Source organism: Callorhinus ursinus, unplaced genomic scaffold (genome assembly GCF_003265705.2).
Source record: "Callorhinus ursinus isolate GAN/ISIS: 27379988/994484 unplaced genomic scaffold, GSC_fseal_2.0 scaffold1, whole genome shotgun sequence".
NCBI lineage: Eukaryota > Metazoa > Chordata > Mammalia > Carnivora > Otariidae > Callorhinus > Callorhinus ursinus.
The window spans coordinates 6,879,571-6,951,659 of NW_027397063.1; the positions used below are offsets into that span (position 1 = coordinate 6,879,571).

A 72,089-nucleotide genomic window follows, 5' to 3' on the forward strand; every position below is an offset into this window, starting at 1 on the left:
TGTTTAGAAGTCCCACTTCTATCTTGCCCTATTCAGAAGAGGTCACTGATGTGGCTGAGGGGTTGGGAGAGGCTAGCAGCATGACAACCAGGGCTCAGAGCTCATTAAAGGGCCATGGATTCTACTACTTAACATACTCCATTAGGAAGCCCGCCCATGAGCCACTTGGAATGCTTCCCTTAAAGACCCACCAATTGACTCATGCCCACCCCAATGCTCCACTTGCCTCATCAACCCATAGTGCCTGGCGCCCTGCACATACCTCCATGGACAATGAATGGGAGCCTTTGCAGAAGTCTTGCAAGAACATGCAGAAAGCTGGCCCAACTCTAGGATTGGAAGAAGGCACACAAATAGGATGAAAGTGAAGGGATGGAAATAGATATTCCATGCCAATGGAAACCAAGAGAGCAGATGTGGCCGTACTTATAGCAGACAAAATAGACTTTAAAAAAAGAATTATAACAAGAGACAAAGAAGGTCATTATATAATAGGGGGAACAAATCATCAAGAGAATATAACTATTATAAACATATATGCATCCAGCTTTGGAGCACCTGAATATATAAAGCATATATTAACAGATCCAAAGGGAGAAATAGCCAGCAATACAAAAACAGTACAAGACTTCAATGTCCCGCTTAAGACAATGGATAGATCATTCAGATGGAAAATCAATAAGGAAACAATGGAATGGAATTACACTTTAGACCAAATGGACCTTCCAGACATAAATAGAATACTCCATCCAACAGCAGCAGCATACACACCCTTCTAAAGTGCACATGGAACGTTCTCCAGGATAGATCACATGGCAAGTCACAAACAAGTCTTAACAAATTTAGGAAGGTTGAAATCACATCAAATATCTTTTCTGGCCACAGTGGTATAAAACTAGAAATCAATTAACAGGAGAAAACTGGAAAATTCATAAATACATCAAATTAAAAAAACATACTCTTAAACAACCAATGGATCAAAGAAGAATCAAAAGGGAAATAGAAAAAAAGAATCTTAGAACATGATAATGGAGGCACAACATATCAAAACTTATGGGATGCAGCAAAAATAGTTCTAAGAGGAAAGTTTATTTTTTTTTAATTTTTTTTATTTTTTATTTATTTTTTTAAAATGTTTTATTTATTCATTCATGAGAGTTAGAGAGAGAGAGAGAGAGAGAGAGAGAGAGGCAGAGGTAGAGGGAGAAGCAGGCTCCCCGCCTAGCAGGGAGCCTGATGTGGGACTCGATCCCCGGACCCTGGGATCATGACCTGAGCCGAAGGCAGACGCTTAACCATCTGAGCCACCCAGGCGCCCTAAGAGGAAAGTTTAAAGTGATAAACACCTACATTAGGAAAAAAAGAAAGACATCAAATTGACTTAACTGTACATACCAGGAAATTAAAAAAAAAAAAAAAAACAAGACAAAAGTTATCAGAATAACAAACATCAGAGTAGGGAAATGCAAATGAAAACCACAATGAGATTTTACTTCACACTTGCTGGGATGACTATTATCAAAAGGTCAAAAGATAACAAGTATTGGTAAGGAGGTGGAGAAAGGATACACCTCTGTACACCATTGGTGGGAACATAAATCAGAACAGCCATTATGGAAGTTACTCAAAAGACTGAAAATAGAACTACCATGTCACCCATTAAGCCAGCTTCAGGGTACATATTAAAAGAAAATAAAATCACTATCTCAAAGAGAGAGCTGCACTTCATCTTCTTTGCAGCATTATTCACAATAACTAATAAGAATTACTCCAAAATGTGGAAACAACGCAAGTGTCCGTTGACTGATAAACAGATAAAGAAAATATGATACACACACACACACAAATTAAATATTACCCAGTCTTAAAAAGAAAGAAATCCTCTCATTTATAACAACATGGATTAACTTGGAGGACATAATGCCAAATGCAATGTTAGACACAGAAAGATAAATAATGAAAAATCTCACTTATATTGGGAATCTAAAAAAAAACTGAACTCATAGTTAGAGAGTAAAAAAAAGTTACCAAGGACTGGGAGTTGGGGAAATGGGAAGATATTGGTCAAAGTGTACAGATTTCAGTTATAAGGTGAATAAGTTGTAGAGATCTAATGTATAGCATGGGGACTACCATAAAGAATAATGACTTGTGTACTTGAAATTTGCTATAAGAGTAGATCTTTTGTGAACTCATTAAACACACACATACACACACACACATACATACACAAAGGTAATTAGGTGAGTTAATAGATAATGTTAATTAACACGATTGTGGCAATCACTTCATAATGTATATACATTTGAAAACATCACATTGTACACCTTAAATATTTGAATTTGCCAGTCATACTTCAATAAAGTTGCAAAAATAAAAAAAGAAAATTAAAACAAGCAGTTATTCCAATTGTTGTTTCTTTGTAATAAAGGTCTTTTGTCATTGGTGTTCTGCAATTTACCATAATACATCTAGGAAGGGTATCTTTTTATTTATCTGCTGAGAATTAAATATGCTTCCTATCTCTGTTTGGTTGTCTTTTCATTCTGTTGATTGTTTGCTGTGCAGAAAGCTTTTTATTTTAATGTAGTCCCAATGGTTTATTTTTGTTGTTGTTGTTTCCCTTGCCTTAGGAGATATATCTAGAAAAATGTGGCTATGGCTGATGTCAGAGAAATTACTGCCTGTGCTCTCTTCTAGGATTTTTATGGGTTCAGGTTTTATATTTAGGTCTTTAATCCATTTGGAGATGATTTTTGTGTATAGTGTAAGAAAATAGTCCAGTTTCATTCTTTTTGCATGTAGCTGTCCAGTTTTCCAAACACCACATTTTGAAAAGACCTAACTCTGACTACTTGAAAATACTGATTTCAGATTCTGACTTTCTGGAAAATTCTTATTATTTCTGATTATGGCCTTCTTCATTCTATATATTATCTCCAATTAAATGTAACTCCTGTTAGGGGCGCCTGGGTGGCTCTGTCGGTTAAGCAGCTGCCTTCAGCTCAGGTCATGATCTCAGAATCCTGGGATCGAGACCCGTGTTGGGCTCTCTGGTCCACGGAGAGCCTGCTTCTCCCTCTCGCTCTGCCTGCCACTCTGCCTGCCGCTCTGCCTATCTGTGCTCTCTCTCTATGTCTCTGTCAAATAAATAAATAAAATCTTTAAAAAAAAATGTAACTCCTGTTAAACTTATTTTGACTTTCTCTACCCTCATAACACTTGAAAATTTTTTTTAAAGATTTTATTTATTTATTTGAGAGACAGAGAATGAGAGACAGAGAGCACAAGAGGGAAGAGGGTCAGAGGGAGAAGCAGACTCCCCGCTGAGCAGGGAGCCCGACGTGGGACTCGATCCCGGGACTCCAGGATCATGACCTGAGCCGAAGGCAGACGCTTAACCAACTGAGCCACCCAGGTGCCCCACACTTGAAATTTTTAAATATTTTTCTGACTTGTTTCCTTATGACATGTAAATAATTCTTTAAATGTATATTCCAATAATCTGAATATTTTTAATCTCTTGTAAAATCAATTTTAAAATTTTTTAAAGTTTAATTTTACTAGAATTTCCCTTTGCTTTGTTTTGTCTGAAACACACCTGCTCATTTTTGATAAACTTTATCTTCTTAATTTGAGTCTACATTTTATTTTATTATACGTATTCTCATTTTATATTCTGAATATATTCTATATTCATTTTATATTCTATCCTATAGAATACCTATGTATCCTATAGTCCAATATCTCAATATCAAGTTTTTGGAGATCTGATTCTGCTATTTTTTTCTTCTGCCAGTTCTCACATATTATGATGTTTCCTTGTGTATTTTGGGTTTTGTGACTATGAACTCTGTTTATTGAAAATCTGTCACTGGGAATTCATGGAGGACTCCTTCAGAAAAGAGTTACATTTGTTTTTGTTACGCACTTTTAGGTATTACCAACCCAGATCTGCTTTAAATTAAAATTCTCAGCTTGCAATTTTGTGGATCATGCAAATAGTCTTAATCTAGACCCAAATGTCTACATAGCCACAACGTCTACTTTTGAAATTCTAGTCTGAGACAAAGCAGATTTACTTTCTGTTGGACTAACTGATAGAAATACTTTCTAATTTAACCTTTCTCTTTAAGTTGTTGCTCTTGAGAGTCTCATCCTTATTCTAAAGCGTCTAATATGAATCCAGGCTTTTGCCCAAGTCCCATGGGCCATCGATCCCAACCAGCCATCCTAGACCACCAGGGAATGGTAGATTCCCTAAGGCTATTTATCGATTTCTCTTTTACTAGGCTCCTAAGAATAAAGTTTCTGCTTTGTTCTTATTCTCAAAATATTTCTCCTACTTTCTTGAAAACTTCCTATGCATTAAATAAAGTGATTTTTTCTTTCAAGAATTTTAGTTTTGTTTTTTTTTTAACTGAGGAAATGATAGAATATTGGTTTCCAAGATCAAGGAAAGTGATGAATGTCAACTGAAGTGCTGAATTGATATCCTATGCTTAATAGTACAAGAAGATTCTCTAATGGAAATTAAATAACCACTGAAGTAAATTGAACCAAAAAATATTTCTCAGATTTTATGATTTGTTTTAATACCATTCTTGTCAAGTAAATAACCTGCTTAAGAAATTTATAATTGCAAGGCATCTGGGTGGCTCAGTTGGTTAAGGTTATGACTCTTGATTTCAGCTCAAGTTATGATCTCAGGGTCAGGAGATAGAGCCCCACATTGGGCTCCATGCTCAGCACAGAGCTTGCTTGGGATTCTCTCTTTCCCTCTCCCCCCGCTCCCTCTCTCTCTCTCTAAAATAAGTAAACAAAATCTTATAAAAAAGAGAGATTTATAATTAGCCTCAATATTCTCTCTCAAAAAATCTAAACTCTTCTTACTTTTAAGGCTCTCTAGTATTTACCTCAACATCATTCTTTTTCTGCATAAGTCTTACTAAAATGTCTAAAAGTAAAGTTTTTAATAGGTTAAAAATATGACTTTTATGCCAATATAGCTTTCAAAAGGTACTTAACCCATTCATAAGAGCTACTAGGTCAGGAAGGCTGGTTGCAAGAGTATTTGAAGAAAGCCACACTGAGATAAGTTAAAGACAAACTTCTTTAGTGTCCCAAGAGCAATAAAACATAAATTATCTCTGCCCAGAAACTATTTGCATTTTTATAGGAAAAAAAAAACTTGTAAGTTACCATGTAATTTCACAAAGTTTGAGCACTAACCAATAGTAAATACCAAACAAAGGTATAATCCCCTAAAAGATTAAAGAATCCTTGGTTGAGTCTATTAAGTAGTATTCCTGCATGGCATTGAGAGGACATGTAGTTCTTACTTTGCCTGATTTCTAAATAGTACATTTTTTTTTAAAATTAGTATTATTACAAGTGTGAAGTCTATAACAGCAAGGGCTTTACCATTCTTACCCACTCTTCTATGGCCAGTGCATAGTGGAATGAGCTAACACATAGTAGGTGCTCACATAATATGCTGAAGTAAAAAATAAATCAATGAAACTGTCTTAACTCTCTATGCTCTTTTCTCATATATTAATCTAAATGAGGATATCACTGCTCTATTGCACCTGACACCTCCTTTTATATAAAATATTTGGTCATGTCTTATGGAATATTCTGAAATGTGAGTCACATATCATATAAAATGGTTATTTGGATATGTCTTTATTATGCCCTATCTATAACATAAGGAAAATTTTAAAGGAAAATAATTTAAGATAATACATATTTCACTATGTGATTGGAACTTCCACACTGGAAGATATAAAATTAGATGCTTGCTTGTATATGTGGATTCACTGTCAATATGAGAGCTACAAAAATAGATTAATAGGAAAGTTAGATTTGTGTCTCAAATTCCCTAACTACCATTGCCATGGACAATAGGATTTTTTTTTTAACTGATGAACAGCTCTTAGTATAAGTACCAAACAAAACAAAATTCAACTTGCCCTTGAATTACTGGTTATGGCATTCCTGAATTTTTCATTGTTCATTAAAAAAAAGTTTTTACTTAAAGTGGTGTAGAGTTCTATGTTCATAATCATAAACAGGTTTTTCACACTGTCCACAAAATCACTAGGAAATTGCATAAGATACAGGACAACACATCTTTGTGCAGGACTGTCTTTTATGTCTTGTTTGTACAAGATAATCAGTAGGCTTCCATTGATGAAAGGCATTTAATTGCCAAGTTCTCAATTGTGGCGAACAAATTTCACTCCCCCCCCAAACACACACACACCTTTACAAAAAAGCTCCTAAGATGGTATTGCTCCATTTCAGGACCACTGGTAGAGGAATATCTTACCCATTTTTAAAGGGCCTATTTGAACACTACACCTTCATGAGTATTTACCAGTGATCCCTGTGGACATTATTTTCTCATTTCTTCAATACTTGACAACTTTTAAAGTTTGTACATGTGATGTAGTGATCAAGAGTGTGTACTCGGCAATCTCCCTGTCTGGGTTTCTATCTCAGATACCTTCTGTGTCCTTGGGCAGCTCACCCAACCTCTCTGTGTTTCCATTTTCTGCATCTGTAAAAAGTGAATGGAATTGGCAGCTATCTCACTGGGTTGCTGTGGGGAGAAAATCCATGTCAGTTGCAAGATTAAAGATTGTTTAATTCTTTAATTTCTTAGTACATATTAGGTATATTTCTAATTAGTACCAAGGTACTACTAGTCCTGTTTCTTTTTTTTTTTTTTTTTTAAGGATTCTATTTATTTATTTAACAGAGAGAGACACAGTGAGAGAGGGAACACAAGCAGGGGGAGTAGAAGAGGGAGAAGCAGGCTTCCCGCCGAGCAGGGAGCCTGATGCGGGGCTCGATCCCAGGACTCTGGGATCATGACCTAAGCTGAAGGCAGACTTTTATTTTTTTAATTTATTTATTTATTTTTTTTACTTGACAGAGAGAGCACAAGCAGAGGGAGAGAGAGGGAGAAGCAGGTTCCCCGCTGAGCAAGGAGCCCGATGCGGGACTCGATCCCAGAACCCTGGGATCATGGCCTGGGCTGAAGGCAGCCACTTAACCGACTGAGCCACTCAGGCATCCCTGAAGGCAGACTTTTAACGACTGAGAAACCCAGGTGCCCCAGTCCTGTTTCTTAAAGTAGACGGTAAGCTCTTTGAAGGTGGAATTGTTTTTTCTTTTTTGTAAAGAAAGGCAGACGGCCATATGCAGTACCTCATTTGGGTGTGTCCGGAGTCTTGGAAGCTTGATTTCCCTATGTTCTCCTACAAATGGACCTTGAGAGCTTGTTTGGAGGTTCTAGCAGGGGAGCAACTACTTGTATACCCTTGACCCAGGAACAGCCTTCCTCTATGGGGCAGAGCGTTCAAGTTTGGGAGGGACGCACATGAAGTGGTGAAGGAGGAAGGGACACCCGCCTAGCCAACCAGATCAGCTCAGTCAGCCCTGGTGATCAATGGAATGACAGATGTCACAGCCAGATCACCCTGAGGGTGGAGCATTTGAACACTGGTGAGTAAACTGTTGATAATTGATACATATGTACTTGTTAATTATGCATATTTAGTTTGAACCATTGCTGGGCCACAATATCTAGACACCAAAACTCTTGAAAAGATGTCAGAATTGCAAAACATACTACGAATGTTCCCACAAAAGAATTATTAATTCAAAAAAGAGTGCTTAAAAGCAGAGGACACTAAAAATATTTTTCTTGTTACTGATTTGTAGAATGCTTTTGGCCAAGTCACTGAGCTGCTCTATATTTTCACTTTTCGCAGAACCAACTACAGATGTAGCACCTGCTCCTGCCCTCTCTCTTGGGAATGTTGTAAGGTCAGGTAACATGTATAAAGCTTTTGTTCCTCAGGCCACAGTACAATTATCTGTCCTCTTATTAAAATTTTTATGTCCTGTGACATCAGTCATTATAAAGGGTCTTAGTGGATCATATTCTTCTATGGATTTTCTGTGCCAGACGAAGGTGTGTCTATCTCTTTTTTCTTAACCACTAAATGCTATGAAATATTCACTACCTTATTATATAGTTGAGCAATATTACATAAAACTTCAAGTGTTCTCACCCTCAGCTTTTATGATCCTCATTAAAAAGTTCAGGAGAAAGCACTGAATTCAGATGGTGGAGAGCCTTGGTTTTATATTTTCATCTTTCAGAGTGAAACATTAACTTTCAAATTAACCATGGAAGAACCTGACAATTTTCCATTTCTATGCAATTAAATTTATAATTAAGTGTCAATTCTTACTGATTTTTAATTTGTTTTTGTAAGATAAATCCATACATTTTTTTAAGGCTAAAGGAGCACGTAAATCCAATTTAATTAAATGCAACAAACCTAAAGTAGTCTATGGAATTGTAAAATGTGGCTCTGAGGCCACCCTGTCTGAGCCTTCATCTCGGCTTTACATTGGCTGGATGGCCTCCCACCTTAGTTTGCCATGTCTGGTATCCATTCCTGAAAGATGGAGATGGACATAAAGCCAACCCTATGGGGTTATTTTGAGTCTTAATGATGATAAGTGATAATGAATGCAGATCACACGGGTAATGATACATATCATCTGTGTGGCATATCTCCTTGTTTAACAAAGTATTAGCCATGATTCTTTGTGCTGGGGGCTTGTCCTGTGCAATGCAGGATGTTCGGGAGCATCCTTACCCTCCACTCACTAGATGTCAGCAGAATCTACCCAGTGTGAACAAAATGTCTCCAGATATTGCCAAATGTCCCCTGGGGAAAAATCTTGAGAACCATTGTTTTATAGTGTAATAAATTTTATGGGGAGAAGGTGGAGCCTTTATGAAATGACATAGTCCCTGCAGGTCAGAAGCATACAATTCAAGGAGGAGAGATGTAGCTCATTTGAACTGAGATACGTCAGAGTTTGAAGTCAGGCTCTGAACATTGTCCACTGTCTCTGATTGCCTCATTTCCTCATTTGCAAAATGTAGATAACCGTTAGAACTAAGCAGATAGTTCAGATAGTTAGCGGCAAAATAAATGCATAAAAATTAATAATTTTCTTATCTTGCAGTTTCAGATTATAATACAAGACCCAAATCATAACAAAAGTATAAAACACCTGGAAATAAAATCAACAAAATAAAACACCCCAAATCAAATGAGACACCATAATTACTAAGAGATATAAATTAGAAAATTAGTATGAACCTCTAATCTTGTAAGACTGTTGATCATTCTTAATATAATAGCATTCATGTATTTCCTATCAGAATCCAGTGTGTTTTGTTACTAATTTAACGAAAGTGTTTTAAGTTTCATCTGAAAAAAGCCAAGTTTTTTTAAAAAGCAGACAACAGTTTTTTTAAATAAAATTACAATAAATAAAAGATTATGTATTGATGTGAAATTAGACTAAAAAGAAATCCAGCCCATTTACAAAGCAGACAAAAAATATGAATAGATTTCTAGAAAGTTATAAACCCATGAGGCAGAATAGAAAATCCAGAAACAATGAGTATACTTTTAATAAAATAGTCCAAAAATATTTCTTGAACCCATACTATCTTTCTGGCATTGGTCTAAATACTGGGGGTATATTAGTACATAAAACAGAATACGTCCTTGTTCTCTTAGTTTGCTTAGCCAGAAAGACAATAAAAAAAATCAACTCATAGATTTATATTATAATGTTTAATAGCGATAAGTGATTTTAAAGAAATAATAAAGAAGGATAAAAATGACAGAGTGATGGGGGAGTTCTTGTTTAGATAGAGTGGTCACTGTTCAAGTCTCCTCTTAATAGGTAACATTTGAGAGATCTTAAAAAAGCAGATGGGAAGGTCTGCACATATATGGAGGGAGAGAGCATGGAAGGCTCTCAGGCCAGAGCTGTGGAGCTTAAGTCAAAGGAACTAGGGACCATATATTGTAGGGATGCTGGTTTTACTCTAAGTGTGATGGAAAGCCACAGGAAGAAGCAGGAGACATAAACAGTAACAGACAAAATGGCAGGAGTAAGACTAACTAGAAAACAATTTCAGGAGGGTAGTATGTTGAGCCATGATGTTTGTGGTGAAGAAGGTGAGAAATAGTTGAACTTGGGATTGGAAGGGGAACATGAAGAATCATGATGGTTTGCATGTTGGCTGTGAAGCAAAGGCGTGAATTAAGGATGCCTTCAAGCTTTTTGATCTAAGAAACTGGGCATGTAGAGACTGTATTCACTGAGATAGAGAAGAAGTAATTTGGGGAAGTTTCAGTAATCAAGAGTTTGATTATGGGCAAATTATGTTTGAGATGTCTATTGGACACCAATGTGGGGAAACGTCCAACAGGCTGTTAGGCAGATGAGTCCAGAGTTCAAGAAGTGGCAACAACTGGAGATAAAAAGTTGGAGATGGTTTTCTAGCTCCAGGCTGGATTAAGTCACGGGAGAGTAGGCCTGCAGAGGAAGAGGTGTGGAGACCCAAGGCACCGGGTGAGCCAAGCATCGGGCAATTTGATATATTATGTTTATTTTTTCTATTGTTGCTGTAACAAATTACCACAAACTTGTGGTAATCAAAGTATTAAGCGGGGCCAGGTTCTTCTGAGAGGTTTTTTACAGAACCTCTATGAAGACAATCTGTTTCTTTGCCTTTTCCAGCTTCTGGAAGTTGGCTCAACTTCTACTCTCCATCTTGAAAGTTAGCAACATCTGGCTGTTCTTCACATGCTGATATCCCTCTGATTCTTCCTCTTCTGCCTTCCACTTTTCAAGATCCTCTTGATTATCATGAGCCCATTCATGTGATCCAGGATAATCTCCCAATCTTAAAATCATCTGCAATCATCTAAGTTCATCTACAAACTTAACTTCTCTTTTCCATATAACTGAATATATTTACAGGTTCCAAATATTAGGATGTGAACATCTTTGGGGGGCTGTTATTCTCCTTCCTAAAATATGTAATAGGGATAGCATGTTTAAAAAAATGAGAAAACAATGGTTTATTCAATAAAAGATGTAGATTGACTAAAAATATGAAAAGAGAATTAGAGTGAATTCCTCATCTCACATCATGTGTTGATTTAATGATCAATGTATTAAAATTTCCTTGTAAAAATCAAAATCTTCTTGAGAACTAGAACAATCTATGGAAGAGCATGCTGAGGAATTAAAAAAAAGCATAAAGGAAAGTATTAAGTGACTTGTGGTACATTGGCATTGTATGAAGTACAATGTACAGCAAAACAAAGCAGAGGTAAAATTTAAAGAAAAGCAACACACAAACCTATAACATAAATGCAGATTCCATAGTGTTATTTTCAATAGATAAAATTACTATATATTTTTTAAGTTCATTAGGATTTTTATTTCCTTTTAAGCCAAGCAAAAGATGCAAGTCCTTTAAAAGTCTAGCCACCTTTTTTTTTAAAGGTTTTATTTAAATTCCAGTTAGTTGGGGCACCTGGGTGGCTCAGTCAGTTAAGCGTACAACTCTTGGTTTCAGCTCAGGTCATGATCTCAGTGTCCTGAGAGTGAGCCCAGAGTGGAGATCCACACTCAGCATGGAACCTGCTTGAGATTCTCTCCCTCTCCCTCTGATCCTCCCCCAACTGGCAAGCATGGGCACATGTGCAAGTGATCTCTCTCTCTCTCTCAAATAAATAAATAAATAAAATCTTTAAATTCCAGTTAGTTAACATACAGTATAGTATTAGTTTCAGGTGAAAGATATTCAGTGCTTCCATACCACACCTGGTGTTCATCACAGCAAGTACACTCCTTGATCCCCATCACCTATTTTTTTTAAGATTTTATTTATTTATTTTGACAGAGGGAGGGAGACAATGAGAGAGGGAACACAAGCAGGGGGAGTGGGAGGGGGAGAAGCAGGCTTCCCACTGAGCAGAGAGCCCGACACAGGGCCTGATCCCAAGACTGTGGGATCATGACCTGAGCTGAAGGCAGATGCTTAATGACTGAGCCACCCAGGCACCCCCCACCCCCATCACCTATTTAACCCAACCCCTCACCCACCTCCCCTCTGGTAACCATCAGTTTGCTCTCTGTAGTTAAGAGTCTGTTTCTTGGTTTGTCTTTTTCCCCCTTTGCTTATTTGTAATGTTTCTTAAATTCTATATATGAGTGAAATCATATGGTATTTGTCTTTCTCTGACTGACTTATTTCCCTTAGCATAAGATGCTCTAGCTCCATCCATTTTATTGCAGATGGCAAGATTGCATTCTTTTGTGGTGCCTGGGTGGCTCAGCCGGTTAAGCTCAGGTCATGATCCCAGCATCCTGGGATCAAGCCCAGCATCAGGCTCCCTGCTCAACGGGGAGCCTGCTTCTCCCTTTTCCTCTGCCCCTCCCCTCTACTCCTGTGCTCTCTCTCTCTCAAATAAATAAATAAAATCTTTTAAAAGAAGATTTAATTTTTTCTAAGTAATATTCCATTGTGTGTGTTTTATTTCCTTATAAGCAAAGTAAATTATTTTATTTCCTTATAAGTAAAGGAATTCTTTATCTTCTTCTTATTCTTCCACTTCTTTATCCATTCATCAGTCAATGGACCCTTAAACCATTTCCATAGTTTGGCTATCATATATAATGCCGCTATAAACATTAGGGTGCATGTATCCCTTTGAATTAGTAATTTTGTATTTTTGGGTAAATACTTAGTCGTTCAATTGATGGATTGTAGGGTAGTTCTATTTTTAACTTTTTGAGAACCCTCCATACTGTTTTCCACAGTAGCTGCACCAGTTTGTATTCCCACCAACAGTGCAAGAGGGTTCCCCTTTTACCGTATCCTCACCAATACCTGTTGTTTATTGTGTTGTTAGCCATTCTGACAGGTGTGGAAATGATTTTTAAAACTCATATACCAAAAGCAAAAATGATCAAAGAAAATAAATAGATAATTGGTAAAAATGTCCATGTGAAATATAATAAAATGGGCTGTTTAGTTTATCTGAAAGGGATGTTATAAAAATAAGTATTAAATGAATATATTTCGATCAAGTTTTGATTATAAAATTAGTATACAGAAAACATTTACTATATGCAATAAGTTAACCAATTTTTGTTAATTATTTTATGTAATCCCTTTTATACCTAGAAGAAAACTGAGGGTTAGAAAGGTCTCTTGGTAGTCTTTAAACTGATATCCATAGGAACCTGAGAGTCTCCAAAATATTTAGAGAGATATATCTGCTCAATGAGAGTTTTTAGTTATGTTGGATTATGTGGATGACAATTATACTTGCCTCTTGCCCTATCACTGACATGTGTGATTATCTAAAGTGAAAATGTTGAACATGTAATATGCTTGATCTCACTTCTTTCTGGTTGGCTTGTTCAAATTTTAAAGTAAGAATATTTGGGGGTGCCTGGGTGGCTCAGTCTGGTAGGCATCGACTCTTGATTTCCACTCAGGTTATGATCTCAGGGTCCTGGGATCAAGCCCCACATCCAGCTCTCTGCTCAACAGGGAGTCTGCTTGTTCCTCTCCCTCTGCCCCTCCCCCCCCACTTATGCACATGCTCTCTCTTTCCCCTCTCTCTCAAATAAATAAAATATTTAAAAAAATTAAAGTAAGAATATTTGGTCTTCATAACACAGTTACTGGTTGAATTATTTTTTACTATTTATATAGGTATAATTATGTTTTGCAGTGATAGTTTTCAATTTAAATAAATTCAAAATTAGTTTCTTAAATCATATAATACATTGAGACATTGGTTTGCCTTTGTGACAATGACATCGCACACTGACATAATTTTAAAAATACAGGTCAAATGTAGTCACGGCACATTGTTCTTACGTAGAGTTCAGAGTCACAAATCTAGCTAGTGGGATATTAAATCCTTACAAGATACAGAGACATGCGGGCAATATCAAGTGAAAGAAAGAACTTGCTAGACTTTTCTCATATTTGGGTATGTATGTAATGAACAGATCGGATTTTTGTACAACTCATTAGGAAGTACAGAAATAAATATGTAATAAAGAACAGTACATTTTACTTATGAGCAGGCTCTCAAACGTTTTGGCTCACCACAATATTGGATAAGTTTAAGAACAATTTCATTGTTAAAATGAAAAAAAAAATGACAGTGATAAATGGATGCTTCAGATAGTGATGCATCACACTGGAAATCCAACAAAGAAAAAATGACTAGTAGAGGACAAATTATAAAAGTGTATCTTTCTGCTAGGAAATCTCACAACCAAAATTTAGTTTCAAGAATTCAATACTATGTACCAAATCAAAGTAACATTGACAATTTAAATGTTATCCATTGTGCAGTTTTGTTTGTATTTATTTTGTTGATTATTTTGGTTTTATGGTTTTTGTAAGAGTCATAACCATAAAAGTTTATACCATGTTTTATGTCTGAACATAACTAAAGTAATATTACGATATAAATGGTTTTTTAAAAAACTTGTTCTTCAAAGGTATTTGAACATAATTCACAGTTGAGAAGCACTATACAAATACTTCAGTGGAGGTGTTTTCAATGATAATGGATAAATACCATGCCCTCACTTGCTTTTTAAAAAATAACATTGCTGGGCACCTGGGTGGCTCAGTTGGTTAAGCGACTGCCTTCGGCTCAGGTCATGATCCCAGAGTCCCAGGATCGAGTCCCGCGTCGGGCTCCCTGCTCAGCAGGGAGTCTGTTTCTCCCTCTGACCCGCCCCCCTCTCATGCTCTCTATCTCATTCTCTCTCTCAAATAAATAAATAAAATAAAAAAATAACATTGCCTAATTGCAGAAAGATAGGAGCAATAAATTCATCATTTTTATTTCAAAGCTTTTCACCACCTACTCACACAAGATGGAGTTTAACTAGAAATATAAAATATTTACACTCAAGATTCTTGTCAAGGAAAATAACCTCAGATTCACTCTGGAGTCTCACTCTACGGAGAGAAATAATATGAATGTAAAATTACCTTAAGTATATACAATCCATCCATTCATATAGATCAGTGCCTCTCAGTCCCAGCAGCATACTAAAATCACCTAAGACACTTAAAACATACTGATGTCTGGGTCCCATCTTGAGCTATTCTGTCTGATTTAATTAGTTTGATGTGAGACCTGATATGTTTAATAACTTCCCTTGTATAATTCTAATTAAAAACCAAAACTGAGAACCACTGAAATAGAAACTCTAAAGCAGTGCTTCTCATCCCGTTTGCTTGTTGGTATCACAAGGGGTGCATTTACAATACCAACTCTGCTATAACAAAACTTAACATAAATGAAACTTCTGAAGCCCAAGCCTCGCCCCCAGGCTCCTGGTTTAATGGCTCTGGGGTGGGGCTCCAAGCACTGGTATTGTTTCAAAGCTCCCACAGGTGATTCTAATGTGCAGTCAGGCTGAGAACCACTGATCTAAAACCTGAACACCTGGACCACATCATTTAGGCTCCTGTAAAATAAGAACACCTGGGCAAATTTGTCTATTTATTGTAAGGATGTTGTTCATTGTATTCCACAGTGAAAGAAGTTCTTTCTGGTGTCAGAAGCAAGGAGAGTTATGCAAGTCCTAAAGACATGTCTTTGTTTTTACTGCATGGACACTGCATTCCTGCTAAAAAGCTTAGAGGCAAGGGGCACCTGGGTGGCTCAGTCAGTTAAGCAGCTGACCCTTGATTTTGGCTCAAGTCCTATTCTCAGGGTCCTGAAATTGAGCCCAGGGTCAGGCTCTGTTTCCAGCATGGAGTCTGCTTGAGATGCTTTCCCTCTGCCCCCCCAATAAATAAATAACATCTTTAAAAGAATAAAAAGCTTAGAGGCAAGTTCATGGCCAATGCTTAGCAAATGTGGCACCTATTTTGTGGAGAAACTTCATGCTTTTTTTTTTCTTAAAGATTTTATTTATTTGACAGGAAGAGCGCACACAAGCAGGAAGGGGGTAGAAAGCAGAGGAAGTTGGAGAAGCAGGGTCCCCACTGAGCAGGGAACCCTATGACGCTGGGCTCAATTCCAGGACCCTGGGATCATGACTTGAACTGAAGGCAGATGGTTAACCGGGTAAGCCACCCAGGTGCCCTACTTCATGCATTTTTGTCTTCTATTTTCTATTCTCATTTTACCCTGTCCCCCAAATCCTCATTTGCTTCTCATTAATCACAAGGCTCCTTGTTTTGTTGCCTATTTTGACAAGTCATCTTCAATTATTTCTGCAGCCATATGAGGTGGAAAAAATGAAGGAGAGAAGGAAAAGGGAGAGAGGAAGATAAATTCAAAGAACTCCAGAGCATATTCTCAGCTGTCTGCCAAATCAAAAACACATACATTGAATACAGGTTTTCATTACCTGGAGCAAACTCAGATTTCTCTGATTGGTTTCATACAAAAGTCTATTTTAAATACTGACATGTAAGGGGAGGAGCAAGATGGCAGAGGAGGAGACCTAAATTTCATCTGGCCCCAGGAATTCAGCTGGATAGGGATCAAACCATTCTGAACACCTACGAACTCAACAGGAGATGAAAGAAAAGAATAGCAACAACTCTCTGAACAGAAGAGCGACCACTTTCTGGAAGGTAGGACGTGCGGAGAAGTGAATCTGAGGCGATATTCGGGAAGATAGGAGGCAGGGGGCAGGGGCAGGGGGCCTCCATCAGCCACTTCTGGCAAGTGATAAAGCCATGGAGCACAAAATCGGAACTTTTAGAAGTCGACTCCGCTGAGGGACATCACTCCAGTGGCTAAGCAGGGGGTAGAACCCTTGCTGGAACAGCGTGGTCTCGGGACCCTCGGGGTCACAGAAAGACTGGGTGTGGCAGAGCTCCAAGGGATCAGAGCGGGGAAACTGGCTGCAGAGACGGAGCCGAGGCGCGGGCTCTCAGCTCGGGGTTGCCATAAACCGTGACCCACGGCAAAGTCGGGTCACTGCTCCTCCAGCAGGGACCCAACAAGTGACAGATCCGGGGAGACTCCCCTCCCTCCCCCAGGAGGAGAGGCGCGGGAGCGCACCGCAGGGAGCTGCTGGGTTTGGAGACTCCACAGGGGGTCGGGTGCCAGAGATAGAAATGCTCGGTCACAGGCCGGGTGAGCACGAAGTGTGGCCGGAGACCAGGGAGACAGGAGTGATTGACTACTTTTCTCTGGGGGAGCACTGAGGAGTGGGGCCCCAAGTTCTCTGCTCCTCCGGGTGGAGATTGGGAGGCCACCATTTTCAATCTTGTCCTCCAAAGCTGTACAGAAAGCTTGCAGGGAACAAAAGCTCCCGAGAACAAACCCAAGCAGATTGCTTAGCCTGACCCCCAGCAAGGGCGGGGCAATTCCGCCTCCAGGAAAGACATTTGGGAACCACAGCAACAGTCCCCTCCCCCAGAAGATCAGCAAGAACAGCCAGCCAAGGCCAAGTTTACCGATCAATGAAAACGGCAGAACTCCAGTGGTAGGGGAATACTGCACATAGAATTCATGGATTTTTTCCCACGATTCCTTAGCCTTTAAAGTTAATTTTTTTTAACGTTCTTTTTCTTTGTTTCTTTTTTTAATTTTTCTTTTTCCCTTTTTCAACCAACATCTTATCAATCCCTTTTTTAAAAAATATTTTTAATTTTTCATTTTTAGAGCCATATTCTATCCCTTCATAGTAGTTAACCTTATTTTTGGTATATATATATATTGTTCTGTCTTTAAAATTTTGGGAAACAGTTTCTTCTAATAGACCAAAATATACCCTGAATCTCTAGTGTATGGCTTTGTTCTAGTCTCCTGCCTGATCACATTCTCTCCCCTCTTTTTTTTTAATCCTCTTCTTTCTTTTGTCAACAAACTTCTTATCTTATCAATTCCTTTTATTAAATCTTTTATAATTTTCATCTTTACAGTCATCTTCCATCCCTTCATTGTATTAACCCTTATTGTACATATGTCAGTTTTTTTTTCTTTAAAATTTTGGGGGCACTTTCTTCTAACAGACCAAATTACACCCAAAATCTAGTGTGTGCCACTGATCTATGCACCATCCTGATCATATTTGATCATATTCTGTTTTTAGTTTTTTTGTTTTGATTTACCTTTATCTTTTTCTTTTTTCTTTTTTCTTTCTTTCCCGTTCTTCTCCCCCGGTTTCAGGTCTCTTCTGATTTGTTTAGTGTATATTTTTCTGGGGTCGTTGTTACCCTGTTAGCATTTTGTTCTCTCATTCATTTATTCTCCTCTGGACAAAATGATAAGACAGAAAAAGTTCACCTCAAAAAAAAAAAGAACAAGAGGCAGTACCGACTGCCAGGGACACAATCAATACGGACATTAGTAAGATGTCGGAACTAGAGTGAAGAATGACGATTTTAAAGATACTAGCTGGGCTTGAAAAAAGCATGGAAGATTTTAGAGAAACCCTTTCTGGAGAAATAAAAGAAATAAAATCTAACCAAGTAGAAATCAAAAAGGCTATTAATGAGGTGCAATAAAAAATGGAAGCTCTAACTGCTATGATAAATAAGGCAGAAGAGAGAATTAGTGATATAGAAGACCAAATGATGGAAAATAAAGAAGCTGAGAAAAAGAGAGATAAACAACTACTAGATCATGAGGCCAGAATTCGAGAGATAAGTGATACCATAAGATGAAACAATATTAGAATAATTGGGATCCCAGAAGAAGAAGAAAGAGAGAGAGGGACAGAAGGTATGATGGAGCAAATTACAGCAAAGAACTTCCCTAATTTGGGGAAGGAAACGGGCACCAAGGTCCAGGAGGCACAGAGAACCCCTCTCAAAATCAATAAAAATAGGTCAACACCCCGACATCTAATAGTAAAACTTATGAGTCTCAGAGACAAAGAGAAAATCCTAAAAGCAGCTCGGGAGAAGAGATATGTAACCTACAATGGTAGAAACATTAGATTGGCAACAGACCTATCCACAGAGACCTGGTAGGCCAGAAAGGATTGGCATGATATATTCAGAGCACTAAACGAGAAAAATATGCAGCCAAGACTGCTGTGTCCAGCTAAGCTGTCATTGAAAATAGAAGGAAAGATAAAAACTTCCAGGACAAACAAAAACTAAAGGAATTTGCAAACACAAAACCAGCCCTACAAGAAATATTGAAAGGGATCCTCTAAGCAAAGAGAGAGTCTAAAAGTAACATAGACCAGAAAGGAACACAGAAAATATACAGTAACAGTCACCTTACAGAAAATACAGTGGCACTTAATTCATATCTTTCAATAGCTATCCTGAATGTAAATGGGCTAAATGCCCCAATCAAAAGACACAGGGTATCAGACTGGATAAAAAAACAAGACCCATCGATACGCTGTCTGCAAGAGACTCATTTTAGACCCAAAGACACCCCCAGATTGAAAGTGAGGGGGTGGAAAACCATTTACCATGCTAATGGACACCAAAAGAAAGCTGGGGTGGAAATTCTTATATCAGACAAATTAGATTTTAAAACAAAGACTGTAATAAGAGATGAAGAAGGACACTATATCTTACTTAAAGGGTCTACCCAACAAGAAGATCTAACAATTGTAAATATCTATGCCCCTAACATGGGAGCAGCCAATTATATAAGGCAATTAATAACAAAAGCAAAGAAACACATTGACAACAATACAATAATAGTGGGGGACTTTAACACCACCCTGACTGAAATGGACAGATCATCTAAGCAAAAGATCAACAAGGAAATAAAGACTTTAAATGAAACACTGGACCAAATGGACTTCACAGACCTATTCAGAACATTCCATCCCAAAGCAACGGAATACACATTCTTCTCTAGTGCCCATGGAACATTCTCCAGAATTGATCACATCCTAGGTCACAAATCAGGTCTCAACTGATACCAAAAGATTGGGATCATTCCCTGCATATTTTGAGACCACAGCGCTTTGAAACTAGAACTCAATCACAAGAGGAAAGGTGGAAAGAACTCAAATACGTGGAGGCTAAAGAGCATCCTACTAAAGAATGAATGGGTCAACCAGGAAATTAAAGAAGAATTAAAAAAATTCATGGAAACCAATGAAAATGAAAACACGACTGTTCAAAATCTTTGGGATACAGCAAAGGCAGTCCTGACAGGAAAGTATATAGCAATACAAGCCTTTCTCAAGAAACAAGAAAGGTCTCAAATACACAACCTAACCCTACACCTAAAGGAGCTGGAGAAAGAACAGCAAAGAAAGCCTAAACCCAGCAGGAGAAGAGAAATCATAAAGATCAGAGCAGAAATCAATGAAATAGAAACCAAAAGAACAGTAGAACAGATCAATGAAACTAGGAGCTGGTTCTTTGAAAGAATTAACAAGATTGATAAACCCCTGGCTAGACTTATCAAAAAGGAAAGAGAAATGACCCAAATCACCGAAATCATGAATGAAAGAGGAGAGATCACAACCAACACCAAAGAAATCCAAACAATTATAAGAACATATTATGAGCAACTCTATGCCAGCAAATTAGATAGCCTGGAAGAAATGGGTGCATTCCTAGAGATGTATCAACGACCAAAACTGAACCAGGAAGAAATAGAAAACCTGAACAGACCTATAACCACTAAGGAAATTGAAGCGGTCATCAAAAATCTCCCAACAAACAAAAGCCCAGGGCCAGATGGCTTCCCAGGGGAATTCTACCAAACATCTAAAGAAGAATTAATACCTATTCTTCTGAAACTGTTCCAAAAAATAGAAATGGAAGGGAAACTTCCAAACTCGTTTTATGAGGCCACCATTACCTTGATCCCCAAACCAGACAAAGACCCCATCAAAAAGAATTACAGACCAATATCCTTGATGAACATGGATACAAAAATTCTCACCAAAATACTACCAATAGGATCCAACAGTACATTAAAAGGATTATTCACCACGACTAAGTGGGATTTATCCCTGGGCTGCAAGGTGGGTTCAACACCTGCAAATTAATCAATGTGATACAATACATTAATAAAAGAAAGGAAAAGAAACATATGATCCTCTCAATAGATGCAGAAAAAGCATTTGACAAAGTAGAGCATCCTTTCTTGATCAAAACTCTTCAGAGTATAGGGATAGAGGGTTCATACCTCAATATCATAAAATCCATCTATGAAAAACTCACAGCGAATATCATTCTCAATGGGGAAAAACAGAGCTTTCCCGGTAAGGTCAGGAACATGGCAGGGATGTCCACTCTCACCACTGCTATTCAACATAGTATTAGAAGTCCTAGCCACAGCAATCAGACAACAAAAAGAAATCAAAGGCATCCGAATCGGCAAAGAAGAAGTCAAACTCTCACTCTTTGCAGATGATATGATACTTTATGTGGAACACCCAAAAGACTCCACCCCAAAACTGCTAGAACTCATACAGGAATTCAGTCAAGTGGCAGGATATAAAATCAATGCACAGAAATCAGTGGCATTCCTATACACTAACAACAAGACAGAAGAAAGAGAAATTAAGGAGTCGCTCCCATTTACAATTGCACCCAAAATATAAGATACCTAGGAATAAATCTAACCAAAGAGGCAAAGAATCTGTACTCAGGAAACTATAAAATACTCATGAAAGAAATTGAAGAAGACACAAAGAAACGGAAAAATGTTCCATGCTCATGGATTGTAAGATCAAATATTGTGAAGATGTCAATGCTACCTAGAGCAATCTACACATTTAAAGCAATCCCTATCAAAGAACCATCAAGTTTTTTCAAAGAAATGGAACAAATAATCCTAAAATTGGTATGGAACCAGAAAAGACCCCGAATAGCCAGAGGAATGTTGAAAAAGAAAAGCAAAGCTGGTGGCATCACAATTCCAGACTTCAAGCTCTATTACAAAGCTGTCATCATCAAGACAGTATGGTACTGGCACAAAAACAGGCACATAGATCAATGGAACAGAATCGAGAGCCCAGAAATGGACCCTCAACTCTAGGGTCAACTAATCTTCAGCAAAGCAGGAAAGAATGTCCAATGGAAAAAAGACAGTCTTTTCAACAAATGGTGTTGGAAAAATTGGACAGCCACATGCAGAAGAATGCAACTGGACCATTTCCTTACGCCACACACAAAAATAGACTCAAAATGGTTGTAAGACCTAAATGTGAGACAGGAGTCCATCAAAATCCTAAAGGAGAACACAGGCAGCAACCTCTTCGACCTCAGCCACAGAACTTCCTCCTAGAAACATCGCCAAAGTCAAGGGAAGCAAGGGCAAAAATGAACTATTGGGACTTCATCAAGATAAAAAGCTTTTGCACAGCAAAGGAAACAGTTAACAAAACCAAAAGCCAACCAACAGAATGGGAGAAGATATTTGCAAATGACATATCAAATAAAGGGCTAGTATCCAAAATCAATAAAGAACTTATCAAACTCAACACCCAAAGAACAAATGATCCAATTAAGAAATGGCTGAAAACATGAACATTTTTCCAAAGAAGACAAATGGCCAACAGACACATGAAAAAGTGCTCAACATCACTTGGCATCAGGGAAATCCAAATCAAAACCTCAATGAGATACCACCTCACACCAGTCAGAATGGCTAAAATTGACAAGTCAGGAAACGACAGATGTCGTTGAGGATGTGGAGAAAGGGGAACCCTCTTACACTGTTGGTGAGAATGCAAACTGGTGCAACCCCTCTGGAAAACAGTATGGAGGTTTCTCAAAAAGTTGCAAATAAAGCTACTGTATGACCCAGCAATTGCACTACTGGGTATTTACCCCAAAGATACAAATGTAGGGATCCGAAGGGTTACTTGCACCCCGATGTTTATAGCAGCAATGTCCACAATAGCCAAACTGTGGAAAGAGCCAAGATGCCATCGACAGATGAATGGATAAAGAAGATGTGGTATATACATACAATGGAATATTATGCAGCCATCAAAAGGAATGAAATCTTGCCATTTGCAACGACGTGGATGGAACTGGAGGGTATTATGCTGAGCGAAATAAGTCAGTCAGAGAAAGACATGTATCATATGATCTCACTGATATGAGGAATTCTTAATCTCAGGAAACAAACTGAGGGTTGCTGGAGTGGTGGGGGTTGGGAGGGATGGGGTGGCTGGGGGATGGACATTGGGGAGGGTATGTGCTATGATGAGTGCTGTGAATTGTGTAAGACTAAAGAATCACAGACCTGTACCTCTGAAACAAATAATACATTATATGTTAAAAAAAAAAAAAGATAACAGGAAGGGAAGAATGAAGGGAGGAAAATCAGAGGGGGAGACGAACCATGAGAGTCTATACATTCTGAGAAACAAACTGAGGTTTCTAGAGGGGAGGGGGTGAGGGGATGGGTTAGCCTGGTGATGGGTATTAAAGAGGGCATGTATTGAATGGAGCACTGGGTGTTATATGCAAACAATGAATCCTGGAACACTACATCAAAAATAATGATTTAATGTATGGTGATTACCATAATAATAAATATACTGACATGTAAGCCTGAAGACAGTTGAAATTTAAGGTAGTAATGCAAGATAATAGGATAAATTTGATTGACTAGATGGTGGTATTAAACCTAGTTCAATTGGTTTGTAGATTACTCCCAAATGTATTCCTGGAATAGGAAACTTTTTTTTTCTTAAATGAGGTGTTTAAATTGGTATGTAGTATATTTCATTACAAAAATGCAATCTTTAACTCTGGAGAGAAGTATTCAAACTGTGAATTTATAATTTAGGAAGATATAATTAAATATTGATCCTTAAGGTAGAGGACAACTTACCCAAATGAAACACTGTATTAATTAATTAATTCATTATTCATTCAAACAATATTTCTTGAGCAGACTACGACTGCCCTACTCTGAGTCAAGCTCTCTGCTATGTACTGGGAATCTAATGGTAAACAAAGTAGACACAGTCTCTGTTCTCATAGAATCTACACTCTCGGTGGGAAGAGACTTACATGAACATAAGTAGAAATGCATATTTATTTAGAATTGGTGAAAAATGCATAGTACTTGAAAGACTAAACCAGTGGCAGTGCTGGGGATGGAATTGGAGTCTGATATGATCTAATTCAGAACAGATTTCTCTTGTGACTAAATTTGAATCCAAACCTGAAGGAGAATGAATGATTATTAGATGGGCAGTGTGAAAAGGTCAGGGGATTTGGGAAGGTGCTTTAGGTAGAGAGAATAACATTATATCCATGTCAGTAATAGCATAGGAATCTCTCTCTCCATGTGTGTATTCATTCATTTACTTTCATATAGCTTCAAATCAATCCAATAGACATTTAGCTAAAACTTTTCAACTCATTTGTACTTGTTAAAACTGGCACTGGCCACTGAATGGGACAAGACATCATCTTTCAAAACAGACACACAATAAGTTGGGAGAATGTCTGAACATTTTCAGGTGTGCAACTCCTGAAAGGGGGGAAACGTGGGGCAAGGTGAGGATGTTCTGAGTGTCCTAATTTTTCCATGCGGATGTCACACTTCCTCTTCTATCCACTGGAAACTGATGCTGCAGGTAAAACTTGGACACAGTTTTACAGGGAGAAGTCAAAAGTCCCTCAACTTAAATTAGATTCTTTAAGACCTCAGAACAAGTCCCTGGAGGACAGGACAATAGAGTGAGTCAGCAGTCTGTGTTGTCAGATTCCTCTCCCTGGTTGTGATTTGATCATAATTTGCGGACGGGATGGAGGTTATAGATTCTTACATATGTGTACAGTCCAGACTGTTCCTGTGAGCTGCAAAATATCTAATTCTCTAGATTCTTTACTGGGATGGCTCACAGGCAGCTCAGACTCCACAGCTGAAATGTAACTCTTGATGTACTTCTGAAGGGTCACTCATCCTTCAAGGGCCTCTTATCTCAGTACAATGCCATTCCCAGCAATGAAGACAGTCACCCTTGACTTGGTTTCCACCTCCAGTCCATCACCTACCCTCTCCAGTTATAACTCCCATGCACAGTGCAAATCCATCCACCCCTTTGTATCACCTATACTCTGACCAACTCCCTCATCTCCCATTTGGACAATTGCAATAACCTTCTAATTGGTTTCTTCATGTTCTATTTTGTGCCTTTCCAATCCTTTCCCCCCAAATATCGATATATTGTTTTGGGGGGATTTTCTAGGTTTTTTAAAAGATTTTATTTATTTATTTGACAGAGGGAGACACAGCAGGGAGAGTGAGAGAGGGAGAAGCAGGCTTCCCCCTGAGCAGGGAGCCCGATGCGGGGCTTGATCCCAGAAGCCCGGGATTGTGACCTGAGCTCAAGGCAGACGCTTAACCACTGGAGCCACCCAGGTGCCCCTTAGTATTTTGTTTGTTTTTATGTGTTTGTTTTAGAGAGAAAGAGGGAGAGCATGAGTGGGGAAGGGTAGAGGGAGAAGGAGAGAGAGAATTCTAAGCAGGCTCCACACTCAGCCTCATGAGGGGCTCGATCTCACAACCCTGAGATCATGACCTGAGCCAAAATTAAGAGTAGGAGGCTTAACCACCTGAGACACCCAGGAGCCCCTTGTTCTTGTTTTTTACACCTACTTGATCACGTCAGTTCTGTGCTTAAAATCTTTAAGGGGCTTTGCATGGATCTCAAGAGAACATTATTAAATGGTTTCCAAGGGCCCACACATCTGGACTTTTTCTGCACTTGCAGCTTCATCTGTCCTCACTGCAGCTCCTACATCCCTTGTGTTCAAGGCCTTCCATCCGTGTTAGCCCCAAGTTCCCTGACCTCAGTGCGTTCACCCACAATCTCCCATGCTTAGGAGGCTCCTTATCTCACTCCTTACCTGATGATCTAATACTCAAGCTTCAGGTTATAGGTTAAATGCTATTTTGTCAGAGAGCTTTTCCTTTACCTCATAATTAAAATTAAAGTCCCATCTGTTTATCCTCTCAATATACCTTATGTTTTCTATACTCCGTGTTTTTTTATCCACAACCATATCTCAATTTATAATTGCAGATATTTTTTAATCACCTGTTTATTATTTACTACTCTCACTAAAACATAAGGTCGTGAAGGCATGGGATAGAGTCATGGTCAAAAGATAAGTTTTCAGTTGAGCGGGAAGCAGTCCAAGGATTGGTCTTTTGCACCATGCTAAGGGATTTGGATTTTATCTTGGAGGAAGTGGAGAACAATTGAAAGAATTTAGCAAGGTGGTGGCATGTTCAGAATTTGATTCGGAAAGCTCTTTGTGGTCCACAGTGGAGTACGGATGAGATAGGAGTAAGACCAGAGGCAAGAAGATTAAATAAGACATCCCTGAATTGATTCAGATGAGAGAGGTTGAAGGTGAAACTAAGGCATAGTGATGTTATAACAAGAAATATTTTTTAAAGATTTTATTTATTTATTTTAGAGAGAGAGGGAGAGGAGAGAGAGAGAGAGCAAGCAGGGGGAGGGGCAGACAGAGAGAGAATCTGAAGCAGACTCTGAGCTGAGTGTGGAGCCCGACACAGGACTTGATCTCACCACCACAAGATAATGACCTGAGCCGAAACCAAGAGTTGGATGCTTAACTGACTGAGCCACCCAGGTGCCCCCAACAAGAAATACTTTTAATAAATTAGAATATGGTGTCAATCAATGGTTGGGTTTCCTGCAAAGTGATCTCTGAGGTGGAGGTTAGGGTGTATTATTCTTTCTATGGAGTGCTCTTTGGATCAACACCTGAGGGAAAGAAAGGAAGGAAGAATATTGGTATAAGAAGTCAAGTTGTGATGCAGAACCAGCTGATGGCTAAGGCATCAAACCAAGACTGAAACAAGTCCCTCTCCAAAGCAAGTGCTCTTTACTGCCTCAATTAGAAGATGGTGGTTTCTTTCAGCCTCTATGGAAAAGCCAGTGAGGCAAGGGTATAAAAGTGTTATTTGAAGATAGTAGGTAAGAATGCCATGGTGGAGCAGTGGAAAATATAAGTGCATTACAATGAAAGGAGGGAATTTTCAATGGAACAAGAGCCCCTGAGGACATAGAAGGGGTTAAGAGTCACACAAAGTTGAAAAGCAAAACAATATCTCCTTTTTAAAATTTAAAGCAAGAAAGTAAAGCCAGTGCTGAAAATTGGCTTTGGCTGTAAGGGGCCAAAAACAAAAGCTCCTACATTATTTATGTTTCTCAGACTATTCTTATAATCAGGATGTACCTCCATTTTCTAAGTAAACATATGCTCTCACTTGTGTTTATTTGTAATACAGACCAAATATTCTATCTGATGAAAAAATCAAACAATTGGAAAAGAACAATAAGTTGGAAACTTTCAGGACAAAATGAAGATGGGATTTAAAGTGAGATAGAATGAGGAAGAGGAAATAGAACACAGAAGAGGAGGTGGAAGGGACAAGTCAGAGTAATGTTGGCAAATCCCTTCAGGGTGGGAATGGTTAATCTTGTGTCTCAGTAACCCAGAACAAAGGCAGAGAAAACCCTGCCTTCTGAGCTGGTGTTAGGAAACTATGAACTACACATGAGTCATCCATTTCCTCAATGATTCACATTCCTTAAAGAGGAAGTTCTCACTTGGTCTAGACTGGTACTAATACAGCAGCAACAACAAAGACAGATGATTGATAGATAATGGATACGTAGACCACCCATCTTAAAAACTCAATGGTTTCCATATTTCCTAATTCAATTAATGGGCTCTTTAAATCTGGATGGTATTGGACCTTCCATTGGCTCTTGGCCTGTGGTTGACTAAGATGGTAGACCTGTTGCAAACCACAATGTCTCACGGCTGGAATATGCTTGGTGTGCTCGCTTTTGAATAGTTTTCATCCATGAAATGGATTCCTTGCAATAGAATGTGAAAGAAAAAGGGGAAAGGTCCACGCTTCCCACATTAAGCACCTGTGGTCTCTGGGCAGTGGCAGGGAAGTGGCAGTCAAGAATGACAACTTGATTCTTGAACTTTGAAACAGCTTCAGTTGAATTTTGCTTGCTTTGAAAACTATTGGTAAAATTTCTGAAAGGGGGTGTCTGGGTGGCTCAGTCGTTAAGCGTCTGCCTTCAGCTCAGTTCATGATCCCAGGGTCCTGGGATCAAGCCCCGCATCGAGCCCTGCATTGGGCTCCCTGCTCTGTGGGGAGACTGCTTCTCCCTCTTCCACTCGCCCTGCTTGTGTTCCCTCTCTTGCTGTGTCTGTCTCTGTCAAATAAATAAATAAAATCTTAAAAAAAAAAATAAAACTACTGAAAGGTAGTATTAGTTTCAGGCTCAGTCCCATTCATATGAAAAGGCTTGAAAAAGCATCTCTTCCTCCCCCTTTTGAGTCAGACTAGTCAGGGGCAGTAAGCATGGTAATATAGAGACTGGATTTATTTCTAGATCATTACCACATAGCCAGCCTAGCCAAGCACTCTGAAGACCTCACATTCTGCATCTGGCAAACGAGAGACTTAAGCCAGATAACTTTGAAAATACCTTCTATCTCTAAAAAGTTTTCTATTATCTGAATTTAAATAATTGCATAGTTAGTCCAAAGAGTCACTATTAATTGTTCCATAAAAATGGAGTATACATTTATAGCTTGATAAATGTGATATATTTCAAGCTGACATTGAACAAACAGCTAATGGAAGTTTACATACAAGATATTTTTTCCCTGGAGACAAAGGGTTACTTAACAAAAAATATAATAATTACCAGTAAATTCAATTATAAGGACCACTTCTCTTTGTTCTTCTTTTCTGGATCTTAAGAATAAACTGAAATCTGATTTTTTTTCTTAGGACTCCTCCTTTTATAAAGCATTGGTGGTTTTAGTAGATGTCTTAAAACTAATACCTAAACATTTCTCCATATCCAGAAGTCTTTATTAAAACCAGAATTGACTATATTAAAGGAAAGTGACTTAGATTGGAAGAAAGTACTAGATCATAGTACTAGATCACTAGATCACACTAGCAAAGTGTTTCTCAATTGTTCTCCAAAGAACTAGTAAGGTTTTGGTGCTGTCTTCAGTTGTGACTTAATATATATATTTATGCTTTTTTATCAGAGTGGTTTTTCAACCACTGTTTTCAACAGGAAGTTTTCAACTCTGTAATTAGCAAACCACAATGGGAGCTCTGACACTTAATTACAACACTGCTAAGACAATAATAATAAGAGGAATACCAAAGTTGAATGCAGTGTTTCTTGACACACCTCTGGCTATCTTCTTATTGGCTGGGAAACACTTATATATGACTAGTAAATAATCCATACAGAAATGAATGTGTACAAAGGCAGCATGCATTTACAACAGGTACTTCTAGTCAGGCCAAGTTCACTCACTGTTGCTGATTTCAACTACAACGTTATGGGCAGTAACTGTGGAGAACCTCATCAGAGATTGCTGTAGACTCAGAGAGACCTCCTCCACGTTCAGGATTTCGAGCAGCTTCTACCATTCCAGATTGGCTCAGTCTTCAGAGGAGAGGAGATGGCATTTTATCCCCTGCAGATTGCTGGTCTGGTTCTTGGATTCCTTGGCATGGTGGGAACTCTTGCCACAACCCTTCTGCCTCAGTGGAGGGTATCAGCTTTTATTGGCAGCAACATTATTGTTTTTGAAAGGCTCTGGGAAGGGCTCTGGATGAACTGCATTCGACAAGCCAAGGTCCGGTTGCAGTGCAAGTTCTATGGTTCTTTGTTGGCTCTCCCACCTGCCCTAGAAGCAGCCCGGGCCCTCATGTGTGTGGCGGTTGCTCTCTCCTTCATTGCTCTGCTCATTGGCATCTGTGGCATGAAGCAGATCCAGTGCACGGGCTCTAACGAGAGGGCCAAAGTGTACCTTCTGGGGACTTCTGGGGTCCTCTTCATCCTGACTGGCATCTTCGTTCTGATTCCTGTGTGCTGGACAGCCAACATCATCATCAGGGATTTCTACAACCCAGCCATCCACGTGGGTCAGAAACGAGAGCTGGGAGCAGCTCTTTTCCTTGGCTGGGCAAGCACTGCCGTCCTCTTCATTGGAGGAGGTCTGCTCTGTGGGTTCTGCTGTTGCAACAGAAAGAAGCAAAGGCACAGATATCCAGCCCCTGGATACCGTGTGCCACGCACAGAGAAGCGGAGGAATGTGACGATGCTTAGTAAGACTTCCACCAGTTATGTCTAATACCTGCTTTTGGCTCAAACTATGGATTACAATCAAGGTGTTTTGTAGAGTCCTGCCAGGCACTGTAAGTACATCAGGCACAAGAACTTGTTTTATGGCTGCATTTAAATGGAGATGAAAGTATAAAGGATATGTAGATTGTACTCTGCCACTTGTGGTAGGAATAGAAATGACTTGCTTTGGACATTCTGACCTCATGTGTATTAAATGCATTTACTATTATTAGACACAAATAATCCCCATTCCAATTTGTGTAGTCGAAAATCAAGTATATCCACATCCTTAGTATAATGATAACTACTTTTTTTTGACAATCATATGCCACCTGCTAGGAAATTCAAATTTTATTGCAATTGATAATACACAGCAATAAAACATTCTAAAACATAACCTTAGTTATTTTTCCTCCAAATTATTTCTTGTAATAATACAGTAACAAGTGAAATATAGACTTTTCTTCTTTAAGCAATTATTCTGAAAAATAATAGATCTCAAATAAAGATTTTTAATTGAATTTGTCAAAATAATGCCCATCTAATGAAAGGAATTGGTATTCCTTTTGGAAACTCAAATGCACTGGCAATTAGAAACTTTAAGGGGGGAAAAAAGGGCTCTGATTTCGCTTAGGAAATTTACAAAGATGATTTTAAAGCACCTAATTTATACAGTTAAACTTGCCTGGAATTATACATTCAAAGGAAAATAATTGATAAATGAAAAGTAATGTGTTTCATAACTTACGATTTGCACCTACAAGCTATTTATGTTGGTAAGGTGCATCAATACAAGGCTATAAACATTCAACTTTCATCAAGAGGAAATACAGTTCTAATTAGGGAATTGAGGTTTGGGTGTTGAAGGGAATGGTTTCCGTTCCTTGTTTTATTCTTTAGTCATTGTTCAGGTCTACACACGCAAAGTAAAATGAAAAATTAAAGTAATGATTCAGGCAGTTAGGCTAAAATAAGTACCTCCATCTTATTCTGTAATAAATAAATAGGTATGGCTAAGGCATCTTGTTTTGTTTGAATTATGTGTATTATTTTTTCAATTCTTCACTTCCCATGCATTTAACATTCCATATTTAACGTGCCAATATCAAGGCTAAAAGTGTGTGTTTTGGGGGTGGGGAAGGATGAGTATATGAGTGTTTGTGGGGCAAAAGCACTCCTATGGGTTGCTTCTGAATATCTCCAATAGCTTATGAACCAATCAACGTTTATATATCCAGTTCTAACTCTTCAAATTTTGTGTTATTTTATAATAAAACTGTATGTAATTTACAGTACATATTTGCAATGAACAGATTACATTTGTTCACAAAATATTTATTGCATGTCCATCCTTACTATAATAAAATAGTTACATGTTTTCAATTATGTTGAAATATTTCACTGTGGGGTCAATTTCAGAATGAACTTCTGTTCTCAAAAGACCATTTAATAACTCTGAAACATTAAATCAGAGATAACTTAAGGCCAGCTGTTAAGGTCACACCCTCCATTCTACAAACCACCAGCAAGACTTCAGTAAGTCAAACCCTTGGTAACATAAAACTCTACTTAAAAAATTGTAATATGTAATGATAAAGGCCACATAAATGTAAATATCTTCAAATAATATCAATAAAAATTAGAAAAAACAATGACTTAGATTTTTTCTAAGATTGTTTTTTTGTAAGACTTCCTTCAGTAGAACCTAAATTTTGGGTGTATTGAAAATGAGTCATTTATCACATATACAGACAAATAAGTATGAAATCAAGACATTCAAGATATAGGCACATGGAATCATTTGTCTTACCTTTTGTCACACTAGAAGTAACTAGCCTCACATGATAGGTTCCAGAGACTAAATGAGGCATGTTATCCTGCTAGCAAGAGGATCAAAGAGTAAAAAGGTATAATGGGGGTAGAATCACAAAATTACTGGACATAACATTAGTCACTGAATTTGGGCAAAATTTCAGGAACTAAGAATTCTTTTGTTTGCTCTTTCATTAATCAAAGTGTACTTTTGGAAGAATAATTTCTATTTTCCCCACTCTGCTGCAAGATTTTCCCTATTAAACTACAAAGAAATTTCAATAATTTTAATGAATTTCAAGACACATTATGGATGTAAATCTTATACCAGATGTGCAAGAAATGCATCTTTATTTTCTGAAATTTAACTTAAATTCAACTTCTTGCATATTTTCCCATATATTACATGTTTCTTAGGGTCTTATGTAGGGCTAAGCAGTACTTGGGGTAATGGGTTCATGGGATTAGTCCATGATGATTCATACAGGTCACAAAGATGTCTATTATACCTGCTCACATGGTCCCTTTAGGCTTCTCAGCTCTATCAATTCTTTATCATGCTTGGCAATCTTTTTGATACTCTCTAGCTGTAGGCTGCTTAGATCAGCAGATTTCAACTTGGCTGCATATTAGAATTGCTAGGGGAATTTTGAAAACTACCAGTGCAGCCAATGTCAAGAAGATCTATGTAATTTCATAGATTCATGGCAAAACCTTGACCTGTTGACTTGGTTACCAGCTATTTACAAACATTGGTGAAAGACATTATTCCATCTCCCATAAGATAGTTTTGTTTTTAAATATTACCTCCACAAACCTCCTTTTCTACCATTGTCAATTTTTTTTTTTCTGTTTCATAGAGGCCTAAGCTTTCAGAAGCAAAAATGCATAAAGGCTAAAACTCTTCTCGGCTATTTTGACTTCCATTTTGCTGTACACTCCACCGAGCCAGTGAAATATTTGTGGGCTACCTTCTGGAATGGAAACCAGAGAAAGAGGAAAAATATAATATTATCTAGCCACACATGGTTGAAAACGTTTTAAAAGTGTAACCCTTTGTAAATCGCAATTTTAGTTAAATTCACACTAATAATTCTTTTCATTTGCAAAAAAAGTTGATATGTTTAGCTCACTTGCTCTTCACAACCACTATATAATGTAGGAAGTGTAGACACCATTATCAACACAATTGTTGCAACTAAGAGAGCTGAAACTTTTTCCTAAGATTTTATTTATTTATTTTTGAGAGAGATAGAAAGAGGGGGAGAGAGAGAGAGAGAGAGAGCATGGGGGGAGGGGCAGAAGGAGAAGCAGACTCCCCCTGAGCAGAGAGCCTGACATGGGACTCAATCCCAGGACCCTGGGATCATGACAGGAGCCAAAGGCAAATGCTTAACCAACTGAGCCAACCAGACACCCAAGAGAACTGAAACTTACTGAGTGATATAAATTGGCCAAAGCCACTTTGGCCAGAGCTAACCTTGAGAAATCAAGCAGTCAGCAATAGTACTAAGTAGATACTTAATAAATATTTGAAGAATGATCAAGAAACAATATAAATGAGTATACTAGTTTGAGATTTTTAGCTAATATGGAGTTCTTCTCCCGCAGGGAAGAGAGAAAACAATAGAACTCAGAAATTTAAGGACAGCTTTTGTGTTTTGTTTTTGTTTTTGTTTAGTCTGAAAAGCCTAAATTCTGAAGAGATTGTGGGCAAAGAAAAAATGGTTCAGTCAATATCAGGTTTTCCTCACTCTTAAGATCATAAAATAGGGGTTCCTGGATGGCTCAACTGGTTAATTGTCTGACTTCAGCTCAGGTCATGATCACAGGGTCCTAGGATCAAACTTAGCATCAAGGTCTGTGCTCAGCAGGGAGTCTGATTGAGATTCTCTCTCCCTCTCTCTCTGCCCCTCCCCCTGCTCGTGTGCATGCTTTCTCTCAAATAAATAAATAAATCTTTAAAAAAAGATTATAATTTCTTTGAATGGAAATAAAATAAAAAGGAGCTAAGAGGGTCCGGATATCAATGTGCCACTGGGGAGGACCCTGTGGCCTCTCCTTAGTCTGCTTTCTGGGGAATGGGACACAGGAAAATGAAAAATTATAAGGTGGGTTGGAGAATTTAAGGGCAGAAATGACCTGTATCCTGACCCAGGTGGAGCCAAGGATGTTGATAGTTTTCCTAATGCTCTCACAGTGCTGGCAGATAAGAAACATCTCCATGATGTGTTTGGTCTGACAGGACAAGAAATAGTCTTGACAAGTTTTCCATATGCTGTGGGAACAGAAGAATATCTTCTATTCACCCAAGACCGACACAGAACCTTTAAAAAGTCTTCATGGTTGGGACTAAGGACACAGTAATAATACACTTGGATGGATAAGTGGGTCTGTCCATAGCCTGTTCTCCCTCAGACTCGTTTCTTGCCCTTCCTCTGCTCTAATCTGTATCTTCAGGAGGTGGATTCCTCACTGGTGTGTCCAGTGAGCAGTGGGGGCCATCCTCAATAAGGGCTGCCATTAAGATGAACTCTAACTCAAGAGAATATAAAAACAATAATACAATCTAATGAATCATTATTTTCACATGCTGGCCTTCCTAAACAATGTCAGTCAGTAGGTTAAGTACTCCTGTTCAAAAAAAAAAAAAGTGTTGGTTTAAGTCCTGAACAATCACTGCAGTTACTATAAATAGATAATAATGATGAGAAGGAGGAGGAGTAGATGACAGATGGACGGTAAATAAATATATAATGATAGATATACATAATAGATAGATGATGGATAGAGAGATAAATAGAAAGATAGATGTTAGCTCTGCTACAGTGAGGTCTGACCTGACTGTATGCATTTGTTTCAAGAGTAAATGAGGGAGTTTTTCCTGCAATTCAGATTCAGCAAGGCATGATTTTCAAATCATCACTCTCCAGCTCTTCTGTTTTAGTATTCTAATTTTTAACGCAAATAAAGACTCCTTGTCACCATAAAATGTCACAACTAAAGTAACTCCAATGCTGTTTCTATGTCTTGACAGTGTCTAAGCTGCAGGAATGGGAGGCACAAACTGTATAGGAGCTTGATTGAATGGGTCTAAACTGTTATGGACCTACTGGAATTTCTTCAGAGTAATGTCTATAAAGAATACAATGTTTATTAAAGGATAAATAATAAAAATGTGCTCCCTTGAAGCTTATAACTGAAAACAATTTCTCTCACAGAGGAGTATGTAGTAAAAAATAATCTGTGTCTGGGAGTCAGATGTATCAGACGAAGGCCATGTTTCCCCAGCTCCCGTGTTCAGAAGCTGTTGGCTACATTCAGCCAACAAAAGGCACTGGTGAGATGGGAAGACAGGAGGGCTTCTCTTCTCTCTTTACCCAGAGATATGACTCCAGTGGGGGCTTTGCCAAAAGGGTCCATCTTAGGTCCGTCCAGCATCTGCCAAATGAACCTCATCTTTGAGTCCAGCAATACTGCTTTTCTTTTGTTTTTATCAGGGAAGTAGTCATTTCCTGCTGTTCTTAGTGTCTGGGGGGCTCCATGGTCCTTGGTTTCTCCACTCTCCCCATAATCTGTAACAAATTTTCTCTATCAAATTCCACGAATTTGAATATTTAAAATGATTGCTTTTTACGGTCAGATCTGACAGATACAGCATCTGAAAATTATCCTGGAATGAGGGCATCTCAGTATAATCCCAGGTGAATAACTGAGGGTCTCAAGTGTCAGATCAATGGACTTGGCTTTACATGAGCCCACAGAACCTAGATACAAGCCTGAGAAAATTAGGGATTCTCACTGAATAAGATTAAGTTTGTATTCCACTGGGGCCTGAAACAAAAACTAAGTTTGTTTTTTTTTTAAATATTTAATGTTTGCATATCAAAACACCCGGCACACAGGAGATGGCAAATGTTTTGCTGTGAGAATGAGTGAATTAATGAGAATGATGAATTAAAGAAGGAAGAAAATAATAAACAAACCATAACATGAAGCACCTTATCTAGGAGTAATCAAAAGCTCAAGTCCTAAGTGGGTCTAAAGGACTTTTGTGGTTTTGGTACTCTTAGCAGGATAATTTCTAAGAAAATATTTATTTAATGGTTTATTGAGGAGTTGTTACAAACAAAGTAGGACATAAAGAAAAATACACTTAAGATGGGCAAAGTTGTAGTCTGAACTCAGTGTGATTCGGTAAAGCTCAGGAATCACTGATAGAAATGACTAATAAAATATTCAGTAGGAAGCAAATTATAAAATGTATGTAACTATAGCCAAATGACAAAAACTTTTACTACAGTAAAGGTGTTTCAGACTTTTTATCAAGACTGGGCTCCCTGTGGGACAGAGGACACTTTCATCAGTTAACAAATACCCTCACACACTCTGAATAACAAGGCTGATTCTGGACATGCATTTAGCAGAAATAAATGTGTCAAGTAGATTTTGAGAAAAAAAATAGGGCATAATAAAGGAGAACTAAAAGTATAAAAGCTGGTAACAGAGGGAGGGCACAACTAGAAAACAGTACAAACAAAAACAAGTGAGGGAAAGAGAAGCTATGGTGATAGGAGAGAAGGAAGAGTTTCAGAGGGTACGGGGGGAAGAAAGAGACTTTCTGTTTCACCATGAGGAAAATAATTCTAAGAGCCCTGGTATTCAGTCGGTGATGAATATTCTCAGGAGACACCACTGTTTTTATACCCTTTTCCATCCTGTCCCAGAGCTGATGACTTGGTTGGAATCACAGAACTGTAAGGTTGAAAAGGCTCATGGAAGGAGTTGAGGCCAGGAGAGATCCGCCTCTCTGGCTAAGTCCTCCTTACCTCAGTCTGGTCTGACTCAGGGCCCCACGGCATTCTGTCAGTAATTCTCCAGACCTGCATCTCCCTACCTCAGGAGAGACCAGCCTCTGACCCTTCCTCTCACCTTCTCTGGTATTACTTCTTGCTCCTCCTCTTCTGTTCCATGACCCTCCAACTTGACCTCAGACATGTCTGAGCATTGAGCTTCCGTTGGTATTACACTTTGTACAACCTTGAAATGTCTTCTATCTTGACTCTTCTAAAAACATTGGGCGCATCAAGATGACCAGCTGTTTCAACAGTCTTCAACAAGATTGTTGAAAATCAAATGTCTCTTGATTTAGTTTTTTTCTTCAACTGTGACCAAGAGCTCTTTTCTTTAGCATTTTTAAAAACACACTGCTTTTGTGTTTTACCCCCAGATCCCATATACATTTATTTCCTTTGAGAACTCATTCACTCCTGTTACTCCAGCTGCCAGTAAATGGCACATGGCTTTAGTAGAAGGAACACAGAACTAGGAGGTCTGCATTTATAACCTGGCCCAGGCCTTCCAGTGAAACTGAACCTAGCTTTTCTCAACTACAAGATGTGGAAAGGAAATAAACATTTTTTTAGCATGTACTGTATGTTTATAATTAGGCTAAAGATTTATATATATATAAAATATATATATAAAAATATAAATAATGTAAATATAAACAAATATAAATAAATATATATATAAATGCATTCTTATCATTTTTTATAGTAAAAGAACTAGTGCTCTAAGAGGTTACGTAACCTTTCCAAAGGCACAGTGAGGTCACTGCCCACCCTTCACTGCCTGCCATGTCAGTGCATCTTGAAAGAGTGAGCCTTCTTCTGTGCCCTTCCTCCCCATCCCCTCATGGAGGGAGGATAATAACCACCCTCTCTACCTGGAAGGGCTACAGTGAGGAGAAAATGAGGCAGTGCCTGTGAAAGCATTTTAATCACAAAGCATTATGTAAATGTAATACATAATTACTGTTATTATCTCCAGCAATCCAAGTCTTCAGCTCTTTATAGTTCGCTTGCTTTCTCTGCCCATAGAGTAATTCACTTGTATGTCCTGTTGGCCTTAAACTTAGGTAAAAATAATACGCATTATGTTTTCCTAAGTTTCACATTTCACTCATTTTCCTTTACCTTCCTAAGCATCGCAATTCACTTTGTCCCCTAAGACACCAGTGACTTACATTCTGGTTAACGCTTATTGTCCTGGAATAATAAGGAAGAGCACCCCCTTTTTTCTCAAAAACCACAGTTTGGATGATAAATTATATGGCCACTTAAGATGTCTTTTGATGCCTCCTGCTATGGTCCCTATCTTCTCATTCTTGCTCCGTGTTTTTCTAGAACACTGTGCTCTAAAAAACCTGTCCCTTTCCGATTTATAGTCACTAACATGGACCCAATTGCAACTTGCACAGCTTACTGAGATAGAACTTTTGCCTCTCTGCTTATCTTGGGAATTCATCGTGTCCACTGACTCCTCCACACAGAAGGAGTCTTACCTCCAACCATGGCTACTATCATATTCCTTCCTTCCTTGATGGCTTTGGCGAGCTTACTAATCAGGGGGCAGACAAGCATAAAGTCAATTCTCACGGGCATTTTAATTTCCTGATCCTAAACTTTATTGTCTAAATTATACCTCACCTTTTCTTTTTCTTCTACTTCTCTTTCCTCAGCTTTCTCTCTTTATAACATCATTAATCAGACATATATTTGCTACAGATCTAGAGTATACTCTGTTACATCTACAAGCCATTCCTTCCCTATACATACCCTTCTCCTCCTGTTTTGGTAGATTGCAAATAGCCATCAATTCTTTGCAGTTCCTTCCTTCAAGAGATGGAGTCTACTTCCCCAGCCCTGAAATCAAGCCTGGCCTCATGACTTGCTTTCATCAATGAAGTGCAATGGAAGTGACATGATACAAGTTCTGAGTCGAGGCCTTATGACACTTGCAGCTTTCAGTTTTGCTGTCTTGGAATGCCCCTACCATTTTATTAGTCCAGACTACCCTGACCAAGGGTAAAAGGCCAGGTAGACAGAGAGGTACAAACTTCTGGGCGATCCCAGTAATTCCAACAATCCCAACTGAGGTCCCTAATGTATGCATGAATTCCAGTAAGAGAAAAGACCCATTCTGCCTGAGCCATTTGGCCCGGCTCAGATTGCTGCCTCCTAGGATTGTGGGCAAGTCAGTGATTTTTGAAAGTCTCACTTTGTTCATTCTCTTAATATGACTATCCATATATCAATATGATATGTTTTGTTTTCCCCCTTCCCTATTTCTCTGCATCTACAAGAACATCTTTAAAAACTTTTAGGGCGCCTGGGTGGCTCAGTTGGTTAAGCGACTGCCTTTGGCTCAGGTCATGATCCTGGAGTCCCGGGATCGAGTCCCACATCGGGCTCCCTGCTCAGCGGGGAGTCTGCTTCTCCCTCTGATCCTCTTCCCTCTCGTGCTCTCTATCTCTCATTCTCTCTCTCTCAAATAAATAAATAAAATCTTTAAAAAATAAAAAATAAAAAATAAATAAAAATTTTTAAGAGTATGCAAATGTTGGGGTGCTTTGCTGGCTCAGTCTGTAAAGCATGTGACTCTTGATCTTGGGGTCATGAGTTCAAGCCCCACATTGGGTGTATTGCTTACTCTAAAGAAAAGAATATGCAAGTGCTTTGCATAAGCAATCTTTCTTAATTTTTGCACCAAACATGCAAGCTAGGTATTGCTATCTTCATTTTCTGGATAAGCATACTGGTCACCAAGGACATTAAGCAACTTGAACAAAATTCTCCAATCCATAAATAATTTAAATCAAAATTGAAACTATTCATTTTCTTATTTCAATAATGTATGCAATAAATATCTTTTCACTGGGTACAATAAAGACTGTTAGGTCTCCTGTGCCATAGAGGAGAAATCACTCCTGCAAAACATAGAAACAAAATAAACCAAAGGGATAAAGAAATACAGCACAATCTGGGACAGCTGCCTTCTGGAAAATAAAATACTTTAGAAGTGCAGAGGACAGGGGTAAGATGGATTAAGAGTGTGTGTAAGTAGATGTTTCTGGAGAACACAGAGATTAGGACAGACCTTGGGGAAGAATGGGATTTCCGGGGGAAAATAAGTGAAAGAAGGTTTGAAGAAGATGTTAATGTGGAGCTGAAAATATGGAAACACTCTAGGTATGCCCAGAGAAATATGAATCACTACACAGGCATAAACAATAGGGAGCAATTTGAGATATATCTGGAAAAGTTAAGTATGCATCAAGCATATGGAAGACCTTGAACACCAGAATGCAGTTCTTTGTTTTGTGATCTATCAAAGGAATTTGCACAACAGAGTCCTATTGTCATGATTGTTCTTAGAAAGGCTTTTCTGTCTCATTTGAATTGACTTTATGCTTGTCTGCCCCACTGATTAGTAAGCTCGCCAAAGCCATCAATATATTAACAAGTACTTAGTGAGCACACAGTATTCAAGGAACAGGGTTGAATTTCATGAGCTAAAATGAAACCACTGTGACCAACAATAAACATCCGCTCCTAGAGAATGCACAGTTAGATAGGTTGCTAAAACCTATCCTACAGTAAAAACATAGCTATCATTGGTAAAAGTTGTGACTTTCACTTTGGAACAATTTTCTGGATATAATAAATGTTTGCATACGTTTTTGATGGCCTGATGAAAATGTGAGGCACTAAGGAACACTTGTTAAGAACTGCACTTGACTGACATTATGAAAACATACTATAATTGTCTTATAGATTCTACTAAAATGAGTGTTCTCACATCTTAACATTCTTGTATTCTGGACATTATGGTTCAAGGGATTTTAGCACCATTTGTTATCAGAGGTGGTGTGATGTGTTGACTAGACTAGGTTACAAGGTGCCCAGATATTTGGCTAAACATTATTTCTGAGTGTGTCTGTGAGGGTGTTTCTGGATGAGATTAGCATTTGAGTTGATGGGTTCAGTAAAGTAGGTCACCCTCCCCAGTGTGGGTTGGCATCATCCAATCCACTGAGGGCCTGACCACAACAAAATGTGGAGGAAGAAGAATTTCTTTGTCTTCTCTCTTTCACTCTCACTCTGTCTCAATTTTCTGCCTGACTAATTGAGCTGGGACGTAGGTCTTCTGCTCTCAGACTGGGATTTGAATTGGGTAAACGAAGTGGCCTGATGATATCTTTTTTCCTTTTTTTTTTTTTCTGTAGTCTTGATCCTTTGCAATTCCCCCTCCTCATTTTAACTCAACTTTTTTCCAAGACTGAAATCTGATGATGCCCCTACTTTGTGCTATTCACTGCTTTTCTATATTTTACAGAATAAAGCTGGAGTTCCAGAGCTTGGGCATTCAGGCCTTTTTATGATTCACCCTTACCCACTTTTAAAATGTCATCTCCTGGTGTTCTGGAACATAGCCTGAACTTAAAGCCATGCTGACTTAACTTGAAATTCTTGAAGTTTGCCTCAACACTTCATGCTTCCAGTCTTGTGTGCATACTGTTTCCTCAATCATTCCTGCCTTGCCTCAGCAAGGTGGAGTTCATCACTCAGTGCTCAACTCAGGCATTTCCTCTCTTGGATTCTTCCCAGACTTTCCCAGAGGAGTTAAGAATTTCCTCTACCATGTTCCTGAATGATATAAATGACTTTATTGTAGTTCTGATCTTAGGGCTTTCACTCTGACCCCTCCTATACACAGTATAGGCAGATGAGATTTTTTTTGCATTTTTTTGATGAAAATTTCATTATGTCAACCTTCTGGTCTATGCTTTCCCACTGTCTACTCCCTACCTACTTCCCCAATCTCATCTCCTCTACTTCTTCTCTTAGTTCATTACACACAGCTCCACTTTTCCTTCTGTTTTTTTTTGAACACACAAAATCCTTTCACCTATTTATCTTGGAGGTTCTCTCTGCCTGGAATGCCCTTCCCCTGGGTCATCACAAGGCAGATTCCTTTAGATCTCACCTCGGCTGTCACCTGATCAAAAATGTCTTCCAAGATCGTTGCTTCTACAGTGGCCTCCTCTGATTACTCTCTATCCTAAAACTCTGTGCAGACTCTGCTTGGCACCATTCATAATACGAGTGGATCTCAGTTATTTGTTTAAGTGTCTCTGCTGATTTTCTGGAAAGCAAGCTCATTGAAGTTAAGGGTTCTGTCTACCTTTTCCACTCCTCTGGCTCTAAAGCCCAGCATGGTGCTTGGCAAACTTATTGGCTGAGTTAATAAATAGTACTGAATGTTGTTCTTTCTCTCCTCGGACTGTGGTGATCTAGGGGATCTAAGTTGTATAACATTCACTATAGTACTATCAGGAAGCATCGTATTATAGATAATTCAATAATATTTTATTGACTATAAAAGCAACCAGTTAATAAACAAACCTAATGCCATAAAGATACATTATTTTAAATGGAACTAAGGAAAAGAGGAAAAATAAGATTTATTTTTTGATAGTTAAGTTTGATCAGGTCTGAGGCTATCTGCTGTCAATCATGGTAAATTGGGAGTGGAGCCAAAAGTCCTCCCAGAGGATTAGCATCAGTAAACCTGAGTTCTCTCTGCCATTTGGATGAATCAGCACAGGGAGCTCACTGTACCCTATGATCACTGGCCTTGTTTCTATTATGTAAGGTGGAGGTTGAACGAGATAGTGTCCCACTGTAGTGAGAAGCAAGGTGTGTTTTCCTGGAACAACACAGGGGCCCAATAAATGTTAACCTCCATAGTTAAGCTGATCAACAAAATAAATTAACTTCAAAAATAGACTAAATGTTAACAAAATCCAGGTTCAAAAAATAATTCACTTTGGAAGATTTAGTCTTTTCATTGCTGACTTTTAAATAGTTTCAAATTCCAGAAACAAAGTGATTTTATTTTTCTCAGGGTGTTATCATTATAAAAAAGTATTACAAAAGTAATTAATAGGTAGAAAAGTTTGTCTCTTTTGGTGAAAAAGTTATTTTCATGTATGTTTAATGATTAGCTAGCTGTCAGTTTTCAAATTATGTTTATGAGAACACAATTTTGTGGGGAAAGATGGACTTTTATTGTTCAAACTGCAGAAGAGATACAAGTTTTTAATAGCTTAATTTTGCACCAGGACAATAAGTTTAAGTGGATTACTGGTCTTTTGACATAGTCATTATTTTATTCAGTTTTGGGGTCATCAGCTTCCACAGTGATTCCTACTTCCTGTTACCCACACCCATTAGTAGTCTTTTGCCTCATGATCCCAGAATTGGTGTGTGGGACCCATAATGACAGATGCGATGGCATGTCATTCAGAGATTAGGTTATAGAAGCTTGTGCCTTTCATCTTGGCCACTTTGGGAGCTACCATTTTGTGAGCACCTGTACAGAAGCCCAACAGCAAAGTGAAAGCTGCTCTGGCCACAGCTATCCAAAAACTGAAGTCTGCAGATAACCATGGAAGTGAGTTTGGAAACAGGTTCCTCTAGCCATAGGCCAGGCTTGAGAGAAGATTGTAGCCCCAGCTGATACAGCTTGCAACCTGTGAGAGACACTGAGCCAGAATCATCCAGCTAAGCTGCTGCCAGATTCCTGACCTGCAGAAACTGTCAGATAATACATGTGTATTGCTTTCAGCTGCTAAGTTTTGGGGCAATGGATTAAAGATAATTAACATAAGTGTCAAATCTGATTTATTTGGTATATTACATATGTGAAATCCAATGTCCTTAAAAAAATTCTAGAATCTTATATACAGTAGGATATTTATAAAGGCCAAAAAGTGAGACACAAAGAAATTGGGTATTGAAAGAAAAAGTAGGAAGGAAGTAGATGGCCCAACTGCAGATATTTTGGTCATGTCTCTGCAGTTGTGATAGAGGTTGGAGATGATAGCGAAGTGAACTGCACTATAACTCTGCAACAGAATAAAAGTCTGGGCTACAATCTTTGAGTTTTCTCTTTTATAACTGTGAGGTATGTAAATCATGTTTAACTGACACTTTCAATTGCAAGTCTTTTTTGGATGCTTTCTTTCGATCTTCCAGATTTTTCTCCTCTTTTAATTGAGCCTATATTAACTTTGTAATCAGAAAATGTAACTATTAGTTTAATTTAGTATTAACAGACTCAAAGATCCAAGTTATATAGCACCTCTGGAGCTGGGCTTGGAAATGAATAATTCAACTGCCTGTAGCAGATTTTACCCAAATGTGATACTTGGAGTCTAATTCTAGGGTCTACTGGAGAAATGTCTAGGAGAGCTGAGAATGTTTATTTTTGAGAAGAGATAATTTGAGGACATATTAAGAGCTGCTTCTGAATATCTCAAAATTTTTGTGCACCAGAAGAAATACACTTTATCATAGACTTGACTAGTTCTATGTTGACCCAATCAATTGAGTTAGCATCAAGTTACAAAGCAACACTGTAAGCTCAACATGAGTAAGAAGCTTTTGACATAACTAAAAATATTTAAAACTCTGGCCTTGTAGATTATGAATTCCTGACCACTAAAGGTGGCTATATAGGCATTCACTTGCTCCTTACTGGACACCTTCCAAAATAGCCTGAAATCACCAGTCAGTGATCAAAGGGATACCCCACTTTAGATTTAGGCATTAGATTCTATAATTCTATTGAATCAATAATCAATTTTTTCACATAATTGATTAAGTGACTTACCAATGCACACATCAGAAGAATCTTTGTCCCAGATAACATTCTGATATAACTTTATTGAAGACATTACTCAAACATATGAGAATATCTGCTTTTTGTATCCTGGCTCTTCTTCTTTGGCTTCTGGAGCTGAAAAAGTTCCTGAGGGACTTGATAGAACTCAAGGAAGATTTGCAATCAGTCAGGGACAAGAAATTGGCTAGGCTGGAGCCCAGGCTGCAGGATTCTTTCCGTGTTGCTCTCATTTTGGACATCTCTGCTTGTCTCTATCTTCCCAATTTCAGGCAAGTCTTTCAACATGATCCCGACTTCACATCTGGCTAGCCCTGTAGTTCTTAGGAGAAGACCTACATCAACCTGAAGCTCTGGATCAGTACATCTGAACAGATTTGTCTGGCTGGGCTTGATTGCCTCACCCCTAAACCACTAACTATGCCCAGAGAAATGGGAAAAAAAAATATGATGGCTCATATAACCTTCATTTATGTAGCTTTTGTACAGTTGAAGCCTAAGAGACAGAATATCAGAAGTTATAAAACACATATGGCAGTGAAAAGCAATCCCCATTTCAGACCACAGTAATCTTCTATCCTTTACTCTTTCGTGGTTTTTTACTGGTTATTATCTAATTTTATGTAGTTATAAAAGTTACAGACAAATGCATTGGAGTTACCTATAATTGAAAAAAATGCATATTTATCTTCTCTCCATAAATTATTGAGGGGGTTTTGTGATATAATTCAGTTTCACTTGCTTTAGGAGGATAAAATTCTTTTTTCCATAAGGTGCCCAAAGTCATTCTCTTTTTGTTATCTGACTAGTTTTTAACAAGCGTGACATAATCAACCTGACTTAAAGATATGGTGATTAGGAAGCACTGCCTCAAATCTTAAAAACATTGCCATTGGCAGAGAATGCCAATCACAGCACTTGTCACAGAGATCCATGGAGAGGCTCTAACAGATACTTCCATGGGACCTGACCAGGTGCCTCCTCAGTGGGCTCACTCTATATAAACGACATCTTCACTCAGGCAGATGAAGTATTGCATTAGCAGTATTCTATATTGCCATAGTGTATTCTGAGTTCTTTAAAAACAAAAAACAAACAAACAAAAAAAAAAACTTTACTGTGATTTTACTATTTTCCACATAGTTTTTCAGAATGGAGATTTTCTCAGTAAGAAGTGTTAATTGAGCTACTGAAGTGACAATGCAAACATACCTTTATTCGTTTCCTAAATTTGTTGGGAATTAGATGTAGCTAAACATGGAAAAATTGTAGTAAACACATAGATACAATTACTTCCTTTGCTGCTCAAATTTCATGAAGACAGTAGTAACAAAGCAAAGACAATAACTTTTTTTCATCTTTGTCTCTGTCTTTTAAAACTGCAACGCTAAGAATTTATGAACTAAAACATATTTTTTCATGAAAACTCTCTAAGTTAAAACAAACTATGATAATATTAACTGTATGAAGTAAAATGTGAAGTATTTGGTGTATTCTTCCCACTAAACACTTCTGCCAGAGGAATTTGCCTGAACCAAGAATAATAGCTCTACTGGAACATCTTAATTGTATGTCTGGCCACAGTTCAGACTTCCTGGTGTACATGACGCAAGCTTTCCCTCAGGCAATCCTAGTTTCCTGGCTAACGTGGGAAATGAATGCAGATGACTTAAGAGATAATTGGCTTTCTGTAGAAGGCATGATGCCAGAGAACCAAGGCTTTCCCAGACAGTTTTTACTACTTGAACATCTTTGTGTGACACCAACTGCCGTTTGTCAGTTTTTGTGCACATTTTGAAGAGAATTATCTCATTTATTTTAATTTATTAAGATTGAGTTGGAGACCTTTGAAATATATAAAGAAATGTTATATATATTCATAAATCTATGTATTCATAAAACAGACCAAAAACTTAACATCTGCTTAAAATGCTGGAAGTGATAGTTATTGAATATAATGAAAGCTTTGCACTTGACTTAACTACTTTTCATAGTTTTTTTATTACCTTCCTAATATTTTACCTAATTTTAAATTAGTAGGTAAATTAAAATAATTTAGATTATTGTTCAATATTTTTAAAATTTTCACAGTTGAAACCTATGCCAAACATCATTAATAAGTAAACATAGAGGAATGTTATTTCTTACACATTCATTAACCAGCTTTTTGATATTCAAAATCAATGAAAATTATAAAATATGAACTCAATTTATGTTTGTTTGTTGAAAAAGTGAAAAGCTCATTCTATAAATCTTGTACATCTGACTAACCAGTGAAATCTTGACCAAAAATACTATTTAACTTTAAAAAGGTATTAACAAGTAGTTGGTATAAGCATAAAGCTACACGGAAAGATATTTTAAAATCCTGGGACACACCTTCTAAAAATAGAGCAAGAGACTTCATTTAGAAAATTTAACATTCTTTTATAACACTTCTGATGATTCCATCCTGGCTTTTTAATCTTATTCTTCCACTGATTGTCTTACTTATTTATCCGTTTCTGTTGAGGGCTTGCTCACGCCTGTCATTCAATGAGCCGTTCTGGGGTTACAGAGATAATTGAGATACACTCTGCCGCCCATTCAAGAGGATATCAAGGTTACTGGTGACAAAGAGGTCAAAGTCTTATGAAGATAGATGCCGATAGGCAATGACAATTACATGGAAGTCACCAGAAAGAAGACCAGAAATAGGTGAACAAGAAAGCTGTAATACACATGTGAAAAACATACTGTTACAGCTGTTCCTTGCTGGTCCCACTTCCTTTGGGTTCTGCCCTCACTCAGTTTCTGAACTTCTCCCTTGACTCCCAGACTATCTGCCTGGCTTTACTTCCTTTTCCTATCCCTCAATTCTCCATTTGTCAGCACTTTCTCCTTTCTCCCTCTACCCAGAGTCTTTTCTGGAGATACACTTACTCTTCACTTCTTATCTCAAATAAAGAGATTCATTTCCTTTGTTCGTGTCCGATCTCTCTCCAGATATCACAGATCTCGTGCTGTCCCAGCTTGGCCCAGGCCTGGCCACCGATTACTCCTCTAGCGCTAGAATATTTCATTTCTCCCTCTCTTTTCTTTGTAAGCGTAGAATTCATGCAACTCTATTTCATCATTTAAAAAAAAAAAATCCCTTGACTTTTCTCATCACATTCTTTTTCCCTTCATAGCCAAAATCATTCTAAATTTATGGTTATTCTTTGTTCTTCTTCCCATTCCCCCCTCCACCTACTGCAGACTTGTTTCCACTCTCCACCCACCGCACCAGTGGAACTACTGATGATAAGATTGCCAAACCCAAAGAACACATTTCCGTCTTTTTACCGGGTAGCATTTAACACTTACAAATAATTATTCTCCTCTAAAATGCCTCTTTTTTTTTTTTTTTTGTTTCTCACCATTCCTTCCTGGTCTCTGCCAACAGGCTTCATTCCGCTCCCCTCCCCCACAGCTTCTTAATATTATTTTATTTTAGCCTCTTTTCTTTTCATCTATACCAATTATTTCAAATGCACCAACAGATTAATAATGCCCAGTCTCTTTCATTACCCAGACTATTTTCCTGAGCTTCAGATCCCTGCTTGTATCTGCCTATATGATGTGCCCATCACATATGCTTCATGCATTATCAACTCAACCTACATATAACTGAAGTAATTGTTACTTCTTCCATTTTGCTTGTCTTACTGTGTCTCCTAACTTGTCGGATAGCACCACCATCCACCGAATCACACAGGACAGATATCTGATGAATTCCTGGATTTTTTTTCTTTTCCATCATCTCGAATTTAATCAATTTGTAATCCCTGCCATGCCTTCATTCTCAATACATCTTGCAGTTGTTTCATCCTCTAGCCATGGCTATTCTCAGGTGGGTCTTTCAAATCTATCACAGGCAGTATTGCATAATTTATTCAATTAGTGTCATTGGTTCTAGCCTTCTCCCTTATTCATAAAAGTCAGATTAATCTTTTATTTAAAAAGTAAAAAACAAATTATGTCATCTTCCAGCTTAAAATCTTCCAAACCTCATCCTAGAAAGCAGGATAAAGTGCAACATACTTGTCAAATGGCAGGGAATGCTCAGTTGCCTGACCTCTGCTTACCCTTCCAATTTAATTTCTTTAAGACTTTCCCATAGGAACCCTTTATTCTAGCCAATAATAGCATGTTCTCACCTAATATAATGCAATTAGATATGTGCCCTTGCATCACAAATGGGAGATCCAGAGACTTACTACTTTCATATCTTGATGGCATTTATTTCTCCTTAGTTAGATCACAACCCCGTCTTGGTCTCGCATAACCTATAAACTAAATTACGCAGCTAATCACCAGCGATACAACTCATATATTATAGTTGAAGAAAAGGGAAAATAAAATAAAATAAAATTGGTTGATATGAATATAAACAAAGCAAGCAAGAAAAGGTGGTTTCTAGCTAAGACCACTCTAATCGTGGACTTGACACTTCCATTTGCAAGATCAAGATGGAACTCCAGAGCTCTGTCTTGGTAAAAATCCTGACTTTCTTCCCATATTCCTCCAAGTCTCACAAATCCAACTGGTCTGGTAGCCAACTGGGACAAGTCACCAGATGTTCTTTACCACTATGTACATCAGATGCCTCCAGAAGCCTAAGATTTTCAGCTTATCCTTCCTCACTAAGACCCTTAGTTTCCTTTGCCTGTACTCTGCTTATATACATTCTTACCCCTCCCCAAGGTCTTACGTTCCTTTACCTTCCCTTTCTTCTCCAAAATTTCCCTCAAACTTTGTGCTCTAACCAGAGCCTGGCTCTCCCTGGAGGGCATTGACTTCTCTGTGGTTCTGTCAAGTAAAAGCTATTTTCTTTCCCACATCACTTGTACCACCACCTTGCAAATTCTGGAGGGAAGGGGTCCTAAATACCAATCACCCATCTCTACTGTGGAAGTCACTTCTCCCCTACTCTGCTTTATTTACCACCAAAACATGTATTAAAAGCTAACGTATTAGACACAAATATCCCTCATTGTCCAAATATATTTAATAAATCCAAATATATTTAATCTGTGAATTTACATAGGAATACTATAGGTTAATAGTCTTGGCTAGTGAGTTCAGTTAGTGAGGGAATCATCTAAAGATTAAAAAAATAATAAAATCAAGTAAGGACAGCTCCTGAATTTCAGACAAGGAGAGTTTGGAAATAGAGAGTATAGTGAGTATGGATAGAGAAGATTTGTATTTCCCAAGTCAAGCACAAGTTCTAAGATATAGCAACTATGATTTTCTATTGTATCCCAGGGTTTAGAATGAGACCTAAGACCTGGTGATGGGTATTAAGGAGGGCATGTTCTGCATGGAGCACTGGGTGTTATGCACAAACAATGAATCATGGAACACTACATCAAAAACTGATGATGTAATGTATGGTGATTAACATAACAATAAAGAAATTTAAAGAAAAAAGAATGAGACCTAAGAAAGCATGAACCCTTATTAATATTTATTTATTTAAATTAATAAATACATAAAATATTTGTAAACAGATCTCAATTTTTTTTCCTTTTTGATCAATTGGCCAGAAGAAATTCTCACTGATGTCATAGATACAGGCTGAGGGAAAAATACCAGTGCTACAGAAGTATACCCCCTAGAAACATGAGTCTTCTAGTGTCTTAAATGATTTGAGTTCAGAGAAATCCACTGAACCTCTTTTTGTTTTATTATTTCCATTTGATCACATCACTTGGTATTGAGCATCTCAGATTGCACTGAACCCATGTGTGCAATCTCTGCTATGGCCCATTGGCAATCCAGGAGTTATCTGTAAAAGGAAATAATTACTCTCTGACAAGGGAATGGCTTTATGTCTAATTCTGAGGTTTTCCACTCTTATCCCTTCAAGGCTTTCCATAGATCTACATAATACCTGATCTACTTGGTCATAAAGGCCACGTCCTATAGCAAGTCTTCCCCATTCATCAGATCCAATAAGCTGATGTTATCAGTTTAGTGGGCCAGTGTGGCATCCTGCAGATAAATGAGACAAATTCCCTAAGAAATAATTTCGGCAGACTCAAGATTTGATGTAACTCTGAAGTAAGACTGTAAAAATGTTTTACTCTCTTTCCCAAGTGAAAGTAAGTATCCTTAGTTATTCCTTATTTATCAGAGTAGAGGAAATGCATTTACCAGACACCAGGGGCTATGTTGAATTGCTCTAGAAAACAGACCCCTTCAAAATAAGCAACTTGAAAGGTGTCATCCCTGTTGGAAGTTTATGGAGTTCATTTTTATCTCTTAAGATCTACCTGACCTATAAAAGACCAAATCGGTGAAATAATGGAGATCTGATCAAACTCAACAAGACTGCATATCTTTCATCTCTTTTTATATGGCAATAATTTTTGTGGTATTGCTTTTACTTAACTGGTTTTACAAGGAGAAGGAGATCTAAAGTTACTAACTGATCTCTCTTATTGGACTACTCTTACTTCCCTTGCCAGAGAATCAATGTAGGAATGATATCAGTTGGCATAGATGTCTATTCCAAGTACACTCTCCAAATCTTAGAAAATAAGGAGAACATGAGTTTTAGATTCTTCTCCTGCTTCCCCTTGGGCCCACTGTAAAATAGATTTAGAACAAACCTCCATTTATCACTTGACTTTCATAAGTCCTCACTTTGCCTGGTCTTCTGAGTCTCCAGAATTCAGTTTTAGCTCATAGACACTGTCTAATAATTTACAAATGGTCTGGTTATTTCTCTTTCTTCAGAGTACCTTTTACCTTGGTAAATAGCCATAGATTTCTTTGGGGAAGTCCAGGGTGAAGATTTTCAATACCCACTTATTGCATTATCACAGAGTTCCTCCATGGGGCACTTAGCCTGCCATAATTCAAGGGGATCTAGGTTTGGGAATCTCACTGAAGTGAGATTAAATAAGAGGACATAATTTTATCATGTTGAGTCAGTCCTCTCTATGCAAGGCTAGATTATTTTCCACCCATGGTAGAATTACACCCTTATTGGACTGAGTACTATTTCATTTCCATGGGTCCTGTGGTCATTAACTACCTCCAAAGATCCTTTCAGGTCAAATCAGTCTGGTTATTATTTCAGCCTTGCTGTCTTTTGCAGGATAAGTATGATTGAATGATGCCACCCTGCAATCTCCTTGGTCAATTGCTCTCCTTAAATTCTGGCCTAAAAAAAAAAAAAAAAAAAAAAAAGTACAATCACTACATAGCCTTCCAAGGCCACTGGAGTTGCACTTTACCATTGTTACTTTTAATTTAGTGATGAAGGGGGTACTCTGAACCATCTCATAGGACACAGTTGGAAGAGCCATTTATGAGAAATTTACTGTAACATTCCCCAAAGACAACACAAAATCCAGGCTTCGGGCAACAAAATGAAAAAGCAACCAGAACCCTTCTCATATGCCAAAGCCGGTACCTTGCATGACAACCTTGGGTAAGTGCACCCATTGTAATAAATGCAGCCAATACAAAAATTATATTTCTCCATTTCTAGTCTAACATTTATAATCCGTTCTCACCCATATCATTCAAGTTTGTTTGTGTTCTGAAATAAGCTAAAAAAAAAAAAAATCTTGCCAACAACTTTTCTACGTAGGCTTGAATTCTTATTTTTCCCAGAGCTTGCTGACCTCGTTAAAGATCTGGGAGCAATGATAGCTCATAGGGATGAAGCATGGAGAGAAATGACATCCTCTTTCAAGACACTGTTCCAGATGAGCTCGTAAGTAATGTCTTCAAGCATTGCAGGACCAACACCTTCACAAAGGGCAGGAAAGTCTGCTTCTGCTGGTAGATTTGATAGGGCTGGGGTACCTGGGTATTAATAAGTCATCTAAATATTCCCAAATCACTATTCTAATTCTCAAGTTTCCCTCTTGCCCAATAATCACCTAACATAATGAATCCAATTTATGTTATAATTGAGTAATAAACAGAATGAGATTCTTAAGTTTAATTTTTGCTACACTAGCCTTGAGACCTAAGGAAGTTAGAATATTCTTTAAGTTAGTCTCAGAAAACTTTACGTTCTCTGATAATGCCTTGAATCAAGAATTTCAAATGTTGACTTTATCCCTTTCTGCCTTTGAGTTCCCTATTTCAGCTTAAAGGCCTTCGATTGCTCTTGACCCTAGTAGTGGTCTGTCCTAACAGTAACTCGATCCCAAAATTTCTTGCTTTATTTGGCATCTCATACCAGTCCTACCTTCCAATAGTTGAGTGGCTTCTCACCACATTAATATGCAAATAGGTCATGGAGACATTCCTAAATTCCCATCTTCTTAAAGGTCTATTGTATTTTACCAATTCTGTTATCAATTCTGTTGTTGGTCAGTGTTGGATTTTTGACAATAGAATCTGCTTTAGCTGGTTTAAACAGACACACATTTGATATGAAGATTTAGGAATTTACAAAGCTGTTGGAAGGGCTAGAGAAGGCATTAAGATGAATTCCTAGAAACAATACCCCATCCACTACTCATTCATGTTCTGTGGAGTTCGCCCTTTCCCTGGTAAGAAGCTGACAATTGAGAAGCTGCTACTACACCATTCTTGAGCCACACTATTTATTGTCTGTCGTGTTTGACAAATCCGTTTCTCCTTCTACAGTTAGCTGATGAATTAAAAAGCCAATAAATATGCCATCTCTGCTATGATGTAAGTCACCAATGGTTATATTACCATGCCTGTCTCAATGATTCAGTTCCTAATCTAGATCTCATAGGAGTGTGTCTGAAAGGTAGAATCAAATTCAGATCCCTAACCCTATCTACAAGCGGAGGAAGGGACTGTTCATTTGGCCTTCTGTCTTCTACATCCTGTAAATATTTGGAATGGGTGTTAGCAGAGCCAATCCAAGAATCTATAACATCTTTTAACACAATTCTTGGGCCATTGCTTACTGTTGTGAAGGAACATAATATTCCCTACTCTTCTCATGTCCTCACTTCCATTTACTGTAATAAAATGTTCTAGTCCCTGACATTCACTCCTACTCTGGACTACAGCTTTTATATCTCATTGAAACAGTTTTATTAGTGACTTAACCTAATAATATTACGTTGTATCGGGTCTCACCCCTCTTAATTCATGGATTAGTCCTATAATTCTGGCAGTCATTCTCTGTTTTCCAACATTGACCATGAGTGCCCTTAGTTCTAAATTCTCCATCACTGAAGTGATGCGGGAGGCCAGAAGAGAAAAAAGGATGGGTGAGTATTCAGAAGAAGATGGAATAGGAATAAATCGGGTGTTGTTTAGCATCTGTTTGCCAAATAAAGTAAAAACAACATTATCTACTGAGAATGAGAAAAATGGAAGTGAGCCCTAGGTTTTGGAGATAATAAATGTCAGAACACTGTGGAAGGTGTTTCTAATGACTGCTCACTTTTTCAGTTTTCCTTCTGACATACTTCTGTTTCATGTTCCATGATGTACAAAATCCTGAATTCTGGTGATAGAAGCAGAGACTTCATCAGTCTGGTCATTAGAGCCAACCCCCACTCACGTGAAGTAGCATGCAATCTATAGCATTTGTTATTTTAAGCCCATAACATTTGAGGATTACATTTTCTGGAGCAAAACAAAGCCTCCTCTGTCTTTTTTAAACAGTAGCTCAGCTAATTGCCACAGAAATTCAATAGGGTTGCTGAGAAAAATAGAAAACTCTGTTGTATTTTTTAAAATTATGAGAATTGATCCTTATTTCTAATCGATGACTTCTTTCTCTTCCTTTTCTTTTCTTTTCTTTTCTTTCTTTCTTGTTTTTTTTCTTTTTACCTTTTTCTTGTTATAGCAATGCTTGATAGCCAAGGTATGCAAAGGAAGACTATACTTGTAAGATATTGCAAAAGGCTGAGGAAGCAAGAAATTTTAAGTTCTTAGTAAAAGCATTGTTGAAATGATTGAAATTGAGGATATGAAGAAATAAAGCCAAGGAAGATCTAAAAGATGGGAAGAAAATATACTTATAAAAGAAATGAAAGCCATAATAGAAATAAAGATCTGGTTCAACTGAGGAAAAGAACTTTGTGGCACCAAATATGGGATGAAAGCAGTTCAGGTGATGGTGATATCTAAGGAATGACTGCACGAAGAAAGCAATACAATGACGCAGTGAGGGTTGTTGAAATGGAGGGACTGTGTGGAATTTGAGGGGATGTGGATGGGGAGCATCATTAACGTGAACACTGGTATTCCCCATTGTGGGAGCAGAAAACATTCTGGAGAGTGCGTGTGGGCACGTTAGATTACACCACGCAAAATACCGCACTTGTGATTTTCCTGAATTATGTTTCCTATTCCATACTCTACCTTTTCATTTGACTTCCAAGAAAAATTAGAACAAAATCTTACATTTCATAATCAACGTTTTGATCACGAGGTTATCTCATCAAAGTTCCATGTGATAAAAAAAATAGGAAATAGAACTTTTTCTGTACTTTTCTGTCCTCCTTTAAACTCTTTATTTACTTTTAAAAATAGCTTAATACTTCACCAGTGTATTTTTTGAATTTGCATATACTTAAAAAATGTCAGTTAGAAAAATAGTATTTTCCCTCAATTCCTCAGGCATGTCTACATACCTCAAATACAGCAATGGAAGCATGGGATGAGTACTTCCAGAAGTTATATAGCCTGCTACTTGATATTAGTTATGATTGTTTTGTTTTTGAAGTGGAGCCACATCTGAATATGTGACAGCTCTTTAATGGAATGATCTGTAGCCAGCTACCAACACAAATCTAAATTAGGATAAAAATAGGTTGCCTACAAATGGATCCAACTGGAAACAATTGCTAATAGAATTATTATCCATTCCTCAATTCCCACATTCTACTCTGCTTTTCGTATGAGCAGATCCCTTTCAGGATCTGAAACCACTGACCTCTATTATAATCTGTTATGCTTTTTAACTTTTCACAAAGGAGAAAGATGATGCTATTAATCCCAATTAAGAGAGTTCTCTCTTTGTATCCCGATTTTGTAAGTTTAGACACTAACATTTTTATCTTTCCCCGTAAACTGGAATGAGTTTACATCTATGTTTATTTGTAAGCCAGATCATAAATTGTAGACAGGATCCATTCATTGTAGCTATTTCCTGGGAGAATAGAAATGGATTGTCACTCAGAGACTGTGGTTGCATTCCCTTCTCTTCCCATCAGCAAACTCTAAAGTCCAAGAGGAAGTAACATGGAGTGAGTGAGCGATGGCAATTTAATTTATATAATAATGGGCTGGGTAAGAAAATTAGTCTTTGGCCTTCTGTACCTATGGACTAGAAAAACTATAACTTATTTTCTGGGTATCAGGAAGGGAAAAAAAGACAAACATTTCAATGCCAGAGATAAGCTACATATGTGGCTTATTTGAGGACAGTGATCCACTGATCTTCTTAGCCCTTTGGTTTTCATGAGAAGGCACACCTGTACAGTAACTTTCTGAATCTAATTGTGCTGTTTTCTTAACTAAGTTGGTTATAGCTGTCAATCACAGTGCACTGTGCCTTGTAACCAATTCGTTTGCACTTGAACTAATGGAAGGAGAATTTATTGCAAAAGGAAGATCTTAGTAGTAGAAAGAAACATGTTAAAATGAACTCACTTAAATGTATAGAAACAAAGTGACAGAAGGTGAAAAATAATGAAAACATCAACAGTGTGACAAACATGGAGATTTTTAACACAGAAATAAGGCAAGTTGAAGCATATTTTTCTAGTTTAGTTTGTAGGAATGGTAAGGAACAATTACAAAGCCTGTGTCAGTATTACATCAAAAACATTCCGTCAATCGGTTTATTTCAATCAATGAAATAGTTAATTTAAGAAAATTCATTTTAACAGTGAAATCAATAAATATTTGGTTGAATACTTGACTCTTTAAATATCATATAACACATCCTATAAGAAGTTGGTAGAACAGAAAAATGTCATGCAGGGAAAGAATTAACATAACATGATGAAAATCACCAATATTAAGTAACTAACAAAGCCTTCTATCCTAGAGGAGAAGAAAAAAAGATGAGTTCCAAGGCTGCTGTTTATTAAAAAACTCTGAGTAGTAACATCCAGTTTAACACTTTAATTATGGCTAATGTCAAGCAATGCAATGGGAAAAACTAATTAAACCAAATATTTCATTTATTTCAGAAAGGTATGTCAGTATAACTTCATCTATTATTCACTCAGGATGTGCAAAGGAAGCAGAGCCTACAGTCTAACTGAGACAAAGACAAAATATTATCATCTCCATACATGGCTTTTGGCCTTTCAAGAGTAAATTCCCTCAAAAATTCTTAGCTCTGGAATTCCTCATCTCAAGCAAATAAAGGCGGAAGCTTAGAAGAGTGAAGCACCCTAAGTCCCTATGCATAGAAGGAATATGCAAGCTGACAATTGTATACACAATGAAAATTGCATGTCTTCTGACATAAGATTTCTGAGGGGGAATAATAGGCGGTTTGTGCTCATGGCTAACTCTCTAAGCTTTAAAGAAAAATATGCATCATATTTAGGGTAGCCATCATACCATTAACTTTTGAGTTCCAGAACAGTGATTTCCTAACTTTATGTGCATAGTAGGTATGCGCCAGGGTCCAAGATGAGATTTTGTATTTCCAACAAGCTCCCAGATGCCTCCACTGTTATCGGTCCATGAAACACTTCACATGTGAGGCTATCATGTAAACTACATAAGGTAGAAGAATGTGAAGCCTAGAAGTCACCTTAGGTGACATGTCATGCAATTTCTCGTTTTATAGAAGTGAAGAAATGGAGTCTCAGAGCAACACAATAATATAATTCTCACACTTCTTTATTAACTGACAGAATTAAAATCAAAACTCCTGACTCATAGTCAAGTGTTTTTTCACATAAGCAATGAGAACTAAGGACCCACATCAGGGATTTTTAATTTAAAATATTATAATGTCAGTTTTGAAAGTAAATTTGAAACATCCTTTCAAAATAGTGTTTCCCTTATGAGTATTTTAAATTTCCTGTCTCCCTGGTTCTAGCTTTCATCTATTGAATGTTTACATTCAGAACAAAATTCACCTAAAATAGCAAATCATCTTTTACCACGACATATGTCTTTGTAAGATACGCAAGCCAATTTGCTATGGCATGGATGGAGCTAGAGAGTATAATGCTAAGTGAAATAAGTCAGTCAGAGAGAGGCAAATACCATATGATTTTATTCAAATATGGAATTAAAATTTTTTGAAAAAAAGCAAAGAAAAAAAAAGAGAGAGAGACAAGCCAAGAAATGGACTCTTAACTAGAGGACAAACTGATGGTTATCAGAGGGGAGGTGGGTGGGCTGCTGGGGGAAACAGATGATGGGGATCAAGGAGTGAACTTGTGATAAGCACTGGGTATTGTATGGAACTGCTGAATCACTATATTGTACACTTGAAACTGATATTACACTGTGTGTTAACCATTCTGGAATTAAGAAACAAAAGGCCACATGTGAAATATCTTAAAAATATGTCTGCACAAGTCAGGGGAAGCTATGAAACTGCAAAAGGTAACATTAAAACTTCATTCACTCACACACTTGTTTAACCAGAGATTACTGAGCAATTAGTTAGGCAATATTTCCAAAGCGTGACACTTGCTCTCTCAGAGCTTTAAATCCAGTGGAGGAAATCAGACAGGGATGCAAGAAAGAATAAATAATAATAGATGTAGTATAGCTTATGAAATTCAGAGCAGATAGAATGAGTTTGAGAGATTTGGAGAAGTAAACTACATAAAGTTTAAATTGGGTCATGAAGGAAATTGTAGACATATAGAAAGAAAGGGATCACAGTGAACAAAATACCACCTTGCAAAGAAAGTACAGAGAATCACGATGAAATGGAGAAAGGCTAAAATGGAGTGTGGAAGCAAAGTTGGAATGCTTGAGCACCGCATGCCCATTCTCCTTCCTCTCGTTTCACATGTGGACCAGTGGGCAGTAGAGGAGAGGTAAAGATGTCTTACTGCCTACAGCATCTACAGGGTCTCTGAGCAAGGAGGACAGCTGATGAGTGCCCTTCACCATACTGCTTTATGACCCTGCATATGATCTGTCCTGGTGAATGTTTTCATGTGTTCTTGAGAAGATTGTGCATTCTGCATTCACTGGATTTATTGTTATATAAATACAAATTTAAATATTCAATCAGATCAAGTTGAGGGATAATATTACCTAAATCTGCTATACCCATACTGTTTTTTAGTATATTTGCGCTATCAGTTATTGAGAGGGGAGTGCTCAAATCTCTAACTTTACTTGTGGGTTTATTTCTAATTTATTTCAGGCAGTTTTGGTTACATCTATTTTGAAATTCTGCAAATAGATGCCTACATATTTAGAGCTGTTATGTCTTCTTGATGAATTGACCATTTTACCATTAAGAAATGACCCTATTTCTGGTAATACTTTGTCTTTAAGATCATTTTGCTAGGTATTAATATAGCCATTCCAGATTTCTTATGATTAGTATTTTCATGGTATTTCTTTCCATTTTGTCACTTCTAGCCAATGTGTGTCTATTTTTAAACTGTCTGATTCCTTGTAGGTGAGTATGATTTTCATTTGAAGATTAAGAACAAATTCCCCTTTACCCCATAAATCTTCCTGGATTAATTAGTCCAGCTGGTTTAAGTTGTTACTTAGACTAGCTTCAAGAATTTTGTTATTCTTGTTTATTTTTATTTTTGTTTGTTTGTTATTCTTAGGTCAGCACTTGTCAGAGTATATTTTTATATACTTTACTCTTTCTGGATGAACATTTTATGACCAATGATGAATACATTCTTTCTTGCTCCAGAGTTATGTGTTATCTGCCTTATATACGGATTCTCTCTTTCTCATGACTTTAAGTAGTCTAAAGGAAACTCTTTCCTCAAAATTTTGTTTTTCTGTGCAGTTTGGCCCAGCACCTAGTTCAATAAGTGCCCTTAAAATATATGCCAAGTAAATAGATTGCATGCTTGGCATTAACGATACAGAAGAATTCACCTGATTAATTTAGCATTTTTGTATATATAAGTGAACTCTAGACTTTCAGGAAAAAAAAAATTCAAGGCCTTATCAAAAAATTACCTGAATTTTATCTACAGTTTCTCCTGATTTTCTTCCTTTGCCTTCTAATACTTGTTTCTGTAGCACAGAACTGATTCATTTCCCTCCTCTTTAATTAGCCTCTCCCTTACTCAGTGACTCATATAATAATTTCCTTACCCAAATGCCAAACACTCCCCAATTCCTTCTTCCTCAGATTTGTATTTTGTTTCCTCCACTTTTGTTGATACTCCCAACATGAATTATTAGTCAATTAGACTTGAGGTGGCCAACCCTGCCTTGCTCCTCGGCCCCATCAGGCCATTCTATTCCCTTAGCAGGCCTACTACCCACTGTGTTTAGTGTAAGTTTTATTTTTTTAATTTTCTGGTTTTTAAAATAGATATATAAAGAAGCAATCCTGTGACCTTGCTAAATAGTCTTTTATAAAGATGACATTAAAACTCTGTTCTTGTGAGAAGAGAATCAAGATAAGGCTAGCTCACACAGTTAGAACACTGTCTTAGGGAGGCACTGAGTGTCAAGTCTGAGTGATTGAATTAGTTTCATTTTACACCAAGTCCAAAATTGCCCAACAATTACATAGCTCTGGGTTCGGCTTTTGGTGGAGTAACTTCAGGAAAATTATTTTACTCCTTGTGACTCATTAGGCTCATTTAAAAAATGAGAATGAACCTATCTCATAGGTATGTTGTTGGGCTTAAATGTGATATGTATGTAAAGCATGTAGCAGTGTTGCTAAGGTGGTAGAGAGAGGAGAAGCAAGAGTTACACTAATAATAAATACCATTTCTTTTCTTTTCAAGTAAGCAGGCATATTCAGATACATCCAGAGGGTCAGCTGTGCAGTTCTGCCATATGACAATCAGAAGGGCGGGTCTCAAAGAAGTGAACTCATTCCAAGAAAAGAGTAGAGTATTGTCATGATCTTTGTCCAAAGGAAGGTGTCCTTGTATGAGAATGAGTACATTTAGTCCACTATATGTAAGCCACATACACTTACTGGTTCTCCTGCATTTAAGCCAATTCTTTAGGGAACACATGGCCATACCATTAAATATTTCCATTGATACAGACAGCTTTGGAACCCCTGTACACAAACAGGACTGAAGAAATTAGCTCGCTTGGAAGTCTCATTTGAAACATACTGGAAATTGACCAGAGAAGAAAGCACAGGCTGCATAAAGTAAGGAAGGTAGAAGGAACAGAGAATACGGGTCCTTGAGGCCCGATCAGTGAGTCAACCCTCACTACTCTATGGGATTTAAAACCCCTTCTGTGTCTTCCATTTACAGTATCCACAGGACATTTGTAAGACAGTCAGATTTGGGGGTTGTCCTGTAGATCCTGAGCACAACCTTATGATGGCGGCTTCTCATGTATATTTTAAACCTATGGTGGGAGGAAAACAGGATATAATGTTTGAAATAAGTGATAGCTAAAAGGACTACTGTATTCAGGCCACTTAGGAAATCCATGTATCAGCTTAAAGAAATTTGAGAGGATCTCTTATTCCCCAAATTTGTTAGATAGGTCTGGACAAAATAAATAGTAATAGTTTATGTATTTGTGATCCTGTTTTAACTTCAACATAGACTCATTTGAACAAGCATGCATTACACAATGTCTGAGGATTATCCATGGCACATTATTTTAAAAATATACATAGTGATGAGGGGTACCTGGATGGCTCAGTCAGTTGAGCATCCAACTCTTGATTTTGGTTCAGGTCATGATCTCATGATCGTGGGGTGGAGCCCCACCTGGGGCTCTGCACTCAGCACAGAGTTCGTTTGTCTCCCTCTACTCCTCCCCCCGCCCTCACTCATGCTCTCTCTCTCTAAAATAAATAAGTAAATAATATCTTTACAAAATATAAATAGTAAGGAATAATTTACATTATTTATCATAAGAAGGACAAATAAACACAGAGCACTTACTACTTCTAAATTCACTAAAGTGAATTCCCTGAGTGTAGAGTAGAGTATATGCATTTAAGTTGAATCTTGAGCTTGGAAAATACTAAGTGCTCCATTTTTAAATTCTTGCTAATAGGAAAATTAGAGTGTAGTCTGATTTCTAGGAAACACTGTCACATATCGGAACATCATTTAAACTTAATTTATAGGCTTGTCTCTTTTAAATTATTTCAGTTGACATGATTTTTTAATTTTATTATGTTACGTTAATCACCATATATGACATCATTAGTTTTTGATGCAGTGTTCCATGATTCATTGTTTGCATATAACACCCGGTGCTCCATTCAGTACATGCCCTCTTTAATACCCATCACCGGGCTAACACATTGCCCCAACCCCTCCCCTCTAGAACCCTCAGTTTGCTTCTCAGAGTCCATAGACTCTCATGGTTTGTCTCCCCCTTGGATTCCCCCCCTTCATTTTTCTCTTCCTACTATCTTTTTTTTTTTTTTTAACATATAACATATTATTTGTTTCAGAGGTACAGGTCTGTTATTCAATAGTCTTACACAATTCACAGCACTCACCATAGGACGTACCCTCCCCAATGTCTATCACCCAGCCACCCCATCCCTCCCACCCCCCACCACTCCAGCAACCCTCAGTTTGTTTCCTGAAATTAAGAATTCCTCATATCAGTGAGATCATATGATACATGTCTTTCTCTGATTGACTTATTTCACTCAGCATAATACCCTCCAGTTCCATCCACATCATTACAAATGGCAAGATTTCATTCCTTTTGATGGGTGCATAATATTCCATTGTGTATATATGCCACTTCTTCTTTATCCATTCATCTGTCAATGGGCATCTTGGCTCTTTCCATAGTTTGGTTATTGTGGACATTGCTGCTATAAACATTGGGGTGCACATACCCCTTTGGATCCCTACATTTGTACCTTTGGGGTAAATACCCAGTAGTGCAATTGCTGGGTCATACAGTAGCTCTATTTTCAACTTTTTGAGGAAATTCCATACTGTTTTCCAGAGTGGCTGCACCAGCTTGCATTCCCACCAACAGTGTAGGAGGGTTCCCCTTTCTCTGCATCCTCGCCAACATCTGTCATTCCCTGACTTGTTAATTTGAGCTATTCTGACTGGTGTGAGGTGGTATCTCATTGAGGTTTTGATTTGGATTTCCCTGATGCCGAGCGATGTTGAGCACTTTTTCATGTGTCTGTTGGGCATGTGGATGTCTTCTTTGGAAAATGTCTGTTCATGTCTTCTGCCCGTTTCTTGATTGGATCATTTGTTCTTTGGGTGTTGAGTTTGATAAGTTCTTTATAAATTTTGGATACTAGCCCTTTATTTGATATGTCATTTGCAAATATCTTCTCCCATTCTGTTGGTTGGCTTTTGGTTTTGTTAACTGTTTCCTTTGCTGTGCAAAAGCTTTTTATCTTGATGAAGTCTGAATAGTTCATTTTTGCCCTTGCTTCCCTTGACTTTGACAATGTTTCTAGGAAGAAGTTGCTGCAGCTGAGGTCAAAGAGGTTGCTGCCTGTGTTCTCCTTTAGGATTTTGATGGACTCCTGTCTCACATTTAGGTCTTTAAACCATTTTGAGTCTATTTTTGTGTGTGGCGTAAGGAAATGGTCCAGTTTCATTCTTCTGCATGTGGGTGTCCAATTTTCCCAGCACCATTTGTTGAAGAGACTGTCTTTTTTCTTTTTTTTTCTTTTTTAAAGATTTTATTTATTTGACAGAGAGTGAGAGACAGTGAGAGACAGCGAGAGAGGGAACACAAGCAGGGGGAATGGGAGAGGGAAGCAGGCTTCCCGCAGAGCAGGGAGCCCAATGTGGGGCTCAGTCCCAGGACCCTGGGATCATGACCTGAGCCAAAGGCAGACGCTTAACGACTGAGCCACCCAGGTGCCCTGAGACTGTCTTTTTTCCACTGGACATTCTTTCCTGCTTTGTCGAAAATTAGTTGACCCTAGAGTTGAGGGTCCATTTCTGGGCTCTCGATTCTGTTCCATTGATCTATGTGTCTGTTTTTGTGCCAGTACCATACTGTCTTGATGATAACAGCTTTGTAATAGATCTTGAAGTCTGGAATTGTGATGCCACCAGCTTTGCTTTTCTTTTTCAACATTCCTCTGGCTATTCGGGGTCTTTTCTAGTTCCATGCAAATTTTAGGATTATTTGTTCCATTTCTTTGAAAAAACTTGATGGTACTTTGATAGGGATTGCTTTAAATGTGTAGATTGTTCTAGGTAGCATAGACATCTTCACAATATTTGATCTTACAATCCATGAGCATGGGACATTTTTCCATTTCTTTGTGTCTTCCTCAATTTCTTTCATGAGTATTTTATAGTTTTCTGAGTACAGATTCTTTGCCTCTTTGGTTAGATTTATTCCTAGGTATCTTATGGTTTTGGGTGCAATTTTAAATGGGATCGACTCCTTAATTTGCCTCTCTTCTGTCTTGTTGTTGGTGTATAGGAATGCCACTGATTTCTGTGCTTTGATTTTATATCCTGCCACTTTACTGAATTCCTGTATGAGTTCTAGCAGTTTTGGGGTGGAGTCTTTTGGGTTTTTCACATAAAGTATCATATCATCTGCTAAGAGTGAGAGTTTGACTTCTTCTTTGCTGATTCGGATGCCTTTTATTTCTTTTTGTTGTCTGATTGCTGTGGCTAGGACTTCTAACACTATGTTGATTAGCAGTGGTGATAGTGGACATCCCTGCCATGTTCCTGACCTTAGGGGGAAAGCTCTGTTTTTCCCCATTGAGAATGATATTTGCTGTGGGTTTTTCATAGATGGCTTTTATGATATTGATGTATGGACCCTCTATCCTTATACTCTGAAGAGTTTTGATCAAGAAAGGATGCTGTACTTTGTCAGATGCTTTTTCTGTATCTATTGAGAGGATCATATGATTCTTGTTCTTTCTTTTATTAATGTATTGTATCACATTGATTAATTTGCAGGTGTTGAACCCACCTTGCAGCCCAGGGATAAATCCCACTTAGTCGTGGTGAATAATCCTTTTAATATACTGTTGGATCCTATTGGCTAGTAGTTTGGTGAGAATTTTTGCATCCATGTTCATCAAGGATATTGGTTTGTAATTCTCCTTTTTGATGGAGTCTTTGTCTGGTTTGGGGATCAAGGTAATGGTGGTCTCATAAAACGAGTTTGGAAGTTTTCCTTCCATTTCTATTTTTTTGGAACAGTTTCAGAAGAATAGGTATTAATTCTTCTTTAGATGTTTGGTAGAATTCCCCTGGGAAGCCATCTGGCCCTGGGCTTTTGTTTGTTGGGAGATTTTTGACGACTGCTTCAAATTCCTTAGTGGTTATAGGTTTGTTCAGGTTTTCTATTTCTTCCTGGTTCAGTTTTGGTCGTTGATACATCTCTAGGAATGCATCCATTTCTTCCAGATTATCTAATTTGCTGGCATAGAGTTGCTCATAATATGTTCTTATAATTGTTTGTATTTTTTTGGTGTTGATTGTGATCTCTCCTCTTTCATTCATGATTTCGTTGAATTGGGTCATTTCTCTTTTCTTTTTGATAAGTCTGGCCAGGGGTTTATCAATCTTATTAATTGTTTCAAAGAATCAGCTCTTAGTCTCATTGATCTGTTTTACTGTTCTTTTGGTTTCTATTTCATTGATTTCTGCTCTGATCTTTATGATTTCTCTTCTCCTGCTGGGTTTAGGCTTTCTTTGCTGTTCTTTCTCCAGCTCCTTTAGGTGTAGGGTTAGGTTGTGTATTTGAGACCTTTCTTGTTTCTTGAGAAAGGCTTGTATTGCTATATACTTTCCTCTCAGGACTGCCTTTGCTGTATCCCAAAGATTTGGAACAGTTGTGTTTTCATTTTCATTGGTTTCCATGAATTTTTTAAAATTATCTTTAATTTCCTGATTGACCCATTCATTCTTTAGTTGGTTGCTCTTTACCCTCCATGTATTTGAGTTCTTTCCGCCTTTCCTCTTGTGATTGAGTTCTAGCTTCAAAGCGTTGTGGTCTGAAAATATGCAGGGAATGATCCCAATCTTTTGGTACCGCTTGAGACCTGATTTGTGACCTAGGATGTGATCAATTCTGGAGAATGTTCCATGGGCACTAGAAAAGAATGTGTATTCCGTTGCTTTGGGATGGAATATTCTGAATATATCTGTGAAGTCCATTTGGTCCAGTGTTTCATTTAAAGTCTTTATTTCCTTGTTGATCTTTTGCTTAGATGATCTTTCCATTTCAGTGAGTGGAGTGTTAAAATCCCCCACTATTATTATATTGTTGTTGATGTGTTTCTTTGCTTTTGTTTTTAATTGTCTTGTATAATTGGCTGCTCCCATGTTAGGGGCATAGATATTTACAATTGTTAGATCTTCTTGTTGGATAGACCCTTTAAGTAGGATATAGTGTCCTTCCTCATCTCTTATTATAGTCTTTGGTTTAAAATCTAATTTGTGTGATATAAAGATTGCTACCCTAGCTTTCTTTTGGTGTCCATTACCATGCTAAATGGTTTTCCACCCCCTCACTTTCAATGTGGGGGTGTCTTTGGGTCTAAAATGAGTCTCTTGCCGACAGTATATCGATGGGTCTTGTTTTTTTATCCAGTCTGATACCCTGTATCTTTTGATTGGGGCATTTAGTCCATTTACATTCAGGGTAGCTATTCAAAGATATGAATTTAGTGCCATTGTATTGCCCGTAAGGTGACTGTTACTGTATATTGTTTGTGTTCCTTTCTGGTCTATGTTACTTTTAGGCTCTCTCTTTGCTTAGAGGACCCCTTTCAATATTTCTTGGAGGGCTGGTTTCGTGTTTGCAAATTCCTTTAGTTTTTGTTTGTCCTGGAAGCTTTTATCTCTCCTTCTATTTTCAAATGACAGCCTAGCTGGATATAGTATTCTTGGCTGCATATTTTTCTCATTTAGTGCTCTGAGGAAATCATGCCAGTCCTTTCTGGCCTGCCAGGTCTCTGTGGATAGGTCTGTTGCCAATCTAATGTTTCTACCATTGTAGGTTACAGATCTCTTGTCTCAAGCTGCTTTCAGGATTTTCTCTTTTTCTCTGAGACTCATAAGTTTTACTAATAGATATCAGGATTTGACCTATTTTTATTGATTTTGAGGGGGATTCTCTGTGCCTCCTGGACTTTGATGCCCATTTCCTTCTACAAATTCGGCAAGTTCCCTGCTATAATTTGCTCAAATATACCTTCTGCCCCTCTCTCTCTTTCTTCTTCTTCTGGGATCCCAACTATTCGAATATTGTTTCGTCTTATGTTATCGCTTATCTCTCGAATTCTGCCCTCATGATCCAGTAGTTGTTTATCTCTTTTTTTTCTCAGCTTCTTTACTTTTCATCATTTGGTCTTCTATATCACTAATTCTCTCTTCTGCCTTATTTATCCTAGCAGTTAGGCCTCCTTTTTTTATTGCACCTCATAAATAGCATTTGTGTTTTGACTTGGTTAGATTTTATTTGTTTTATTTCTCCAGAAAGGGTTTCTCTAATATCTTCCATGATTTTCTCAAGTCCAGCTAGTTTCTTTAAAATCGTCATTCTGGACTCTAGTTCCAACACCTTACTAATGTCCCTATTGATTAGGTCCCTGGCAGTCGGTACTGCCTCTTTTTCTTTTTTTTGGGGGGGGGGGTGAATTTTTTCTGTCTTGTCATTTTGTCCAGAGGAGAATAGATGAATGAGAGAACAAAATGCTAACAGGGTAACAGCAACTCCAGAAAAATTATACACTAAACAAATCAGAAGAGACCTGAAACTGAGGAAAAAGAAAGGGAAAGAAAGAAAAAAGAAAAAAAAAGATAAAAACAAACAAACAAAAAACTACAATATGATCAAATATGATCAAGCTGGTGCATAGATCAGTGCCACACACTAGATTTTGGGCATATTTTTGTCTGTTAGAAGAAAGTGCCTCCCAAAATTTTAAAGAAAGAAAAACTTATATATGTACAAAAATAAGGGTTAATACAATGACGGGATGGTATGTGATGAAAGATAAAATTATAAAGATTTTATAAAAGGAATTGATAAGAAGTTGGTTGAAAAAAGAAAAAAGAGGATTTAAAAAAAAAAGGCAGGGGAGAGAATGTGATCAGGCAGGAGACTAGAACAAAGCCATACACTAGAGATTTAGGGTATATTTTGGTTTTTTAGAAGAAATTGTATCCCAAAATTTTAAAGAGAAACAGCATATATATATATACCAAAAATAAGGTTAACTACTATGAAGGGATAGAATATGACTCTAAAAATGAAACGTAAAAAAGATCTTTTAAAAAAGGAATTGATAAGTTGTTGGTTAAAAAAGGGAAAAAGAAAAATTTAAAAAAAAGTTAAAAAAATTAACTTTGGAAGACTAAAGAATCATGGGGAAAAGGCCATGAATTCTATATGCAGTATTCTCCTAGCGCTGGAGTTCTGTCATTCTCATTGATTGGTAAACTTGGTCTTGGCTGGCTGTTCTGCTGATCTTCTGGGGGAGTGGCCTGTTGCCATGGTTCCCAAATGTTTTTGCCGGAGGCGGAATTGCCCCGCCCTTGCTGGGGGTCAGGCTAAGTAATCTGCTTGGGTTTGCTCTCTGTAGTTTTTGTTCCCTGCAAGCTTTCTGTAGGGCTTTGGAGGATGAGAGTGAAATGGGGGCTCCCAATCTCCACCCTGGAGTAGCCAAGAACTCGGGGCCCCACTCCTCAGTGCTCCCCCAGAGAAAAGCAGTCAATCACTCCCATCTCCCTGGTCTCTGGCCGCACTCCGTGCTCACCCGGCCTGTGACCGAGCGTTTCTATCTCTGGCACCCGACGCGGTGTGGAGTCTCCAAACCCAGCAGATCCCTGTGATGCACTCCCATGCCACTCCTCCCCGGGGAGGAAGGGGAGTCTCCCTGGATCTGCCACTTTTTGGGTCCCTGCTGGAGGAGCAGTGGCCTGACTGTGCCGTGGGTCACAGTTTATGGCAACCCTGAGCTGAGAGCCCACTCCTCAGCTCCATCTCTCCAGCTGGCTTCCCTGCTCCAATACCTGGGAGCTCTGCCGCACTCAGGCACCCCGGTCTTTCTGTGACCCCGAAGGTCCCAAGACCACACTGTCCCAGTGAGGACTCCACCCCCTGCTTAGCCACTGGAGCGACATCCCTCAGTGGAGCAGACTTCTTAAAAGTTCCAATTTTGTGCTCTGCTGTTCTATCAATTGCCAGAAGCGGCCAACAGAGGCCCCCTCCCCTGCCGTCTATCCTCCTAAATATCACCTCGGATTCACTTCTCCGCGCATCCTACCTTCCAGAAAGTGGTCGCTTTTCTGTTCAGAGAGTTCCTGCTATTCTTTTCTTCAATCTCCTGTTGAGTTCATAGGTGTTCAGAATGGTTTGATCCCTGTCTAACTGAATTCCTAGGACCAGACGAAATTTAGGTCTCCTACTCCTCCTCCATCTTGCTTCTCCCCCTCAGTTGACATGATTAAACAACCCCCCCAAAAAAACAATATCTGAAGAAATAATAATTTAAAAAGATTTTATGGCTAAACAAATTTGGTAAATTTATGTTATATCCATGTCTTAATACTTGGTGATTTGAGGAGGCCATGAACATTATAAAATCCCAAAGAATTTCTGCAGTAAGGAAAACTTAATAGACTTAACCTATAATTTTCAAAATCCATCAACATGGAACTCAATTATTTGAAATAACATCTTTTAAGAACTTGGAAACTTAAGGTTGGAAAATGCTGATATCAGTACATTTTTTTGCAAAATCTCAAGTTCTGATCAGTTGTGTTTTGTTTTATTTCCTTAACTTGTATCAAGGGCTTAATTTTAACTGTTATATCACAGAATTATGAATACTGGCAATAGATCAAAAATGTGTAAGGAGCCACATATTACTTGGTGAAGAATTTTCACTCAGTAAATAGATTTCACTTGATGTAGCACAACTAATAATGCGCAACTGATTCAATTGATACTGAAGAAGACATACCTTTAGAATAACTGCTTTCAAAATAATTTTTACTTTTATCTACTATTAAAAAGAAATATATACACATATATGTGTATATGTAACACTGCTGCTAGAATCCACATGTGAATAGAGTATAACTAAAAGTCTCAAAAATACACTTATTATCATCTTTCCTTGCAATGTAGTCTATATTCTATTCTGTGGTGTTCTAGTCTACATTTTAATTTTAACTTTGACAGTGTCCCAATTAAATGATTTGTAGGCACTAGTGATTTGAAATATTCAGCTCTAAAAGAACTTAGCATCCACAGCAAAATTCTGTCACTTAAATATGAAGCAAAGCTATCTGTGAAGTGACTATTGTGAGATGGGATGGTTTGCTCCACGCCCACAAGCCACAAATTCTAATTAGGAAATTCATCCATGGGGTTGGTGTTCAGAATTTGCTTTTGAAAATAAGTAGTTAAAGTGATCTATGTTACTTGGAGATTTGCATAGACCAGCAATGTGTCTAAAAGGCTATACCTGGCATCTCAAAGTCCTATGAGAAATGAGTATTTTAATTTTCATAGTATTTAGTATAAATCATTTTAACTTTTTAAAAATAGAGTCCCACATCCTTTGACAATCAAAAATTCTTCCATGTGTTTGCATCATAGATAATTACACTGGGATTTCTAAATCCATGTTTTAGATATATATTCTTAATTTCTGATCTTGTCACTGAAAAATAAAATTGTACAAAATTTTCAAATGTCAAAGATGATGGTTAAATTAGCATTTTTCTTCTATTGTAAGATTTTTTGATTGACAGATTGATAAACAATGTTTATTCATTAAAAAAACACTTATACTGGATTTCCAGACAGTGCCCTAGGGGCGGGGGATATGTATATATCCCAAATAAACATTTACTTTCTGTGACTACCTCCATACATTTCCTGAGAAACAACAACAACAAACATAAATCAAAGCAAATGATTCAAATGTTCAGAGAAAAATCTATGAAATAAATAAATGCACTTTTAAAAGTCTCCAATTTGAGGTAGCTAAATTGATTTATAATCTCTAATTTGTTATGCTCTTCTCTGGGGCAGAGCATATAAATCTACAAAGCTTGCTCAGCATTTCTAATTATGTACCATGTAATGCTGAATACAAACTGTCTCACCACTATACAGAGGGCAAAAGAAGAGTAAAGTGTTGAAAATAAACAAAGTATAGCCCACATAAGCATGCAAGCCTATGTGTGCTACTGTACAAAGTAAAACCATAAGCATCTCCCAGACTTCATAAGTGTATCCATTGTTTATCTTCGTCTTTCATCTTTAACTGGAGTTCCCTGGGGGATACTCTTATTAAATATTCAGCCTAAGTCTCTTGCCTCGAAAGGAACTGGTGGAAATGCTCCCAAGTATATGACTACACAGCTTCAGATGTAAAAGATGGCTGGATTTTAGGCAGGTCCTACAGAGAATGAACTAGTGAATGTGGCCATTTTCTAATTAATCCTCCTGGACTGATCATTGTTTATCAATTTGCATGTTGCAAAATTTTGAATGGGATCAGCACTGATTTTTCTATTGTGTTGTTTACAACAAATAGAAGGAGTTATTCCTTTTATCTAGGCACAAAACAATATCTGGGGGAAAAGAAGACATAAGGTTTGAACCTAGGAATTCTTATTGTCAGGATTCTTCCAAATGTCAAATAAATCCTAAACAAATAGAAACTTAACCCCAGAAGGCTTTCCAGAGATCACTAACTCTAATCAGGGTTCACATAACCTTTTCTACCAAACAAGTAACTATGCAGTTTGCAAATACTTGCCAACAGACTAGAATTGGCTTTTTAGGCATTTCATTCTAGTGTTTCAAATGTAGAAGTGTAAAGGAGACATTCACACAGATAATACTTTGACGATGAGAAAAGACTTATTGTATAAGTCTGGAAGTGACAATTGTGAGATGGGATGGTTTGCTCCATGCCCACAAGTCACAAATTCTAATTAGGAAATTCATCCGTGGGGTTGGTGTTCAGAATTTGCTTTTGAAAATAAGAAGTAGTTTAAGTGATCTACGTTAAAGTGATCTACATTACTTAGAGATTTGCATAGAATAATGATTTATATCATTTATTATGATTTTGTTAGATTATAAGTGCAACATATTATCAATGCAGAAGTAATAGATGTTCTTAATCTGTTTTATTTTTATGCTTTCATGGTTTAACCACACCACTGGACATGTGATTCACTAATAGTGTCTTGCAACAAGTGAGTCTGTCATTTATCTTCTGTGGTTTTTGACATTGATCTATAACTCCAATGAAATATTTCCACATAAACCCCAGTAATGGAATTTGTACTTCTTAGTCTAGATTAAGACAAAAATCTCAATTCATAAGTAAAAGGCAGTGTCACTATAGTTATACTTTTTTAAATTATAAATTCCAGAAAAAGTCATTAAGATGGATTTAAGTTAAATTTGTGTAACATTAAAAGTAGACAAGCCAAGTGAGATTTTTGAGAAAATATTTCTAAATCATGAGCATGATGTCAACATATAGAGAGGAAAGTAGGGGCGCCTGGGTGGCTCAGTCAGTTAAGCATCTGCCTTCAGCTCAGGTCATGATCCCAGGGTCCAGGGATTGTATCTTGCATCGGGCTCCC

At 37.8% G+C, this 72,089-nt stretch overlaps 1 protein-coding gene across 1 annotated transcript; it reads left to right on the forward strand.

Annotated features, from left to right (window-relative positions):
• Positions 1-29,368: 29,368 nt before the first annotated feature.
• On the forward strand, positions 29,369-30,043 carry CLDN17 (claudin 17). Its single transcript, XM_025871145.1, has one exon. The coding sequence runs from the start codon at positions 29,369-29,371 to the stop codon at positions 30,041-30,043; it is 675 nt and encodes a 224-aa protein (XP_025726930.1).
• Positions 30,044-72,089: the final 42,046 nt, after the last annotated feature.

Bases quoted from the DNA above. Each gene is read 5' to 3' on its own strand.
- CLDN17 (XM_025871145.1), top strand. From the start codon at position 29,369: ATGGCATTTTATCCCCTGCAGATTGCTGGTCTGGTTCTTGGATTCCTT.